This window comes from Lacerta agilis, chromosome 4, assembly GCF_009819535.1.
Source record: "Lacerta agilis isolate rLacAgi1 chromosome 4, rLacAgi1.pri, whole genome shotgun sequence".
Classification (NCBI taxonomy): Eukaryota; Metazoa; Chordata; class Lepidosauria; order Squamata; family Lacertidae; genus Lacerta; species Lacerta agilis.
Genome location: NC_046315.1, coordinates 6455510 through 6514212, shown reverse-complemented (window position 1 = coordinate 6514212; position 58703 = coordinate 6455510). Strand labels below are relative to the sequence as shown.

Here is a 58703-nt window from a genome sequence, read left to right as displayed (position 1 = left end):
AGGGTGCAGGATCTGGAGGGGGGGAACAGCTGGTCAAAAGATGCAAAGAGCCAGACAGCTGGACCTGCTGCAGGCTCCATCTGCTCAGTGTTTGGGGTGTCCCACCCCTGTAGTAGGACTTTGAGGAGAAGCTGAGGAATCCAGAAGAAGACTCTTGGAAGAACTGGGCCAGCAGGTGCTCTGAGATGAAGTCACCTGTCCCCATATTTTCCTCTTCTTGGGTTTTCTTCCATCCAGCAAGTGTGTATTGGAGAAAACAAGAGCAGGGAGAGGATCCCTCAGATCTGTGTCCCCCCCCCAACTGCCCGGGCTCTTTGCCCCCCACTCTGAACTCTCGGATGCGGAGGAGCCCTCCGCTCAAGAGGAACTGACAGCCTGACTTTTGCCATTTCAGCCACTGGAGCCGGAGCAAGATTTCTTGCTCCAGGTGATACAGAGCTGCCAGGCAGCTGCCCTGAGAGGCCTCCACACCCTTCAGGTGTCCAAGCACCGGACAGCAGAGGCCATCCTGGGGAGGGACCCCCATGGGGAGGTGGGGGTGGGAGGGGAGGGGCTTTGGGGAGGGGCATGTGCATCTGCCAGAGAGAAGGACCCTGCTGGCTTAGGACATGTGGTTGTGGATCCCCTAGAAAGCCAAGCCTGGCCTTTGGGGTCGGAACCATCCTCTGACTGCCCCCCCCCCAGAGCTGATGTCTCTCCTCTGCTCTGCATGTTTGAGGGACTTCTTTGTGTGCCTGAGGAGCATCATCACAGGGAGGGAGGTCCTTTGTCTTTAGCTTGTCTTTGGGTGTCTCTTACGTAATTCAACCCCGGACTTAACCACTCTTTTCCCAAAGGATCTGAAGGGTCCGTTCCACCACCTGCAGGAGGGTCTCCTTACAGAGGCCCCCAATGCTGACACCCTCCTCCAGTTAATCAATGTAAGTGTCCTGATGACATCAGGGTGGTTTTAGGGTTGCCCAGAGTGGAGCAGCGGCCTTTTCCAAGTGTGGAGAAAGAGCTTTGGCCCAGAGTTGGCCTGACTCTGAGACGCTCTTCTCTCCCGCAGGATCTCCAAAGCTACACCGTTGAAGAAAGCGGGGAGACCAGAAACTTGGCGGCCAGCAGCATCTTTGCACAGCTGTCCTTTGTGCAAAGCTTCCCCAGTTCACAGTATAGCAACAAACCTCCCTTTTACACTCCTCTCCCCTGTTACTAATTTATTTATTTATTTTTATTGCACATGTGTTCCAGGTCAGACTAATTAACCACCCCACCTGTCCATCGGAGGTCCGTCAATGAAGTTAACTCCCTGGTAGTTACAAAACGGGAGTATCTCAGTAACCGGAGTGTCTTTGTCCAGCTGCCGCGGCCGTTTATAATCCTTGCTCTGGGCTTCAGGGGTTAAACACCTTATTGCCTACAGCCCCAGGGTCTTTCTCTCTAGATCCCTCACTGTAGCAGTCTGCTAAACCCTTTTAGCAACTCAGTGGCATAAACAATGTTTCAGCCCGCTAGCTCCTCCTGAGTGAATCCCCTAAGACACAAACTAACACCCTGCAGGACAGTTTGGACTCTTCCCTGGGTTCACCCCTTCATGAGCAGTTATAACCCGCTGGACCCAAGAATCGACGACAACTGACTTATAGCAACAAAACTAGTCTTTATTTTCTTTATAGAGCATAACGGTTTCAGAGAATCAAAAGTTTAAACGCAGTTTCATAACAGCATAAAAGGTTTTCTATTCAGTATAACATACTAAACTTTCGACCTAGCCTAGCCTACCCACCACTATCCTGGTCTCTAACCCTCTCTCCCTGAGTCACCACTTACTCCCTCATTCTCCCCCTGACCAACTGCCGTTCCCTCCTTTTAAAGGGCGAAAAGACCCGCCTCCTGCGAGCGAACTGCCACTCAAACAGACGGAATCTTAACTCTTCACATGCTGGGGTTTCTCAACATACCCTGCCTAAGGGCAGATCCGTTACAGCCTGACTCTGAGACGCTCTTCTCTCCCGCAGCATCTCCAAAGCTACACCATTGAAGAAAGCCAGGAGACCAGAAACCTGGTGGCCAGCAGCATCTTTGCACAGCTGTCCTTTGCGCAAAGCTTTCCCCAGTTCACAGTAAGTAGGCTGAAATCTGTTCTAAAGGATGTAATAGATCCAGACCAAGACCAAGATTCCTCCCAAATAGGCATATAAAAGCAAACATGAGAATAGTAATCGATCTAATTGAATATTTGGAATTGAGACCTAATAAAAAAGCATCATTTATATTAATAGATGCCGAGAAGGCTTTCGATAACCTATCAAGATCATATCTTCAGGAAGCAGTGGAAGCAGCAAGGCTGGGCAAAAACTACTGCAGAGCAATAAATGAAATATATTAAAACCAGCAGGTCTGTTTAGTAATAAATAGCGAAAAGACGGATCTTTTAAATATAGAGAAAGGTAATGTATGGAAGTGAGAGCTGGACCATAAAGAAGACTGATCGCCAAAGAATTGATGCTTTTGAATTATGGTGCTGGAGAAGACTCTTGAGAGTCCCATGGACAGCAAAAAGATCAAACTTATCCATCCTTAAAGAAATCAGCCCTGAGTGCTCACTGGAAGGACAGGTCCTGAAGTTGAGGCTCCAGTTCTTTGGCCACCTTATGAGAAGAGAAGACTCCCTAGAAAACACCCTGCTGTTGGGAAAGATGGAGGGCACAAGGAGAAGGGGACAACAGAGGATGAGATGGTTGGACAGCGTTCTCAAAGAGACTAGCATGAGTTTGGAAAAACTGCGGGAGGCAGTGAAAGATAGGCGCGCCTGGCCTTCTCTAGTCCATGGGTTCACGAAGAGTCGGACATGATTGAATGACTGAACAACAACGACAACCCGGCTTTCACCGCTACTTTTTATACTAACTTTGGAAATCTTGATTTCAGAAATAAGGAAAGAAAGAGATAAAGGGAATTACATTAGGCAAGGAGGTCTTCAAAATTAGAGCTTTTTGGATGATATTATATTGACAAATGAGGAGCCATAAACCAGTTTAATGAAAGCACTGAGGATAATTAATGATTTCGAGAAAGTAGTGGGCTTCAAGACAAATATGTCAAAAGCAAAACTTATGGTAAAAAATATGCAGGAATTAGAAAAGAGTGAATTACAGGAGAAATTAGGTTTGGAAATTCTTACAAAAGCAAAATATTTAGGTATAGAATTGACAATGAAAAATATTAATCTACCGGTATTTGGAAACAATTATGAAAAGTTCTGGAAGGAAATTAGAAGAGATGTAGAAACCAGGAGTAGATTAAAACTGACATTAATGAGGAGAATATCTATAATTAAGATGAATGTTTTACCAAAAATGTTATATTTGTTCCAAACAATACCTATAATAATTAAAGAAAATTGTTTTGAGGAAAGGAGAAAAGATTTAACAAAATTCATATGGCAAACCAAAAAACCACACATAAAGTATAAACTTTTAACAGATAAAAAGGAGAGAGGAGGACTGTCATTACCAAATTTAAAATTATACTATGAAACAGAATGTCTGGCATTGCTAAAAGAATGGATTATAATGGAAAACACCAGTATTTTAAATTTAGAAAGTTTCGACAATAGATATCGATGGCATGCCTACCTAGCGTACAAGAAGATAAAGGTACATAACGGCTTCAAAAATCATATACAGTGGTACCTCGGGTTAAGTACTTAATTCGTTCCGGAGGTCCGTTCTTAACCTGAAGCGTACTTAACGTGAAGCACCACTTTAGTTAATGGGACCTCCTGCTGTCGCTGCGCTACAAGAGCACGATTTCTGTTCTTAAGCGGAGTTCTTAACCTGAAGCATACTTAACCCGAGGTACCACTGTACTCAGAAATTCATTCTTTAAAGTTTGGAATATATATAAACAGCTATTAGAGCTACAAATCCCTTTATGGATCTCTCCATTAGAAGCCCATGCAGTTAAAAAACTCAATATGAATCCGAACAGGGCAACATATAGAAAAATATTGGAAATGTTGTGAGTGAACCCAGTTGCCTTTGAAAAATAACTCTCAAGGATCACAGGCACAAAAGTTTGGAGAAAAAGAAAATAAGATTTTATTGCTGGCAGCAATAGGCCCAGTGGCAAATGGACTGAGCCCCGAACACTGGGTGTCTTGGACTTTTATACCCCTTTTGACATCACACAAAGTATCACAACATTGACCACTAAACTTGGGCATAGCCCTTCCTATTGACCATATAAAGATTACTTCTTCCTTCCAAAATTTCAGGATACATGTTCCTTATTAGGCATTGCTCATTAGTGATTTCCGTATGTTCAGTATTATCAGCAAAGCAAAGCAAAAATTTCCCTTTTGACAGGCATGGCGTAAATCCCCTTTTATCAGACATCCTGGAACATCTATATGGAAACCAACCAAGTTTCATATCCTGCCTTGCAAGACATCATGTCATCCTGACCTGGGTGTCTATATTGAATGTTCCTCTTCGCAAACTGCAGACGCAACTAAATGAGCTTACCATCCAAAGTTCAGCTTTTTAGAGCACGGTGAGAGATGCATTATTCAGAATTATGATTTCTAAAGCAAAATGTATATATGTAAAGCACATAACCAATACAGGAATAAGGCACTAGGTATAATATGCTTTACCCAGGTGGTTCTTGCCACAGAAGGAAAGTTAAAATGAAAAACATATGAAGAATTAAAACAATATGGGATGGACAATTGGCAATATATACAATTAAAAAGCATGTTTAATGCAGACCAAAGAAAAGGTTTCGCTAAAGAACAATCGCTATTTAAAACATTATACTACAAAACAATAAGAAATTATTATTGAAAATTTACACACTATTATGAGACTATGATTTAATGGATGAAGAAGTAAAAGAAACAATGGTCAAATGGGCACAAGACATCGGCCACACTATATATTTAGAACAATGGGAGAAACTCTAGCGCAAGGATATTCACTTTACCACCTGCTACACGATAAAGGAAAACTTGGTTAAAATGTTTTACAGCTGGTATTTAACACCAGTCAAACTCGCCAAAATTTATAAATTAAAATCCAACCTTTGTTGGAAATGTAACAAGGAACCTTGAACGACAATTCATATGTGATGGGGTTGCAAGGAAATAAAGAATTTTGGGGAAATAATATATGAGGAACTCAAGAAAATGTTAAAAATCCCCTTGATAAAAAAATCCCGAAGCTTATCTGTTAGGGCTGGTGGGCAAAGATATACCACATATGAAAAAAACAATCTTTTTGTATGCAACAACAGCTGCCAGGGTAGTGATTGCCACTCAATGTAAATCTCAGGAAATAACATCAAAAGAAGAGTGGATTTGCAGATTAAGTGAGTATATAGAATAGGCAAAATTAACCTCAATTATAAGATACCAAGCAAATCAAAAGTTAAGAATGGAGAGGAAGTATTTGGAAGATTATATGTCAAAATGTTGTTCTAAAAACGACATGCAAATAGGCTTAGAATAAACAATGTAAGCAATAACAAAACCAAAAAAGAAAGAAGAAAAAACCAGAATTTAACAAATATAATCTACTATAGAATGCAAGGACAAAGAGTATAAAGAAATATAAAGAAGTCAAATTGCTGTGGAGGGAAGTAGAGGGTGGGTGGTGTCTTTTATAAGCATATAATTATGTAGTTGTTGTAATTTAGGTATTATATTTTATGTTAGGGAATTATTGGTAATTTTGGTAATTATGTATATATGTTGTTTCAAAAAAAGCTTGGATTAAAAAGAAAAGAAAAATAGAGAAAAGAAACCATCCGAACTAATTGCCAAAATCCCTGTTTTAAGACTTAAACACAGTTAGGGTCCACCCCTGGGTTTTCTCATTGGTCAGTCAATAAACCCTTTCTCTCTCTCCCCCAGTATGACGTCTCCATAATGAGTGGCAAAAGCCACACCTCCTCAAAAAAATTGGGGGGGGGGCAAAGATCCCTAGGGCTTTAAGAGTTGGCTCCTATTCCCTACACCCATAGAGTTCAGGATATTACAATATAAAAACACAAAACACCACATTTTAAAAGGGCATTAGATGTCAATCAGCCAAAGGTCTGGTTAAAAAGAGGCTAATTTGCCTGGTTCCTAAGGCTGTATAATGGTTTTTCCGACCTTTGTATGTATTCTTTGAAGGGAAGTGAGACAGTCCTTCCTACGGAAGCTCTTTCCACATTCAAAGCACTGATATGGTTTCTCGCCTGTATGAATTATTTGATGGGAAGTGAGACTTTCCTTCTTACTGAAGCTCCTTCCACATTACACACACTGATAGGGTTTCTCCGCTGTATGAATTCTTTGATGGGAAGTGAGATTGGAGCTATGACTGAAGCTCTTTCCACATTCGAAGCACTGATAGGGTTTCTCCCCTGTATGAATACTTTGATGGGAAGTGAGACTCTCCTTCTTACTGAAGCTCTTTCCACATTCCACTCACTGCTATGGTTTCTCCCCTGTATGAATTCTTTGATGGGAAGTGAGACTTTCTTTCTTACTGAAGCTCCTTCCACATTCAAAGCACTGATAGGGTTTCTCCCCTGTATGGATTCTTTGATGGGAAGTGAGATTGTCCTTCCTACTGAAGCTCTTCCCACATTCCACGCACTGATATGGTTTCTCCCCTGTATGAATTCTTTGATGGGAAGTGAGTCGGGAGCTTTGACTGAAGCTACTTCCACATTCCACACACTGATATGGTTTCTCCCCTGTATGAATTCTTTGATGGGAAGTGAGATTGGAACTCTGACAGAAGCTCTTTCCACATTTCACCGACTGATAGGGTTTCTCCCCTATATGAATTCTTTGATGGGAAGTGAGACTCTCCTTCTTACTGAAGCTCTTTCCACATTCCACGCACTGATATGGTTTCTCCCCTGTATGAATTCTTTGATGGGAAGTGAGAGAGGAGCTGTTACTGAATCTCTTTCCACATTCCACACATTGATAGGGTTTCTCCCCTGTATGAATTCTTCGATGGGAAGTGAGTTGGGAGCTCTGACGGAAGCTCTTTCCACATTCGAAGCACTGATAGGGTTTCTCCCCTGTATGAATTCTTTGATGGGAATTGAGAGAGGAGCCATCAGTAAAGCTCTTTCCACATTCCACACATTGATAGTGTTTCTCCACTATATGAATTCTTTGATGGGAAGTGAGATTGTCCTTCCTACTGAAGCTCTTCCCACATTCCATGCACTGATATGGTTTCTCCCCTGTATGAATTATTTGATGGGAAGTGAGAGAGGAGCTATGACTGAAGCTCTTTCCACACTCCACACACTGATATGGTTTCTCCCCTGTATGAATTCTTTGATGGAAAGTGAGATGGGAGCTCTGACAGAAGCTCTTTCCACATTCCACACACTGATAGGGTTTCTCCCCTATATGAATTCTTTGATGGGAAGTGAGGCTGTTCTTTCTACTGAACCTCTTTCCACATTCCACGCACTGATATGGTTTCTCCCCTGTATGAATTCTTTGATGGTAAGTGAGACTGCGGCTGTGACTAAAGCTCTTTCCACATTCGAAGCACTGATAGGGTTTCTCCCCTGTATGAATTCTTTGATGGGAAGTGAGACTATGGTTGTGACTAAAGCTCTTTCCACATTCGAAGCACTGATAGGGTTTCTCCCCTGTATGAATTCTGTGATGGGAAGCGAGTTTGGAGCTGTGACTGAATCTCTTTCCACATTCCAAACACTGATAGGGTGTCTCCCCTGTATGAATTCTTTGATGGGAAGTGAGAGAGGAGCCATCAATGAAACTCTTTCCACATTCCACACACTGATAGGGTTTCTCCTCTATATGAATTATTTGATGGGAAGTGAGACTGCCCTTCCTACTGAAGCTCTTTCCACATTCCACACACTGATATGGTTTCTCCCCTGTATGAATTCTTTGATGGGAAGTGAGACCGTCCTTCCTACTGAAGCTCCTTCCACATTCCACACACTGATAGGGTTTCTCCCCTATATGAATTCTTTGATGGGAAGTGAGAGAGGAGCTCTGACTGAAGCTCTTTCCACATTCCACACACTGATAGGGTTTCTCCCCTGTGTGAATTCTTTGATGGGATGTGAGATGGGCGCTCTGACTGAAGCTCTTTCCACATTCCATGCACTGATAGGGTTTCTCCCCTGTGTGAATTCTTTGATGGGAAGTGAGACTGTCTTTCATCCTGAAGCTCTTTCCACATTCCATGCACTGATAGAGTTTCTTTCCAATTAGATTTTGTTGATTGGAAGTGGAATGGGAGCTGTGACTGCAGCTTTCTCCACACTCCAAATTTTTACATGGCTTCTCCCTGGGGATTTTATTGTGGTCACCTTTGGTCATGATTTCTGATACCTCACAGTCTGAAATGGAAACAAAAAGGGATTAGAGCCTCAGGAACAAATGGAGAAGAACTGAAGGGAGTTGGGTGTGTGTTCATTACCTGTGTTGTTTGTCATTAACCAACATATTTAGTATTAGATTCTTTTTTAAATTTAAAACCTTTTATTTTATTTTTAGTCTTACAGAGTCAAAAAAAATTACACAAAAGTTACATAGACAAAGACAAAAACATACATCTCACATCCTTTTTACAGTCATTCCCCTTTCCCCCCTCCCTGGGAGATTTCTCTCCCCCCCTCGGTTGCTTCTCAACCTCCCCGTTACAACATTTGTATTTGCTCCTTGTTCTATCTGCATGCCCTTATATCTTCTTTTATTTCTTCTTTCCCCCATTTACTTGAGCCTTTACAACTCTGCCAAGAGATCAGCCTTTTCAATATGTAATTTGATATAATCCTTAAATGACTTCCAGTTATTTTCTCTCTCCTTTTCCTTTATCCCTTTTAATTCCTCATATTTTGATGCTAGATTATAATACATCATCATTTTTAGTTGCCAATCCTCTTTATTTGGTACTCTTTCTGATTTCCAGTTTCTCGCTATTAGGAGTCTGGCTGAAACTGTTGCATACATGATTATGGTTCTGTCTTTTGCCTGGATATCCTTGCCCAGCATTCTTAAAAGGAATGTTTCAATATTTTTCTTAAAGGAATATTTAATTATTTTCTTTAATTCTTTGTATATCATGGGGGACTTTAATGGAGTGGTAAATCCCGAATTAGATAAATCAACGACTTTAAAGAAAAAGAAGGGGTATAAATTACCAAAAATATTTCTGGAAATTATGGAGAATCATGGCTTGATAGATGCTTGGAGATATAAATTTCCTGTAAAAAAATAATTTACCCATTTTTCTAGTCGACATCATACCGCGAGTAGGATTGATGGAGTCTGGGTTCCAAAGGAGCTATCATTAAATATAAAAACAGAGATCGGACCCCAAACACTGTCTGACCATAGCCCAGTAACAACAATTTTTGATGAAGAGAAACATGATAAAAGTAAAAAATGGAGTCTAAACGTGTTCCTATTAAATAATAATAAAATTAAAAATGGAGCAAAGGAAGTAATGAAGGAGTTCTTTAAACTAAATAATAATGGAGAAGTAGAGTTAAAAACGGTCTGGGACGCAGGAAAAGCTGTGGTGAGAGGGTACTTTATCCAACAAAATGCAATTAACAAAAGAAATAAAGAAAAAATCCAATTAGATTTATTAAAAGAAATAAAGAATAAAGAAAAAGCTCTATATAAAACTGGAAAAAAAGAATTGGAACATGAAATAAAAATCCTAAGATCGCAATATCAAACAATCATAGATCAAGAAATGAACCAGCAAATTCAATTTTGGAAATATAAGAATTTCGAATGGGCAAATAAACCCAGTAAACTATTGAGTTGGAAAATAAATAAAAGAAAGAATGAAAGGTTAATAAATCAGATAAAATCAGATGGAAATATAATAAATAAAACAAGTGAAATTATGAAAGTCTTTGAAGAGTATTACAAACTATTATATCAAAAGGAAGAGATTCAAGATAAAGATATTGATGAATTTTTATTAAAATATAGATTACCACAACTATCATTAGAAAAAACCAATATGTTGAATAAAGATATTACCCTGACAGAGATAAAAGATACAATTAAAGAAATGAAAAAAGGCAAGGCACCCGGCCCAGACGGGTTACCAATTGAATATTACTGGAGTTTGGAGGAGGTTATATTGCCACCATTGAAGGAGATAATGAATAATAGCCTGAGGGAGGGAATTATCCCGACATCTTGGAAAGAGGCGCTGATAACATTAGTACCAAAGCAGAATGTGGATTTAGAGTCACCAAAAAATTACAGGCCAATATCGCTGCTGAATTGTGATTATAAAATATTTGCCAAAATATTAGCCAATAGATTAATACCCTGAATGAATTAATACATAAGGATCAAGCGGGTTTTATAAAAGGAAGGCATGCAAGGGGAAATATAAGAAATATAATAAACATAATGGAATGCCTTGAAAATAATAGGGGGAAACAGGGGCAGAAACGAATGAGGAGTCTGAGGGAACCTAGGAACGGAATTGTGTTAAAGCACTGATTTTTTTCTTTATTTGTATATTTTTCCAGTGCTCTTTTATTTCATTTCCCCCCCCCTTTGCTTATTGGGGCAATTTTTATCTGAAATACCAACTCCTTAAAATTTGAAACAGATTATTGAACTGAAAATTAATAAAGGTCAAAATGAATCTAAAAATATTAACTTGGAACGTGAATGGGCTTAACGATAAGGCTAAGAGAAACAGAACGGAACATATCTTACTAAGGCAAAAACTAGACTTGATCTGCTTGCAGGAAACACACGTTACACAAAAGCATACAAGGGTCCTTGTCAACAGAAAGTTAGGATCGGAATTTATATCTTCTGATAAAGTTAAAAAAAGAGGCGTAGTAATTTATGCAAGACCCCAATTAGAACCAAAATTAAGGTATAAAGATTCTGATGGAAGAATAGTAATAATAGAAATAAACGTACAGGGGGAAAAGATAATTGTAGCAGGTATCTATGCTCCAAATACGAAAAAGAAAGAATTCTATCAATCTCTACTTACGAGATTGATAGATTATGTGGGAGAGAAAATAATTTTGCTGGGGGACTTGAACGGTGTGACTACACCAGAAATTGATAGAACAAAAAAATCCTCAGGAAATAAACAAGCGAAACTACCAACTCCCTTTTTTGAACTAACTGAGATGTTGAATCTCAATGATGCCTGGAGAGTGCGGCACCCCAATGAGAGAGAATATACTTACTTTTCGGATCCTAATAGTTCTGCGGGAAGAATAGATGCAATATGGCTATCTAAAGAATTAACGCTAAAAATATCAAAAGCGGAGATCCACTCCAAAACTATATCTGACCATAACGCAGTTTATGTTTGGCTTCAAGGGAAGGATAAAAGACAGGTAAGGTGGAGACTAAATGAAACTCTTTTAAATGATGAAAAAATAACTGAGAGAGCTAAAAATACATTGAAAGAATTTTTTGAATTCAATTTAGACAAAGGAACGGATATCAGGACAGTATGGGACGCAAGTAAGGCAGTCCTTAGAGGCTTTTTTATAAAAGAAAATACAATTCAGAAAAGACAAAAGGAAAAGAAGAAACAGGAAATACTAAATGAAATCAGTTTGAAGGAAAGAGAACTTTATAAAAAGCCAGAGGACAGGGACATCAAAAGAAATATCAAATTGCTCCAATCCCAGTATACTATGATTATAAATGAAGAGATTGAATGGAAAATAAAATTAATGAAGCAGAAAAATTTTGAATTTGCTAATAAACCGGGTAGGCTTCTAGCATGGAAATTAAAAAAACAACAGAGTGAAAGGATAATTAATAAGATAAAAATAGACGACAAGATAATAACCAACCCTAAAGAAATTGAAGATAGCTTTGTAGCATTTTTTGCGAAACTTTATAAAGAGGGAGGGGAAACTCTAGAGGAGATTAATAATTATTTGAACTCATGCAACCTCCCCAAAATTACCAGTGAACAAAACAAAGGGTTAAATGACCCGATCTCAGCATTTGAAGTTCAAACGGCAATTAAGAGATCCAAGCTGGGGAAAACGCCCGGTCCAGACGGGCTTCCGGCAATTTATTATAAGAAATTGGAAGATATTCTGTTTGATCCTTTGAAAATATTGATGAATAGTATTTTGGAAGAGGGTAATATGCCGGAATCCTGGAAGGAAAGCTTCATAACTTTGATTCCTAAGCAAGGCGCAGACCAGTTGATGATAACCAACTACAGACCCATCTCGTTGTTAAACAACGACTATAAATTGTATGCATATATTCTAGCGGAGAGAATGAAAAGAGTCCTTCAAACTATAATTCATGAAGATCAAACAGGTTTTCTCCCGGGCCGCCTTATGCAAAGTAATATTAGAAGAGTAATTAATATCTTGGAATATTTAGAAGGGTATATTGATAAGCCATCGATAATAATGGCGGTTGACGCCGAAAAGGCGTTTGACAACGTGTCATGGGGATTTATGAAGGAGTTGCTGCAAGAATGGAATTTGGCGAAGCAATTTGTAAAGGAATCCAAGCAATTTACAGCAAGCAGAGGGCTAAAATTATAATTAATGGGAACATTTCGGAGAGTTGCGAAATTAATAAAGGGACAAGACAGGGGTGTCCGCTTTCCCCACTGATTTTCATTTTAGTTATGGAGGTTCTAAATAAGAAAATTAGAGAAGAAAAAGAGATTAAGGGTATAACTCTGGGAAAGAATATCTATAAAATACGAGCGTTTGCGGACGACCTCATAATAACATCTGAAAACCCTAAAGAAAGTCTGCTCAAAATATTGGAAATAATGGATAAATTTGGAAAGGCTGCGGGCTATAAACTGAATATAAACAAACCAAACTTATGGTTAAAAACACCTCACCTGAAGAAAAAGAAGAAATTGAGAAACAACAAAGCTTAAATATGCCAGAAGTTTAAGTACCTGGGAATATGGATAACCACAAAAAATATAAACCTATACGAGGATAATTATACTAAAACATGGGCGGAAATGAAAAAGAAATTGGCGATATGGAGCAAACTGAAAATATCCTTTTGGGGGCGTATTTCGGTGATTAAGCTTAATATTTTACCCAAACTACTGTTTCTGTTCCAATCTATCCCAATTATAGGGAAAACAGACTGTATTGAAGCATGGCAGAAAGAGATTTCAAAATTTATTTGGTTAGGAAATAGACCAAGAATTAAACATGTATTGCTTATAGATCACAAAGAAAGAGGTGGATTTGGTCTGCCAGACCTGAAACTATATTACGAAGCAGCCTGCCTTTCCTGGGTTAAAGACTGGTGCCAACTTAAAAACACGGACCTGTTGGACTTGGAAGGGCACGACAACCGCTTTGGTTGGCATGCATACCTTCATTACGGGAAAGCGAGAATCCATAAAGGCTTTACGAATCACATTATTAGGAATGCCTTATTCAGAGTCTGGGAAAGGTATAAAGGGCTGCTAGCGCCAAAGACACCTGGGTGGATCTCTCCAGAAGAGGCTAAGGCACTCAAAAAGAGGAACATGAAAGGGAGCTGGTTAACATATAACACCTTACTGTTAGAAGAGGATAATCGATTGACAGTTAGGAAGTACGAAGAGGTTAAAGAGCAATTATCAAGTTGGCTGGACTATCACCAATTGCACGAAACTTTCAAGCAGGATAGGAAAAACGGATTTACAAGGGAACCGTCCAAATTTGAAACAGAGATACTAAATAATAATACCAAGATAATATCAAAATTGTACCAAATCCTCCTTGAATGGAAAGTCAAGGAGGAGGAGGTCAAAGAAGTTATGATCAGATGGGCACAGGATATCGGCCACCCTATTATGCTAGATCAATGGGAAAAACTTTGGAAGGTTACAATGAGGTTCACAGCATGTTATAACATCAAAGAAAATATGCTCAAAATGCAGTACCGATGGTACCTAACTCCATCAAGGCTCTCCAAAATGTACAAAAACCTAGCTAATAATTGTTGGAGATGCGGAGAAAGCAATGGTAATATGTTTCATATGTGGTGGACCTGTAAAAAAATCAAAGTTTTCTGGAATCTAGTATATGAAGAACTAAAAAAAATTTTGGGTTTGACATTTTGTAAAAAACCAGAGGCCTTCCTACTTAGCATCATAGGTAACGAAATCCCAGAGAAACTAAAAGACATTTTTTTATACGCATCGGCGGCCTGCGCGAAGTTTGATAGCGCAGAACTGGAAGGGTGAGAACGCGCCGGACATAAGGAGTGGCAAATTAAACTACAGGAATACGCTGAGATGGCCCATCTGACCAACTCCTTAAGAGGACACAACAGACAAGCCTTTGTGATAAAATGGGAGAAATATAGAAGGTATCTGCAAAACATCAACAACGGTATAAAGTCTATGGCGGCCTTTGAGTGACTCTGGAGTGTAGTGGGAGTGTAATATATGATATGGCTAAAAGTAGAAACTGAAATGTTCTGAAATGGAGGTAAAAGATAACATAGCAGTGTTGAGCACATTCATAATGACGAAAAGACTGTTCATAGGGATAGGATGGGAAGTTTAAATTAAGGGATTAATTTTCGAATGTTACTGTTTTTCTTTTCTTTCTTTTTTTCTTTTTCTTTTTTTCTTATTCTTCTTTTTTTTCTCTCTCCTTTTTAGCTTTTATGTTATGTTACGTTGTTGTTGTGGTTGTTGTTTTTTTTCTTCTTTCTTTTGTCCCCCCCCTTTTTTTTCCTTTTTTTTCTCTTTTTTTTCTTTTTCTTTTCTATCCTTCTTTCTCCTTTTTTTTTTCTTTTCTCATTTAGCATGTTTTTTGTTAAAGGATAAAAAAAGATAATATGTGTAGTTATATATTTCCATGGTATTTACTATTGGTAGTACTTCCTTTCTATTATGGGGTGTAAGACGAAGTAAGGAAAAAGAGACAACCACAAAGGGAATACTTATGATTTCTTTAGTTTATTAAATTATATAGTGGAATTTAACCTGTAAAATATGTATAAATGTATAAATGGAAAGTACAAATGGAAGGTATGTACAGAATGTTGGAAATATTGGTGGATGTAAGAATTGAAATTTAATAAGTATTTAATTTCAAAAAAAAAAAAAAGAAAGAAAATAATAGGGGGAAACAAGCGGCAGTTATTTCATTGGACGCCGAAAAAGCCTTCGATAGAGTTTCCTGGCAGTTCATGAAAAAAACATTGAAAGAAATAAAGGTTGGAGAGAACTTTTTAAGGGCAATACAAGCGATTTATGAAAATCAAACAGCAAGGCTTATAATAAACAACAACTTAACGAAAAGATAAGTATAACAAGAGGGACAGGACAGGGGTGTCCCCTGTCGCCGCTCCTTTTTATAATAATTTTAGAATCTTATTTAAAAATATAAGAGAAGATGAAAAAATAAAAGGGGGGTGGTGATAGGGAAAACGAGACATAAAGTCAAAGCCTTTGCAGATGACCATACTTATAACTACGAGAATCCCTTAGTTAGTATTCCTAATGTATTAAATAGGATAATGAATATGGTAACCTTGCAGGCCTGAAAATAAACTACGATTAAAACAAAGATGCTTGTCAAAAATATGTAAGAAAAGAAAAGACAGAATACAGGAGATTTCGGATTAAAAATTTCAAAAAAAAATAAAATATTTGGGTATTCAAATGACACAAAAATATTGATTTGGCTCAAGAAAATTATGTCGAAAAATGGAGACAAATAAAAACTAAATTGGAGGTTTGGTCAAAATTTAAAATTTCTTTATTAGGCAGAATTTCGATTATAAAAATGTGGGTATTGTCCAAAATGATTTATTTATTCCAAAATTTGCCGATAATAGGAGGGACGAAATTGTTCAAAGAATAGAAGAAGGATATATCAAGATTTATTTGGAATGGTAAGAAACCCCGTATTAAGTATAAAAATTTAATTGACCACAAGATAGAGGCGGCTTTGGGCTACCAGATTTAGAGTTTATACCCATGATTCGGCAACGTTAGTATGGATAAAGGATTGGATAGAAACTAAAGGATAATGACTATTAGATTTGGAAAGCGGGACGGGGCTTCGGATGCACTTTTATTTAATGAAAGAAAAGATAAACAAACAGAATGTATTTAATAATAACATCATCAGGAAATCGTTGTTTAGAATTTGGACAAAATATAGAAGATATTTCGAACCAAAGATACCTTGGTGGCTATCCCCTTTGGAATTATTGTCTGTAAAGAAAAGAAATATGGATTCAATTTGGCCGACATATAAGAATTTATTAGAGGCAAAAAATAATGAATTAAAATTGAAGGAATATGGAGTAATTAAAATTATTTAACTAGTTGGTTGCAATATTTCCAATTAATCAGAGGTTTAATCAAGATAAAAAATTGGATTTGAAAAAGAGAAGTCTAAATTAGAAGAAATATTATTGGATAAGAAAAAGACTATATTAAAAATTTATATTATGTTTTGTTAAAATGGGAGACTGAAGAAGAACAAGTCAAGGAATCTATGATAAAATGGGGGCAAGATCTGGGGAGACCAATTATGTTTGAAAATTGGGAAAATCTCTGGAAAAGGGACAGCCACTTAACACCAAACTACGATATAAAGAAAATATCTTAAAAATGCAATATAGGTGGCATCTGACGCCGGTGAAGCTAGCCAAGATGTATAAGAACTCAAATAACCAATGTTGGCGCTGTAATAAAGAAATTGGTACGTACATTCACATCTGGTGGCAGTGTAACAAAATTAAAACATTTTGGGATATAGTGTATAAAGAACTTAAGAAAATGTTGAAATATTCTTTCAAGAAGAAATAGAATTGTTTCTATTGGGTATGATGGACAGAGAGATCAAGACCAAAGATAGGCATATAATCATGTATGCGGACCGTCTCAGCAAGGCTGTTAATAGCTAGAAATTGGAAATCTCAAAAAGTACCTAGCAAAGAGGATTGGCATTTAAAAATGCTAACATATTATAATTTGGCATCCAATATGAAGAACTAAAAGGAATAAACGAGATAGAGAGAGAGGAGAAGTGGAAATTATTCAAAGAATATATGAATTTGTATGTTGAGAAGGCCAATCTCTTAGTAGAGTATTAAAGACCTAAATAATAGAACTTAATGATAAAGAAGAGATAATAGAGCATGCAGATGGAGGAAAAGAAGATATTAATACAGTAAGGAGTAGACTGAGAAGTAACAAGGGGTAGGGGGGTGGGTAGCTATAGAGGGTGGGGTACGAGGAGGGAAATTAAGGGAAGGAGGGAAATTATGTTTGTGCTTTGTTAATGTTTAGTTAATCTATGTATTTATGCTATGTATCTTTGTTATTTTCATGTATTTTTGTAATCTTTATTATTATTATTATTATTATTATTATTATTATTATTATTATTATTTTCTTTGTAAACTTTGAACTTAAATAAGTCTATTTTAGCAAAAAAAAAATTCTTGTATATCGTCTCCCAAAACATTTTGATTTCATTACAGTGCCACCACATATGCATATACGTGCCTATTTCTTTTTTGCATCGCCAACACTGATAAATTGTTAAATTGCGATTATAAAATTTTTGCCAAAATATTAGCTATCAGATTAAGTAACTCATTGGAGGATTTAATATATAAGGACCAAGTGGGCTTTGTGAAAGGAAGACAAGCTAAAGAAAATATAAGAAATATAATAAACATACTGGAATGCCTAGAAAATAATAGAGGAAAACAAGCAGCCATATTGTCTTTAGACATGGAAAAAGCTTTCGATAGGGTCTCGTGGCAGTTCATGATGAGAGTATTAAAAGAGATAAACCTAGGAGATAAACTTGAAAGAGCAATCAAGACCATATATGAGAGTCAAACAGCAAGATTAATAATTAACAGTAAATTGACAAAAAGCATAAACATAACCAGAGGGACTCGACAAGGCTGTCCCCTGTCACCACTCCTCTTTATAATTGTCTCAGAAATTCTGCTAAAAAACATAAGAGAAGATGAAAAATAAGGGGTGTGGTGATAGGGAAAAAGAAACATAAGATCAAGGCCTTTGCCAATGATATACTCATTACAACAGAAGACCCTCTGAATAGTATACCGAATGCGCTAAATAAAATAAATGAATATGGTAAACTCACAGGATTGAAAATTAATTATGATAAAACAAGTATGCTTGTGAAAAAATTTGGAAGACACAGAAAAAAGGGAGGTACAAGAACTTTATGGGCTAAAAATTTCAAAGAGAATAAAATATTAGGCATCCAATGACGATAAAGGCTTAGATTTGGTATAAGAAAGCTACGTGGAAAATGGAAGCAAATAAGAAACAAATTGGAATCGTGGTCTAAATTAAAAATATCCTTACTGGGCAGAATTTCAATAGTCAAAATGTGGGTATTAGCTAAAATGAATTATTTATTTCAGAATTTACAATTGTTAGGAGGGAGGAGTTATTTCAAAGACTGGAAAAAAAGACATCTCTAAATTCATATGGAATGGCAAGAAGCCTCGAATCAAATATAAAATATTAATTGATCACAGGGAAAGAGGCGGGTTTGGGTTACCGGACCTAGAACTCTACCATGATGCGGCAGCGTTGTCCTGGATTAAGGATTGGATGGAATTAAAAAACGAGTTATTGGACTTGGAGAGTGATGGTTTGGATTTGGATCGCACTGGTACCTTTTGAGGGGAAAAATAAACAAACAAAATGTGTTTATGAATAACATACTAAGGAAAATCACTCTATAAAATTGGATGAAATATAAAAGGTCTTTTGAGCCAAAAACACCCTGGTGGCTATCCCCCCTCGAGATTGTGACCGTAAAAAAGCGGAATATGGATATAAATGGGCCAACATATAAATCTTATTAGAGGAAAAGGAAGGTGAATTAAAATTAAAAGAGTATGATGTAATCAAAAATATTTAACCAGTTGGCTATAATATTTTCAAATTAATCAGAGATTACAAGAAGATAAGAAAATTGGATTTCAAAAAGAAAAATCAAAATTAGAAGAAATATTATTGGATAAGAAAAAAATATATATAAAAACTTATATTATATACTGCTAAAATGGGAGACAGAAGATGAGCAAATTAAAGAATCCATGATAAAATGGGACAGGATTTGGGGAAACCAATTATGCTAGAAAAATGGGGAAATCTATGGAGGAGGGATAGCCAACTAACACCGAATAATGACATCAAAGAAAACATACTAAAGATGCAATATAGGTGGCATCTGATGCCAGTTAAGCTGGCCAAAATGTATAAAGGCATATTTAGTATTAGATTCTGATGAGTTGTTGAATTTTGCTTTGTTTGATATATAGTAGTGGTCAAAATTGTGGAAGCCTTTTGGGAAAAAGTGTATTTCAGAGGTTTGATGGCTCATAACACCACTTCTTTTGGAGTAATATTATCAAATTATATATCAATGGGAAGATAATTTAATCAAGAATGCAATCCAACAAAGTTTGTTCAATTACCCGTATTCTATCAAACGTTATAGCCAAATAACCAGAAAAAGGAAGCACAACTTGCTTAGGTTGACTTTTGTCAATGTGTTATGTGATTGCTATCAAGTTGGTTGGTTTTTTGTGTTCTTTTATTTAGTGAGGTTGTAAAAGATAATAAAATAATAGAAATGGCACAAAGAGTTGACTGGTCACCCAGAAAGCAATGTAAAATAGTACTAATAAGTGAACAAGGATACAGTTATGAAGAAATTAGAAGAGAGATTGGGGAAAACTTAACCAAAGCTGGCATTTCTATATTTTTGAAGAGGTATAAGGAGACTCAGTCACTACAAAATCGGAGTGGTAAAGACAGGAAAAGGTCACAAAGGAAAGTGACGATCAAATAATGTTGAGGCTGTCCCTACATGACAGAAGAAAATCATCTGGGTGCATACAAGATGACATGGCGAAATGTAATGTGAAGTTGAATGCAAGGACTGGTCTAAAGGCTAGAATTCTAAGGAAAAAGCCATTGTTATCTCTCAAGCAACGGTTGAAAAGTTTAAACTGGGCTAAAACCCATGTCAACTGGACAGCGGAACAGTGGGACAGTGTTATTTGGAGCGATGAGACCCAAATCTCCGTGCTTGGTATGGATGGCATGAAATACGTGAAGAGAAAAAACAGTTGTGGGCAACTGGGAATATAAATGCCCCAGAATCCAGGAATAAAATACTTGAGCCCAAACTGAAGCGTTCCACAGGTGATCTTTTCCCAGATACTGAAACATTTATATATATTTATAGAAATATTTATTTATTTTCTATTTCAGCAGGATTCAGCTCCATGTCATGCTGCTGCTGTGTGCAAAAGGTGCTTTCAAGATAATCCTATTCCACTGCTGGAATGGATTGGGAGTGGCCCAAACTTTAACCCAATCGGAAATCTATGGAACCGACTAAAGAAACTTGTTAGTCAGAAGCAACCCAGAAATAAGGCCCAATTAACAGAGGCAATAATTCACTCTTGGTTTCACATTATTACAGCTGCAGAACTAAAAACTTGAATCACTTCATGGGAAGGCGTTGCAAGGCGGTAATGTAAAGCTAAAGGTTACCAAAGATTACCAAAAGGTTTCACATTTTTTCTTTATGATTGCTGTTCTAATAAATACTCCTAAATAAAAGTTATTGCATTACATTCTTCATTAAATTATCTTTCCATTGATATATAATTTCATGGTATTACACAAAAGTGGTGTTATGACCCATCAAACCTCAGAAATACACTTTGCACAAAAGGTTTCCACAATTTTGGCCACTAGTATAAGTTGTTCATTTTAAAGTTAATGCTCTTTTTATATGGGATTAGACAATTGTTATTTATGTTTCATGTTTATATATGTGTTGGAAGCCGTCCAGAGTGGCTGGGGCAACTCAGCCAGATGGGCAGAGAATAAATAAAAATTATAATTATTACTACAAGTGGTACCTTGATTTAAGAACACTCCTGTTCTGGAAAAGATTAAATTTCTAAACCGAGGTTCCACTGTATTACTGTACTATCATCATCATCATCATCATCATCATCACTGCTACTACGACCTGAGATTCAATAAGCCTAGCTCTTCTATGGGATGGATTTTGTTTGGCCCAGTCATGGCATCTCCTCCATCTCCAAGGTCAGTCATCAAAAACAAAAACAGAGAACCTGAAGCTACATATCTTTCCTAACAATTCTGAAGCTAACATTTAAGATGGCCTGGGCGGTTCAGAGCAGCCCAATCATGGTAGAAAAAGGAATAATTTGAGGAAGATTGTTCAAAGAAAAAACTGTGAGTTCTGTGAAAATATATGTGGTTGGTCACATAGTGGTATTTTTTGAATTTGCAGGCAGATAGGACGATCCCACAGAGAGCCATACCAAGAGAGGCCACGATCCCACAATTCTCCTCCATGATGTCCTTATGCAGAGCTCTCTCGTCAGGATCCAGCAACACCCACTTCTCGTCCGTGAAACGAACAGCGACATCTTCAAAGCACACTGGACCCTAAAAGAAAAAGGGAAATGACCTCCTCTGAGACAGCATCAATATGATCTGCTACGCAATGCTCTGTCGTTTCCTTCCTGTAAATTGTGGTGTTGTTTCAATGGGATTGCTTTGCTGCACATTTTAATTCTGGGTGCTTGTTTTATTCTCTGTTTTAATTATGGGTGTTCCTCTTTGTACAAATAGGTGGTATTCTGCCTACGCAAGCATTCCAGTTTGCCTGATGGAAGGATCCCCTTTTTCCTCTCCTCGTGAACTGGTTCTGGGGAGTTCCCTCCCAATGCCCTAGAGCCAATCTCAAGGGTTCATGGGGGAATGGAGAGGGGGAGGAATGGGGGGGAGCCCCATTTTGCAGCGGGTGGAACTTGTTAGGGGAATCCAGGCCACTATTTTTTTCTCATTTGTCCACTGCTTAGAACCCAATTTTAGCATTCAGTGATCAATCAAGAAATAAAATAAGCCTATTGTAAGGTTTCTGTGGTGGTTTCTCGTGAGTAACGAGGCAAGACTCTGTTCCTTCTATTTACAGTTTTAATCGTGCCTCCTTCCTTGCCGGCTTGGCTGTGTGGGCGCTGGGGCTCCCTGGCATCCCCAAGCCCTCTCCTCGCCTGTCCCGCTTCTTGCTTCTCCTTCCTGCTGGAGGACGTCCTGCTTTCCCCACTGGAGGTGTTGCTGCTGTTCCCACGCTGCTGGGGCTGTCTGTATTTCCACAGCCCCTGCACGGCCTCTCTGGGTACGGATGATTCCCTGACACCTATTTTGGATGACCAGCTGTCTTGGATCACCTAGCTAGCAGAGATTCCTGCAATGCAGGGGGTCTCCTGGCTCTGAGAGACAAGCAAGGAGGGTGGCTTCTGGCAAAAGGAGAGGGAGCCACCGGTGGCTCCTCTTTATCCTGACTCACCTCAGCCTCTTGACCTCCTTCCTCTTCTGCCTCTGATTCTGCACTGCATTCTGCCACAGAGTCTCCCAGCTCACTAAGCCCTGTTACCCCTTCAGCTGCTGACACCTCTTCTTCCCAGGCTTCTCCCTCTTCCCCCTCTAACCGCCCATCCTTCTTCTACCTCCACTTCTTGGACTCTGAGCCATCTTCCCTTCCTGGTTCCCCGGCTGCTTCCTCCCACCATTCCTCCATGCCCAACCAGACCATGACATTGCTCCAGCCCTCAGCCTCTGTCCCTACAAGGCAGCTTCCCCTGACCTGATCTGGTTCCACAGCCGCTGCTTCCCTTCTGCCCCCATGAAAAGACGGATCAGGAGCTCTTGCCAGCATCATTCTGTCACCTGGAAGAGAAAAAAGTTAAAGAGGACACCAGGAGTGCCTGCTTCTCTCACAGGTGAAACAGGACAGCTTTGGAAAAACATTTGCACATGTTTCCTCTGTTGTGCAATGACCCTGAGCGACGTCACACAGAGTTAAAGTCCTAGGGACTCCTTTGTTTGAAGAAGGGAGATTTCGTGGGAGTCATTTTTTTCTGAAAGGCCAAATGAGTTTGGGATCCTGTGATCTCCAGGAAGGAGAGCGTTGCAGGCCTCGCCCCTCCCTGGCAGGACCCTCTCCTCCCCCTGCATGAGCAGATCAGGCCCCCCAGGCTGGCATCCTCCCCTGCTGCAGCCCTGGGACCCCCACCGCCTCCCCACTGCACCCACTGGGGGGAGAGAGAGAGAGAGGAGACTCACCAGATCCCAGGAGGGGACAGCCATGCAGCCCTTGCAGGAGAGGACTGGGGAGGGAGGGGGCTTGGCTCTGGAGGACCTGGCCCCCTCTTGCTTCCTGGCCTCTCTAGGAAGGCAGCTCAGTTCCCTTTAACCCTTGCAAAGCCGAGTCCACCCAGCTCAACCCTCTCTCGATTGGCAGAAGCTCGCCTTTTTTCGCCTCAGCGTGGAGGCAAGGCGCGGGCCAGCGAGGAGGGGTGCCACCCCGTCGCCTCTATGCCGCGCTCCGCACGGGCCAGCCGAAGGCCGAAAAAAGCCTCTGAAAGAAAGGGAGGAAAGGAATACAAAGCAGACGCTGTCAAGCACCAGCTTTGCTTTCCTTCGCCCCACTTTCAGCGGTTTTTCTCTCCGCAGGCTGGTTTGAGGAGCCGGGGCAGGGAGAGGGGCGGGCCCCGTAGCCGAGGGGCTAGAAACGCCCCTGCTGAAAGCATCTCTCCGCCCGCTCAGTCATTCCCTGCGCTGCTCTGAGGTAAATGCCACAGGCATGGAGGCGGCTCTACCAATGAAAGGCCAGGGGGTTTCAGTGTTGTCTTTTGCCTTGAAGAGTGGAAGTTGAGGTTTGCGGAGAAAGGCAGACTTGGGTCAATTCCGTTTCGTTACGTAGACATTTACTTTAAAGGTGGGAGAAGGAAGTATAGTCCTAATTCTGCAAGTGGCGCAGTGGTCTTTCCACTCATGTGATTTACATGCTCTGAAATATGGGATCTGGATATTGCCCATCTCATTACCCTGGGGAGCCACATTCTGCTAGAAGGAGGCCAGGATTATCCCCCAAGTCTTGGGATGTCCCTCCCCTGTAGTTGTACTTGGAATCCAGGAGAAAACTCTTGGAATAGCCTTGCCAGGTGCTCAGGGACGGACTCACCTGTCCCCATGTCCTTCTCTTTGCAGATGTGCTGCAGTTGCACATCCCTCCCCCAGGGGTGAGTATTGGAGAGAACCAGAGCAGGGACTCAGACCTGCCCTCCTTGCCCCCCACTCTGCACTCTCGGATGTGGAGAAGCCCTCCCTTCTTGAGGAACTGACAGCCTGACTTTTGCCTTTCAGCTGCTGGAGGAAGATCAGCTGTACCTGCATGGGTTTCTGAAAAATAAGTCCTGACAGACTAATCTTGTAAAGAAGTTGGTAAAATGTGGGCTAGACAATGCTACCATTCAGTGGATTTGTAACTGGCTGACTGACCGAACCCAAAGGGTACTCATCAATGGCTCCTCTTCATCCTGGAGAGAAGTGACTAGTGGGGTGCCACAGGGTTCTGTCTTGGGCCCAGTCTTATTCAACATCTTTATCAATGACTTGGATGATGGGCTTGAAGGCATCCTGATCAAGTCTGCATATGACACCAAATTGGGAGGGGTGGCTAATACCCCAGAGGACACGATCACACTTCAAAATGACCTTAACAGATTAGAGAACTGGGCCAAAGCAAACAAGATGAATTTTAACAAGGAGAAATGTAAAGTACTACACTTGGGCAAAAAAAATGAAAGGCACAAATACAGGATGGGTGACACCTGGCTTGAGAGCAGTACATGTGAATAGGATCTAGGAGTCTGGGTAGACCACAAACTTTACATGAGTCAACAGTGTGATGCAGCAGCTAAAAAAGCCAATGCAATTCTGGGCTGCATCAATAGGAATATAGCATCTAGATAAAGGGAAGTAATAGTACCACTGTATTCCGCTCTGGTCAGACCTCACCTGAAATACTGTGTCCAGTTCTGGGCACCACAGTTCAAGAAGGATACTGACAAGCTGGAACGTGTCCAGAGGAGGGCAACCAAAATGGTCCAAGGCCTGGAAACGATGCCTTATGAGGAACGGCTTAGGGAGCTGGGTATGTTTAGCCTGGAGAAGAGAAGGTTAAGGATGTCATATAGAGGAGGGAGAAAGGTTGTTTTCTCCTGCTCCAGAAAAGTGGACACGGAGCAATGGATTCAAACTACAAGAAGGAATATTCCACCTAAACATTAGGAAGAACTTCCTGACAGTAAGAGCTGTTGGACAGTGGAATTTGCTGCCAAGGTGTGTGGTGGAGTCTCCTTCTTTGGAGATCTTTAAGCAGAGGCTTGACAGCCATCTGTCAGGAATGCTTTGATGGTGTTTCCTGCTTGGCTGGTGGTTAGACTGGATGGCCCTTGTGGTCTCTTCCAACTCTATGATTCTATGATTCAGAACTGCCAGGCAGCTCAGCTCAGGGGGCTCCGAACCCTGAAGTGCTCCAAGCAGGAGACGGCCAAAGCCATCCTGGTGAGTGATAGGTGATGTGGGGGACCCCCATGGGGGAGGGTGGGGCTTTGGGGAAGTGGTTGTCCATCTGCCGGAGAGTAGGACTGAAATATACTTGGAGTCGAGTGTGAATTTCATGCTCTTTATTCAGCTCATAGTAGTAAGGAATGAAAGTTTCCCCAAAACGTCTGCTTTATATACACTATTTACACAATGGGCCCCACGTGAATGGCTAATTCCGGAATACTCCTGTGGGCCAATCAGGTTGCGGATTCACTTCCACCTGGAGCCGGATTGGGGCAGACTGCTGCATTCTGAATCATACTGTTCTAGGACCAATCAGACTGCTGCATTTTGGATCCTATTCAACTCAGTACATAACAAGGACCCTGCTGGCTTAGGGCATGGGAAGCCATTCCTGCAGAAAGCCAATGGGGAGAGAACCAGAACAGGGATTGGACCCCTCAGACCTGCTCTCCGCTGGCTGGGCTCTTTGCCTCTCACTCTGCAGTTGGTGGTGGTTGACGAAGGATGAGGCGAGGTGTTCAGTAGATTCTTATATTCTCAATTTCTTATCTTGATTCTGATTTAATAATTTAATTTTTTATTGAATTTTTTTATTAAAAAAAAGCTTACAGATAAATACATGCAAACATACAATCTCCCACCTATTTTGATTCTGATTTAATTTATTACTTTTATTTATTTATTTATTTATATTTTATTTTAACACTTTTATTTATTTTGCACAAAGCAGCCCATAGCCCTCCTTCCTCCTCACAGCTGTTGTTTTTGTTTTGGTTGATATTATTGATTTCAGCCCGCTGAGATTCTTGACACGGGCGAGCTTTCGTGGTTAATTATTTGTTTGTTTGTTTTTATTTGATTTGTTTTTTTATTTTAATATTTTTGTTCTTTTTTAATATTTTTATTTTATTATTCTTTAGTTTAATATTTTTATTTTACCTTTTTATTTTATTTGGGGAGGAGCTTGTGCATCTGCCAGAGAGAAGGACCCTGCTGGCTTAGGACATGTGGTTGTGGATCCCCTAAATTTACACTCTATTATGGGACTATAATATAATGAATGAAGAAGTAAAACAAAAAATGGTCAAATGGGCACAAGACATCGGCCACACTATATATTTAGAACAATGGGAGAAACTCTGGCGCGAGGATATTCGCTTTACCACCTGCTACACAATAAAGGAAAACTTTGGTAAAATGTTTTACAGGTGGTATTTAACACCAGCCAAACTTGCCAAAATTTATAAATTAAAATCCAACATTTGTTGGAAATGTACCATGGAACCTGGAACAACATTTCATATGTGATGGGGTTGCAAGGAAATAAAGAATTTTTGGGGAATAATAATATATGAAGAACTTAAGAAAATGTTAAAAGTCCCCTTGATAAAAAAATCCCGAAGCTTATCTGTTAGGGCTGGTGGGCAAAAATATACCACTTATGGAAAAAAAAAACTTTTTGTATGCAACAACAGCTGCCAGGGTAGTGATTGCCACTCAATGGAAATCTCAGGAAGTAACAGCAAAAGAAGAGTGGATTTGCAAATTAAGTGAGTATATAGAATAGGCAAAATTAAGCTCAATTATAAGATACCAATCAAATCAAAAGTTAAGAATGGAGTGGAAGTATTTCGAAGATTATACGTCAAAATATTGTTCTAAAAACAACATGCTAGTAGGCTTAGAATAAACAATGTAAGCAATAATAAAACCAAAAAAGAAAAATCAGAATTTAACAAATACAATCTCCTATAGAATGCAAGGACAAAGTGTATAAAGAAATATAAAGGCAAATTGCTGTGGAGGGAAGTAGAGGGTGGGTGGTGGGTTTTATAAGCGTATAATTATGTAGTTGTTGTAATTTAGGTATTATATTTTATGTTAGGGAATTATTGGTAATTTTGGTAATTATGTATATATGTTGTTTCAAGAAAAGCTTAGATTAAAAAGAAAAGAAAAAGAGGGGAAAGAAACCATCCGAACTAATTGCCAAAATCCCTGTGTTGAGCCTTAAACAATTAGGCTCCACCCCTGGGCTTTCTCATTGGTCAGTCAATAAACCCGTTACTTCTCTCCCCCAGTATGACATCTCCAAAAAGAGTGATAAAAGCCAAACCTCCTGAAAAAAATTGGGGGGGGGGAAAGATCCCTAGGCCTTTAAGAGTTGGCTTCTTTTCCCTACACCCATAGATCTCAGGAGATTACAACATAAAAACACAAAACACCACATTTTAAAAGAGCATTAGATGTCAATCAGCAAAAGATCTGGTTAAAGAGAGGCTGATTTGCGTGATTCCTAAAACTGTATAATGGTTTTTTCGACCTTTATATGAATTCGTTGATGGGAAATGAGCTTGTCCTTCCTACGGAAGCTCTTTCCACATTCAAAGCACTGATATGGTTTCTCCCCTGTATGAATTCTTTGATGGGAAGTGAGTTGGGAGCTCTGACTGAAGCTCCTTCCACATTCCACGCACTGATATGGTTTCTCCCCTGTATGAATTCTTTGATGGGAAGTGAGACTGTGCCTGTGACTAAAGCTCCTTCCACATTCCAAACACTGATAGGGTTTCTCCCCTGTATGAATTATTTGATGGGAAGTGAGACTGTCCTTCCTACTGAAGCTCTTTCCGCATTCAAAGCACTGATATGGTTTCTCCCCTGTATGAATTCTTTGATGGGAAGTGAGTTTGGAGCTCTGACTGAAGCTCCTTCCACATTCCAAACACTGATAGGGTTTCTCTCCTGTATGAATTCTCTGATGGTAACTTAGACTGTGGCTGTGACTGAAGCTCTTTCCACATTCTACACACTGATAGGGTTTCTCTCCTGTATGAATTCTTTTATGGGAAGTGAGAGAGGAGCTCTGAATGAAGCTCTTTCCACATTCCATGCACTGATAGGGTTTCACCCCTGTATGAATTATTTGATGGGAAGTGAGAGAGGAACTACCAGTGAAGCTCTTTCCACATATCACACACTGATAGGGTTTCTCCCCTGTATGACTTCTTTGATGGGAAGTGAGATTAGAGCTCTGACTGAAGCTCCTTCCACATTCCAAACACTGATAGGGTTTCTCCCCTGTATGAATTCTTTGATGGGAAGTGAGACTGTCCTTCCTACTGAAGCTCTTTCCACATTCAAAGCACTGATATGGTTTGTCCCCTGTATGAATTCTTTGATGGGAAGTGAGTTTGGAGCTCTGACTGAAGCTCCTTCCACATTCCAAACACTGATATGGTTTCTCCCCTGTATGAATTCTTTGATGGGAAGTGTGACTGTCCTTCGTACTGAAGCTCTTTCCACATTCAAAGCACTGATATGGTTTCTCCCCTGTATGAATTCTTTGATGGGAAGTGAGTTTGGATCCCTGACTGAAGCTCTTTCCACATTCAAAGCACTGATAGGGTGTCTCCCCTATATGAATTCTTTGATGGGAAGTGAGACTGTCCTTCCTACTGAAGCTCTTTCCACATTCAAAGCACTGATATGGTTTCTCCCCTGTATGAATTCTTTGATGGAAAGTGAGTTTGGAGCTCTGACTAAAGCTCCTTCCGCATTCCAAACACTGATAGGGTTTCTCCCCTGTATGAATTCTGTGATGGAAAGCGAGTTTGGAGCTGTGACTGAAGCTCTTTCCACATTCCACGCACTGATAGGGTGTTTCCCCTGTATGAATTCTTTGATGGGAAGTGAGAGAGGAGCTATCAGTGAAGCTCTTTCCACATTTCACACACTGATAGGGATTCTTTCTTGTATGAATTCTTTGATGGGAAGTGAGACTGTCCTTCCTACTGAAGCTCTTTCCACATTCAAAGCACTGATATGGTTTCTCCCCTGTATGAATTCTTTGATGGAAAGTGAGTTTGGAGCTCTGACTGAAGCTCCTTCCACATTCCAAACACTGATACGGTTTCTCCCCTGTATGAATTCTGTGATGGGAAATGAGACTGGAGCTCTGACTGAAGCTCTTTCCACATTCGAAGCACTGATAGGGTTTCGCCCCCGTATGAATTCTTTGATGGGAAGTGAGAGAGGAGCCATCAGTGAAACTCTTTCCACATTCCACACACTGATAGGGTTTCTCCCCTATATGAATTCTTTGATGGGAAGTGAGATGGGAGTTATGACTGAAGCTCCTTCCACATTCGAAGCACTGATAGGGTTTCTCCCCTGTATGAATTCTTTGATGGGAATTGAGAGAGGAGGTCTGACTGTAGCTAATTCCACATTCCACACATTGATAGGGTTTCTCCCCTGTATGAATTCTTTGATGGGAAGTGAGATTGGAGCTCTGACTGAAGCTCCTTCCACATTCCACACACTGATAGGGTTTCTCCCCTGTATGAATTCTTTGATGGGAAGTGAGACTCACTTTCTTAATGAAGCTCTTTCCACATTCCATGCACTGGTATGGTTTCTCCCCTGTATGAATTCTTTGATGGGAAGTGAGACAATAGCTGTGACTAAAGCTCTTTCCACATTCCATACACTGATAGGGTTTCTCCCCTGTATGAATTCTTTGATGGGAAGTGAGACTGTGGCTGTGACTAAAGCTCTTTCCACATTCGAAACACTGATAGGGTTTCTCCCCTGTATGAATTCTTTGATGGGAAGTCAGATGGGAGCTCTGACTGAAGCTCTTTCCACATTCCACACACTGATATGGTTTCTCCACTGTATGAATTATTTGATGAGAAGTGAGAGAGGTGCTCTTCCTGAAGTCCTTTCCACATTCCTTGCACTGATAACATTTCTTTCCAATGAGATTTTGTTGATTGGAAGTGGAATGGGAGCTCTGACTGCAGCTTTCTGCATACTCCAAATTTTTACATGGCTTCACCTCTCTGGGAATTTTATTGTGGTCATCCTTGTTCTCGATTTCCAATTCATCACAATCTGCAATGGAAACAAAAAGGTATTAGAACCTCAGGAACAAATGGAGAAGAACTGAAGGGAGTTGGGTATGTGTTCATTACCTGTGTTTTTTGTCATTAACCAACATATTTATTATTAGACTCTGATGGGTTGTTGAATGTTGCTTTGTTTGATATACTGTAGTGGTCAAAATTATGGTGCTGGAGGAGACTCTTGAGAGTCCCATGGACTGCAAAAAGATCAAACTTATCCATCCTTAAAGAAATCAGCCCTGAGTGCTCACTGGAAGGGCAGATCCTGAAGTTCAGGCTCCAGTACATTGGCCACCTCATGAGAAGAGTTGACTCCCTGGAAAAGACCCTCATGTTGGGAAAGATGGAGGGCACAAGGAGAAGGGGACGACAGAGGATGAGATGGTTGGACAGTGTTCTCGAAGCAACTGGCATGAGTTTGGCCAAACTGCGTTAGGCAGTGGAGGATAGGGGTGCCTGGCGTGCTCTGGTCTATGGGGTCACGAAGAGTCAGACACAACTGAACAACTTAACGACAACAACAGTGGTCAAAATTGTGGCAGCGTTTTGGGGAAAATGTGTATTTCAGAGGTTTGATGGCTGATAACACTTCTTTTGGAGTAATGTTATAAAATTTTATATGAATGGGAGGATAATTTAATCAAGAATGCAATCCAACAAAGTTTGTTCAATTACCCGTATTCTATAAAACGTTATAGCCAAATAACCAGAAAAAGGAAGCACAACTTGCTTAGGTTGACTTTTGTCAGTGTCTTATGTGATTGCTATCAAGTTGGTTGGTTTTTTTTGTTCTTTTATTTAGTGAGGTTGTAAAAGATAATAAAATTATAGAAATGACAAAAAGAGTTGACTGGACACCCAGAAAGCGATGTAAAATAGTACTATTAAGTGAACAAGGATACAGTTATGAAGAAATTAGAAGAGAGATTGGGGAATACTTAAGCAAAGCTGGCCTTTCTATATTTTTGAAGAGGCATAAGGAGACTCAGTCACTACAAAATCAGACTGGTAAAGGCAGGAAAAGGTGCACAAAGGAAAGTGATGATTGAAGAATGGAGAACATGACAGAAGAAAATCATCTAGGTGTATACAAGATGATATGCTGATATGTATGTGAAGTTGAGTGCAAGGACTGGTCTAAATGTTAGAATTCTAAGGAAAAAGCCATTGTTATCTCTCAAGCAACGGTTGAAAAGATTAAACTGGGCTAAAACCCATGTCAACTGGACAGCGGAACAGTGGGACAGTGTTATTTGGAGCGATGAGACCCAAATCTCCGTGCTTGGTAGTGATGGCATGAAATACGCGAGAAGAATCAGTTGTGGGCAAAATTTGCGTCATTAATGGGAATGTAAATGCCCCAAAATCCAGGAATGAAATACTTGAGCCCAAACTGAAGAGTTCCGCAGGTGATCTTTTCCCAGATACTGAAGCATTTATATATATTTATAGAAATATTAATTTATTTTCTATTTCAGCAGGATTCAGCTCCATGTAATGTTGCTGTTGTGTGCAAAAGGCGTTTTCAATATAATCCTATTCCACTGCTGGAATTGACTGGAAATAGCCCAAACTTTAACCCAATCGAAATCTATGGAGCTGACTAAAGAAACCTGTTAGTCAGAAGCAACCCAGCAATAAAGCCCAATTAACAGAGCCAATAATTCAGTCTTGGTTTCACATTATTGCAACTGCAGAACTAAAAACTCGGTTCACTTCATGGGAAGGCGTTGTAAGGCCGTAATTAAAGCTAAAGGTTACCAATGGTTACCAAAGGTTTCAAGTTTTTTCTTTATGACTGCTGTTCTAATAAACACTCCTTCACAAAAGTTCTTGCATTACATTCTTCATTAAATTATCTTTCAATTTATATATAATTTTATGGTATTACTCCACACAAAAGTGGTGTTATGACCAATCAAACCTCAGAAATACACTTTTCACAAAAGGTTTCCACAATTTTGGCCACTAGTATAAGTTGTTCATTTTAAAGTTAATGTTCTTTTTATATGGGATCAGATTATTATTATTTATGTTTCATGTTTATATATATGTTGGAAGCCGCCCAGAGTGGCTGGGGCAACCCAGCCAGATGGGCAGGGTATAAATTAAAATTATTATTATTACTACAATGGTACCTCCTGTTCTGGAAAAGATTAAGTTTGTAAACCGAGGTTCCACTTTATTACTATCATCATCATCCTCCTCATCACCACCACCACCACTGCTACTACTACCTGAGATTCAAAAAGCCTGGCTCTTTTCTGGGATAATTTTTGTTTGGCCCAGGCATGGCATCCCCTCCATCTCCAATGTCAGTTGTCTCTTTGGTCAACCCAAGACTGACAGGAGCAAAAACAAAAATACCTGAGGTATTTTTTCAATTTCCAGGCAGATATGACGATCCCACAGGGAGCCTTACCAAGAGTGGCCACTATCCCACAATTCTCCATGATGTCCTTATGTAGAGCTCTCTGGTCAGGATCCAGCAACGCCCACTCCTCATCCATGAAACGAACAGTGAGATCTTCCAAGCACACTGGACTGTGGAGGCAACTGAAGGGATTTTTGTGATATTAATCAACCTGGTTTCTGTTGCCTTCCAGTCAATGCATGAAGTCAGAACTAACTGACAAGGGAAATGGCTGAGAGAAGTAATTAAAGAGGTAATACACCCTAATCAGACAGGATTCATACCAGGAAGACAATTCTCAAATAACACAAGAAATATAATAGATATACTAGAATATTTAGAGTTCAAAATAGACAAGAAGGCAGCATTATTACTGTTGGATGCCGAAAAGGCATTCGATAACATCTCCTGGGAGCTTATGAAAAGACAAATCGAGAAAATTGGATTAAAAGAAAATATGAGAAGAGCCATAGAGCAATTTATAAGCAGCAAAGAGCAAGGCTAATAATAAATGGAAATGTAATGGACAGCTTCCCAATAACTAAAGGAACAAGAGAAGGGTGTCCTCTTTCGCCCTTGCTCTTTGTACTGGTATTAGAAGTTCTTCTAAATAACATCAGAAAGGAAATCGCTGACGATTTAATAATAACAACACAAGATCCTAAGGAAAAATATACCAGTAGCCTTAGAAATAATTAAAGAGTATGGCAAAGTGGCAGGACTGAAAATAAATTACCGTATATTGCGGCGTATAAGACGACTGGGCGTATAAGACGACCCCCGTCTTTTCCAGTTAAAATATAGAGTTTGAGATATACTCAAGTACAGATTTTCCACCCGGTGTATAAGACGACCCCCGACTTTTGAGAAGATTTTCCTGGATTAAAAAGTAGTCTTATACGCCAGAATATACTGTACCGGAAAACCACCTTAATAACTAAAAACCTAGATAAAAAAGAAAAAGAAGAACTACACCAATTGACAGGATTAGAAATTAAAAACAAAGCGAAATATTTAGGAATCCATATAACACCAAAAAGTTTTAACCTATTTGAGGATAACTATAAAAAGGCATGGAAAGAAATCAAAACAAACATGGAAACATGGAACAAACTACACCTTTCGTTATTGGGAAGAACATCGGTCGTTAAGATGAATGTCATACCAAAGATGATATTCTTATTTCAAGCAATACCAATTCTGGGGGGCATGAAATGTTTTAAGGAATGGAAAAGAGATCTGGCAAAATTTATATGGAACGGCAAAAGACCGAGGATTAAGTATGAATTGTTAACTGATAGGAAAGAAAGGGGAGGGTTTGCCATGCCAAATTTAGAACTTTACCACGCGGCAACTGGTTAAGAGAATGGATAACTTTGAAAGATCCTGAAATTCTTGATTTGGAAGGTGTGGATAATAGGTATGGCTGGCATTCCTACTTGCTATATGAAAAGGTGAAGGTCCACAAGGGTTTCCTTAACCATCTAGTACGGAAATCATCTAGTACGGAAATTTAATCTGGGTGAAATTTAAAGGAATATTAGAACCAAAAATTCCACTGTGGACCTCACCCATAGATGTAATTACAATCAAAAAATTAAATATGGAAGGAGGAAGAGCCACATACCAAATGTTATTGGAAGAAAAAGCATGAAGAAATTAAAGAATACCTTACGGATTGGCTGCAATATTTTCAAATATATCAAAGATTTACAATTGACAAAAAAATTGCCTTAGCAAAAGAAAAAGAAAAATTTGAAAAAGAAGTGCTCCAAAGCAAAGGGAAGTACATTTCACGCATTTACAATTTATTATTGGAATGGGAGCTTAAAGAGGAAGAAGTAAAATCGGTGATGGTGAGATGGGCCCAGGACTTAGGTTATAACATCTTAATGGAGCAGTGGGAAAGATTGTGGCAGGCAGACATAAAATTTATAGCCTGCTACAATTTAAGAGAAAATGTACTAAAGATGGTGTACAGGTGACACCAGACACCAGAAACATTGGCAAAAATGTATAGAAATGGATCCCCTTTGTGCTGGAGGTGCAATAGTAAAATTGGGTCATATAAGCATATGTGGTGGACATGTCCCGTTATAAGCACTTATTGGAATGATAAATATGAAGAGCTCAAAAAATTGATAAAATGTACATTTAAAAAAAGACCAGAAATGTTCCTATTAAGTATTTTGCCAAAAGAAATTGAAAAAACAAAAGGAGTATTATGTATGTACGGCACAACAGCAGCAAGAATGCTAGTGGCTAGAAACTGGAAAAATAAGGCTGTGCCAACAATAGCAGACTGGCAAAACTTAATGTTAGAATATTTGCAATTAGCAATTTGCAATTAGCCAAAACAACGGGTAAAATAAGAAGACAGATGATGCAGGAAGTATGGAAAGATTGGAGGATATTTAAGGAATACTTATTAGGTAGTGGTATAAATGGAATCCTAACAGCAGACTTAGATTGAACCTTTGAACAAGCAAATAGAAAGTGAAAGAAGAAAGAAGAAAAATATGAATAATAAAAGGAAATTATAGCTGTAAGTTAAGTCATAATATCACGAAATGCAGAGAGGATAATTGGAGGTTTGAGAAGGTGTTAGTACAAGTGTGGATAGTTGTTATGTATGTAAGCATTTATGTTTGATGTAAAAGTTTGTAAGTAGTTATGTGTGAAGATGTGAATATATGTGATGTGTGTGTTTATTTGTATGATTTGTATGATTTTAAACAATAAAGAGACAGATATGGACCATTTGTATCTTGTGAAAAATGGATGCGTGGCTCTAGTAGGGGTCCTCACCCGGGGGGTCCTCAGGAGTTTCTCCCCACCCCCACCCCACACTTCTGTCTCCTTTTTTCTTGCACTTGGACTCTCTGCAGCTCTCAAGACAGACTGCTGGGATGGGGTCCCTTTTACTTTACTCTCAGGGCCAGGTATGTATCTGGCCAACCCCCTGAGGGCCAAGTGGGCAGGGCTAAAGACATCTCCCTTGAAATTTAGGTGGGTAATTTTTTATTATTATTATTATTATTATTATTATTATTATTATTATTATTATTATTATTATTATTATTCTATTAGATAGCTTAACACACACACAGCCTTTGATTCCAAGCTCCCTGGGGCCAGGTGAGTAGCAGCGCCCATTTCTGGCTGCTTTGCCAGCAACAATCCTTTTGGGACAGAGAGGATGTGGTCCTGGGATGCCCTGCTCTGGGTGCAAGGGGATTGCTGCAGTGGCCTCCATGTGGAGCTGCCCTTGGAGATGATTGGGAAACTGGTCTGCAATGCAGCAGCCAGACTATGAGTTGGGACCCCTCTCTTTATTCCTGGCCTTTCTCTCCCACTTTAACTTCCTTCCTCCACGTGGTTTTTTTTGGGGGGGGGGTAGTCCACCTCCTCGTCCAGCTTTGGAAAACCATTTGCACATGTTTCCTCTGTTGTGCAATGAAGCTGAGCGATGTCACACAGAGTTAAAGTCCTAGGGACTCCTTTGTTCAAAGAAGGAAGATTTCGTGGGAGCCATTTTATTCGGAAAGGGGGGCCAAATGAGTTTGGGATCCTCTGATCTCTAGGAAGGAGAACGTTGCAGACCTCACCCCTCCCTGGCAGGACCTTCTCCTCCCCCTGCATGAGCAGATCAGCCCCCCCCCCCCCAGGCATCCTCCCCTGCTGCAGCCCTGGGACCCCACTGCACCCTCTGGGGGAGAGAGAGGAGACTCACCAGATCCCAGGAGGGGACAGCCATGCAGCCCTTGCAGGAAAGGACTGAGGAGGGAGGGGGCTTGGCTCTGGAGGACCTGGCCCCCACATGTTTGCTTCCTCTCCTCTCTAGGAAGGCAGATCAGTTCCCATTAACCCTTGCAAAGCCGAGGCTCTTGGATGGAATCTGAGCATCTCCCTCTGTTGGCCGGAAACCAGAGGAACAGCTTGCAGGGAAAGGTCTTTGCAGGAGGCAAGGAACTTCCTCCTCGAATTCAGGAGTGGAGAGATAGGAGGGGGTCCGAGGGTCATCTAGTCCAACCCCCAGCAATGCAGGAATCTCAGCTAAAGCATCCCTGTCAGATGGCCGTCCGATCTCTGCTTAGAAACCTCCAAGGAAGGAGTGTCCACCCCCTCCCAAGGGAGACCTTTCCCATGACAAACTGCTCTTAGATGTCCCTTAGGCAGCGGGTCCTGAGTTCTAGCACTGCTGAAACAATTGCACTGGCTACCAAGGAGGAACCAAGCAAAGTTTAAAATAAATAAATCCTACACTCATCATAAATAAGTAATATTTTCTTATGCATGCATTTTATTGTACTATACAAAAGTATGCCATTTCCCTTTCCATAAATGCATAATTGCTAATTCAATGGACTGAAAATGGATGGTTGTTGTTATTATGGTTAGGGAAGCTTTTAATATTTTATGGACTATTGTATTTTAATATTTTGTTGGATGCTGCCCAGAGTGGCTGGGGAAACCCAGCCAGATGCGTGGCGTATAAATAAATAAATAAATAAATAAAATTATTTAATTGATCAGCTGAGTGTTCTCCTTTCTAAAGAGGCAGGTGCAATCTCCACGGTTGCTAACAGCATAACGTTGAAATATTAGTGGAATATGGGGAGCCCTAGATTATCTGCTTGGCATGCAGAATGTCCCTGGGTCAAACCCTGACATCTCCTGCAAGGGCTGGACGAAATCCCTGCCTGAAACTCTGGGTAGCTGCTGCCAGTCAGTGTAGACCAGGGATCCTCAAACTATGTCCTGTGGGCCGAATCCAGCCCATCAGGGTCGCGAATCTGGCCTGCATGGTCATCTCAGAACCCGCCAAGTGTCCGAGGCCGAAAGCATCTTGCTGCCCGCTCAGTCATTCCCCGCACCTCGCTGAGGTAAATGCCACCGGCATGGAGGCGGCTCTACCAATGAAAGGCCAGGGGGTTTCGCCCGGGGATGGGGTAGTGTTGTCTTTTGGCCTGAAGAGTGGAAGTTGAGGTTTGCGGAGGAAGGCAGACTTGGGTCGATTCCATTTCGTTACGTAGACATTTAATTTAAAGGTGGGAGAAGGAAGTATATTCCTATTTCTGTGACTGGCACAGCGGTCTTTTCCCTCATGTGATTCACACGCTCTGAAAGTTGGGATGTGTTTTGATATTTAAATTTTAAAAGGGTGGAGTGGAACCGGATATTGCCCATCTCCTTGGCCTGGGGAGCCACATTCTGGTTGAAGGAGGCCAGGATTAGCCCCCAAGGCCTGGGATGTCCCTCCCCTATAGTAGGACTTGGAATCCAGGAGAAAGTTCTTGGAATAGCCTTGCCAGGTGCTCAGGGAGGGACTCACCTGTCCCCATGTCCTTCTCTTTGCAGATGTGCTGCGGTCGCACATCCCTCCCCCAGGGGTGAGTATTGGAGAGAACCAGAGCAGGGACTCAGACCTGCCCCCCTTGCCCCCCACTATGCACTCTCGGATGTAGAGAAGCCCTCCCTTCCAGGAAACTGATAGCCTGACATTTGCCTTTCAGCTGCTGGAGGAAGATCGGCTGTACCTGCTGGAGGTGATTCAGAAGTGTCAGGCAGCTCAGCTCTGGGGGCTCCAAACCCTGAAGTGCTCCAAGCAGGAGACAGTGATGGGTGGTGTGGGGGACCCCCATGGGGAAGTGGGGGAGGGAGGGGCTTTGGGGAAGGGGTTGTGCATCATCTGTGGGAGAGGAGGACCCTGCTGGCTTAGGGCATGGGAAGCCATTCCTGCAGAAAGCCAAGCGTGGAGAGAACCAGAACAGGGATTGGGCCCCTCAGACCTGCTCCCTGCTGACTGGGCTCTTTGTCCCCCACTCTGCCGTTGGTGGTGGTTGACGAAGGATGAGGCTATGTGTTCAGTGGATTCTTATATTCTCAATTTCTTATTTTGATTCTGATTTAATAATTTAATATTTTTTGAAAAATATTGATATCAAAGTTTACAGATAAACACATACAAATATACATACATACAATCTCCCACCTATTTTGTTTCTGATTTAATTTATTACTTTTATTTATTTATTCATATTTTATTTTAACACTTTATTTGCACAAAGCAACTCAGAGCCCTCACAGCTGTTGCTTTTGTTTTGGTTGATTTTCTTGATTTCAGCCCGCTGAGATTCTTGACACGGGTGAGCTTTCGTGGTTAATTATTTGTTTGTTTTTATTTGATTTGTTTTTATTTCAATATTTTTGTTCATTTTTAATATTTTTATTTTATTGTTCTTTAGTTTAATATTTTTATTTTACCTTTTTATTTTGTGCACATTTGTGCCTATTTCGTATATATTTATTTTGTACATAGAGGGGTACCAGTAGTTAGGGCTAGGGTTAGGCTTAGGGCTGGGGTTGGGGTCAGAGTTAGGCTTGGATGGGCATTTTAGATAGTTAGCAAGTTTAGAGAGGACGGTGGGAATTTTTCCTGGAAGAAATGGGCAGGCTGTAAGTAGGATTCCTTCCCTTTCTCTTGGCCCCCGGGCAGGGAGAGTGCATCCTGGGGTCCCCAGCACAGCCTTGGCTCTCTAGAAATTGACCCCGCCAATCTTTTCCAGAGAGCTCAACTCCTCCACACTCTTTCCCTGCCTTCCCCTTTTCTCTCCCCTCATTATTTACATGTATTTTGCATTTCTCCAACTGCCCATTTCTCCCTGCCAACAATTGTTATCCTCACAACAACCCTGTGAAGTAGATAGGCTGGGCTAAGGTCCACCAGGGCACTTCATGACTGAGTGGGGATTCAAACCCTGCTCTCCCAGCTCCTCCTAGCCCAGCCCTCCAACCACTACACCTCTGCCTGGCTCCATTTTGCATCTCTCCAGCTGCCCAACACCATCAGCCTTCTCCCCCTTCCTGGGGGCCTCTCTGGCTCTCAGGAAGTCTCCACCACCTTCCTCTCTCGCCCCCCTCCCAGACACAAACACACCCCACCCACTGGGGCTCCTGAGTCGCTCTCTCCACCCTGTTCCTCCCTTCTAGGTTCTGGCGCTTGAGGGCCCTGTTCAGCTGCCGGCGGAGGAACAGGGTGGTCCCGATGCAAGTCCGGGAGGAGCCCATGCTGTTAGGTGAGCAAGTGTGGACACTGAAGGGCTAGGGGGCACCTCAGGGTGCAGGATCTCGAGTGGGGGACAGTTGGTCAAAAGATGCAGAGCCAGACGGCTGGAACTGACGCAGGTGCCATCTGCTCCAGTGATTGGGGTGTCCCACCCCTGTAGTAGGACTTTCAGTAGAAGCTGAGGAATCCCGGAGAAGACTCTTGGAAGAACCTGGCCAGGTGCTCTGAGATGAACTCACCTGTCCCCATGTTTTCCTCTTCTTGGGTTTTCTTCCATCCAAAAATAGTGAGTTTTGGAGAAAACAAGAGCAGGGAGAGGATCCCTCAGACCTGCCCCCCGCTGCCCGGGCTCTTTGCCCCCCACTCTGCACTCTCAGATGCAGAGGAGCCCTCCCCTCACGAGTAACTGACAGCCTGACTTTTACCATTTCAGCTGCTGGAGCCGGAGCAAGATTTCTCAGCTGCCCTGAGTGGCTTCCACATCCTTCAGGTGTCCAAGCACTGGATAGCACATGCCAGAGGCCGCTCTGGGAAGGGACCCCCATGGGGAGGTGGGGGTGGGAGGGGAGGGGCTTTGGGGAGAGGCTTGTGCGTCTGCCAGAGAGGAGGACCCTGCTGGCTTAGGGATGGGGTTGCGGATTCTGTACAAAGCCAAGCCTGGCCTCTAGGGTCAAAGCCAACCTCCAGCTGCCCCCCCCCCAGGAGCTGACTTCTCTACTCTGCTCTGCATGTTTGAGGGAGTTCTTCGTGTGCCTGAGGAGCATCAGCACAGGGAGTTAGGTCCTATGTCTTTAGCTTGTCTTTGGGTTGCTCTTACGTAATTCAACCCCGGACTTAACATCTCTTTTCCCAAAGGATCTGAAGGGTCAGTTCCACCGCCTGCTGCAGGGTCTCCTTACGGAGGCCCCCAATGCTGCCACCCTCCTCCAGCTACTCAATGTAAGTGTCCTGATGACATCAGGGTGGTTTAAGGGTTGCCCAAAGTGGAGCAGCAGCCTTTTCCAAGTGTGGAGAAAGAGCTTTGGCCCAGAGTTGGCCTGACTCTGAGACGCTCTTCTCTCCCGCAGGATCTCCAAAGCTATACCGTTGAAGAAAGCGGGGAGACCAGAAACCTGGCGGCCAGCAGCATCTTTGCACAGCTGTCCTTTGCCCAAAGCTTTCCCCAGTTCACAGTAAGTGGGCTGAAATCTGTTCTAAAGGATGTAATAGATCCAGACCAAGACCAAGATTCCTCCCAAATAGGCATATAAAAGCAAACATGAGAATAGTAATCAATCTAATTGAATATTTGGAATTGAGACCTAATAAAAAAGCGGCATTTATGGTAATAGATGCCGAGAAGGCTTTCGATAACTTATCAAGATTGTTCCTTCAGGAAGAAGCACAAGCAGCAAGGCTGGGCGAAAACTACTGCAGAGCAATAAACGCAATATATGAAAACCAGCAGGGTTGTTTAGTAATAAACAGCGAAAAGATGGATCCTTTAAACATAGAGAAAGGTACCCGGCAAGGACGCCCACTTTCACCGCTACTTTTTATACTAACTTTGGAAATATTGATTTCAGAAATAAGGAAAGAAAAAGAGATAAAGGGAATTACATTAGGCAAGGAGGTCTTCAAAATTAGAGCTTTTGCGGATGATATCATATTATTAACGGAGGAGCCAGAAACCAGTTTAATGAAAGCACTGAGGACAATGAATGATTTTGTGAAAGTAGCGGGCTTCAAGATAAATATGTCAAAAACAAAACTTATGGTAAAAAACATGCAAGACTTAGAAAAGAGTGAATTACAGGAGAAATTAGGTTTGAAAATTGTTACAAAAGCAAAATATTCAGTTATAGAATTGACGATGAAAAATATTAATCTATCTGGAAACAATTATGAAAAAGTCTGGAAGAAGAAGAAGAAGAAGAAGAAGAGGAGGAGGAGGAGGAGGAGGAGTTTGGATTTGATATCCCGCTTTATCACTACCCCAGGGAGTCTCAAAGCTGCTAACATTCTCCTTTCCCTTCCTCCCCCACAACAGGTGAGGTTAGTGAGACTGAGAGACTTCAGAGAAGCGTGACTAGCCCAAGGTCACCCAGCAGCTGAATGTGGAGGAGCGGAGACACGAACCCGGTTCCCCAGATTACGAGTCTACCAGTGTGGTGTAGTGGTTAAGGGCGGTAGACTCGTAATCTGGGGAACCGGGTTCGTGTCTCCACTCCTCCACATGCAGCTGCTGGGTGACCTTGAGCTAGTCACACTTCTCTGAAGTCTCTCAGCCCCACTCACCTCACAGAGTGTTTGTTGTGGGGGAGGAAGGGAAAGGAGAATGTTAGCCGCTTTGAGACTCCTTCGGGTAGTGAAAAGCGGGATATCAAATCCAAACTCTTCTTCTTCTCTTCTTCTCTTTACCACACCACCACACTGGAAGGAAATTAGAAGACATTTAGAAACCTGGAGTAGATTAAAGGTGACATTAATGAGGAGAACATCTATAATTAAGATGAATGTTTTACCCAAAATGTTATATTTGTTCCAAACAGTACCAACAATAATTAAAGAAAATTGTTTTGATGAATGGAGAAAAGATTTAACAAAATGGATAATGGCGTCAAGGCGAGCTACCTCTTTGCTTTGTCTACGTGAGTAAGAGCGTTTATAACAATAATACGCTGATAAAGAGACTGAGAAGAGTCTCAATTCAGAAATAATAATTACAAACCAGCAGTCTTATCAGCAAAAGATTCCGGGAGTTGCTAGAAGGACTCTATCAGAAGGAACTTTAAATCTCTCCCCCTTCTTGCAGCCCGTCAGATTAACCGTGAACTCGTTAAAGTCGCTCTGACCACCTTGAAATTAGTCATGGTTCTGACAAGGCAATGCTATAAAGAACTGGGCATATTACCCATATGTGACAAGGAAATCCCTCCAAATAAAAAGCAGACCAAGATCCCCTCTTTTTTCCAGTTGGAAAATAAAGGATGTGGAAATTTAGAAAATCCCCTCCCCCACCCACACGAATGGTCTGTAGACCACTTCTGGGATAGGAGAGAGGATAAAATAAATGATAGAGGGGCTGTAATAGACCTGGCAACTGAGTTGCAACAAGCGGTGCTGGATAACGAGGGACACGGGGATCAAGCTGCCTGCTCAGATCAAGATCCAGTCCAGGAGCAGGGATTGCCACTTGGGAGCTCCGAAAATGAGTCAAACACTGCCATTATACCCCCCCCTTTCTGGAGAGGACTTAAGGGGTTTTCATTCGTCTGATTCAGAAGAACGACAAGGCAGCACCGGGCTACAATTTATGGACAATCCTCTTTATATCATAGTTGGGATGTTTGAAGATTTGCTTAGCAACTACTCTGCACAGATAAGCAAAGACCTTAAGTCAGTCAAAGACTTTCTGTCAGAGAGCCTGGGCCTCCTCTCCACCTTAGATGAACTAATTAAGAGTCAAGAAATGTTTCTACCTCATGAAACAAGTAGCAATGCCCCTAACAGCGATAAGTTACAACCAGACACTGAATTTAGGGAATTAAATCTCCCCATAACAGGTCAGATGAAAAGTACCCACATAGCCAGGAAATCATTCTTAAGGAGGAAACATCAAACACAAAAAAAGAAAAAGACCAAAAACATTAAAATGGGCCGCCGCTCTGGCAATCTGTACTCTCAGTGCAGGAAAATGAACTTCTCAAAACTCTTCAAATTGCTGGAGGACTCCATGACAAAGAATTCTTCCACAATAATAAAGGAAAAAATTCAAAAACCAAGTACCCCAATAATTCAATCTGCGGCTGTGTCCCAAAATACAGCAGAACTCATACTGCCTCCAAATGAAGCCGCGGGAAAGTTAAAGACTCCCTCGGTGCACCAAAATATGGCAGAAGGTACGTCAACGCCAAGCAAAGCCCCGGAAAAGCGAAAGGATCTCTTGGTGCCCAAGCGGTCAACCTTACACAAGAGGGCTGTGGGATTTAGTGAATATTCTTGTCACGGAGACAAGCCTGGATCGGGAAGGGAGTGTGGGGGGAGGAACAGTGAGGGAAACAGCCTATCGAGAACCGGCCCCATTAATCTCCACAGATACGTCCGATGACGACAACCCTTTCTTAGAACTATCGCCAGAAGAAAGGGGGGGTGCGGATGTCAGTAATAAACAGGGGGGGGAAAGCAAAAGAGAGCGGAAGAAGTTTTCTCGTCACTTCCGGAACACCCGGAGATTATTGTGTTGGAAAAAGCGGGAACCGGAAGGAAAGTAGTTGAGATGTTTGTAACCAAAGTACGCAGACACGCTTTGTAGCTCTGTAAATAATTAGTGCAATAAAATGCTTTGAAAACCTAGAAGCGTTCCGGCTGCTGCCTCATAGCAGCTCCAAAGGCAAGGTTGCCGTGACAACACATCTCAACTCTTCTGCGTTGCTGTGAGGCGTTTGGAAAGGAGTGAGATGGAAGCAGTCCAGCAGCAGCTGCAAGCGGCGAGAGCCAGCTGGGAGATTGAAGCCAAGAAAGCGATTGAGAAGGTTCGGGAGGAACAGGGAGCCATAATTGCTGATTTGCGGGAGATAAATCAGCGTTCTGAGCTTAGAGTTGCCAAACTGGAACAAGATTTACGAGACCTGGATATTCGGCTGGACGAAGCGCGCAAAACAGGTGGAGGAGGGGCCACAGCAGTCGTGACTCAGAGGCAACAGCTTGCATCCGTGAGTAAGTTTGATGGGGACCCCAGGGGATATTTGGGGTTCAGGACTGAGGTGGACTATGCCCTGAGGATGCGAGGGAAGGACTTTGAGACTGATGCTGAGAAGGTGGCCTTTATTATTTCGCATTTGACGGGGTCTGCGAGGGAATGGGTACGCCCACTTTTGGCAAGTAACAACCCAGCGCTGGGGAACCTTCAGGATTTCTTGGATGCCATGGCGGCTCATTACACAAGTGACATTGATCAAGAGATAACTAAGCAGGAACTCATGAGCCTCAGGCAGGGAAAAGGGACTGTGAGAGATTATGTGGCGAAATTCACCCTTCTCTGTCATAAACTGGGATGGGAGATTTTAGCCCCTCAAACTGAAGCGCTTTTCCAGCAGGGGCTGAACCCGGAGATTCTGGATGAAATAAGCAGGGGCCCGAAGGCTAAAGACACGGATGCCTATATTAAACTGGCTCTGCAAGTGGGGGTTCGGCAGGAACTAAGGGCATGGGAAGGGCGGAGTGTGCCCGGCAGTAAGACATTCAATGCTTACAGGCAGACTACCCATGGTGTTCAGCCGCATCAGGGCCACAAGCAACACCTGCCCCCCGAAGAGCAAATGGAAATCGGACGTTTGGACACGAGGGGAGGCCCCAAAGAAAAGCCTCGCAGGGAGCTGTTGAGCAGAGGGGAGAAAGAGACGCGCAAATGCTTTGTGTGTGACAAACCGGGTCATCTAGCCCGGAATTGTCCCCAGAAACGAGTGTGGCAAGGAATGGCAGCGGGTGCGGTGCAGGAGGAGGGAGAGGAAGCACCAGTGCAGGGAAACGCCAAAGCCTGGTTGGAAACAAGAGAGGGGAAGACCAACCAGGCGGAACGCAAGTAGAACCCCCACAGAGGCAGAGGGCAGTGGTTCCACGGGCGCCCAGACCGGGAATTGTGCTGATGGTACGGCTGGAATTGCCAAATGGGTACCCCCTTGAGGTAGAAGCTCTACTAGATTCGGGCAGCTCGGCCTCTTTCATGTCCGAAAGTTTCGCCAAAGCCCACCAGATCCATTTGTTGCCGCTGGACTTCCCGCTGGTGGTGACCACTATTGATGGGAGAGAGCTGCTGGGGGGTCAAGTGAGGTTTCAGACACCGCCCATGAGGATGAGCGTCTCGAGGCATCAGGAAGTGATTGCTTTCAACGTCACACACCTGTCGGGGGCGCCGATCATATTGGGCATGAGTTGGTTAGATCTTCACGATCCGGTCGTGGCCTGGCACCAGAGGTCGCTCACCTTTGGATCTTCGCATTGCACGGAAAATTGTCTGATGGAGGCGGGATCGTCGGAGATGGGGGGCAGGATCGCCACAGTAAGGTTGGAAGAGTCCAGGGGAATTCCGCCACAGAACGAAGAATTCAGAGATGTGTTCAGTGAAAAGGAAGCGAACAAACTACCCCCCCATAGGCCGTATGATTGTCGAATTGAGTTGCTGCCGGGGGCAAAGTTGCCTGCAGGGAAGTTGTATTCCATGTCGGAGCAGGAGTTGCAGGAGCTGAAGGAATTCCTCACACTGAACTTGGAAAGGGGATTTATACTAGAATCCCAAGCGGTGGGCGGGAGCCCCGTCTTTTTCGTGGACAAGAAAGACATGGCGCAAAAGCGTCTTATATGTGACTACAGGATTTTGAATTCGCGAACGAAACCGACCGCCTTTCCGATGCCCAAGATCGATGACTTGTTGGCGGCAGTGCGAAAAGGGAAGATTTTTACGAAGTTGGACTTACGAGGAGCTTACAACCTCATAAGAATCAGAGAAGGAGATGAGTGGAAAACAGCCATGTTTACTCCGTTTGGCACCTACGAATACACAGTTATGCCATTTGGATTACAGGCCGGCTCCCATACCTTTCAAGCCTTTATGCACCATGTGCTGGGGCCTCTGTTGTACCGGAGTTGTGTATGCTTTTTGGACGATATCTTGATTTATTCGGACAATGAGAAGCAGCATGAGCAGCATGTCCGACAGGTGTTGCAGAAATTGAAGCAGCATCATTTGTATGCGAAGCTGGAGAAATGCCGATTTCATGTCCAGCAAGTGGACTTTCTGGGGTACAGGGTGTCGGACAAAGGCCTGGCGATGGACGGGGAGTAGGTAAAGGCAGTGTTGGACTGGAAAACACCCAAAACCAGGAAAGATGTACAACGCTTCATTGGGTTCAGCAATTTCTACCGCAAGTTCATCAGGAATTTTGCGCAGCTCACTAGCCCGATAACCGACACGTTGAGTACTAAGAAGAAGTTTCAGTGGACTCCAGAGGCGCAGGAGGCTTTTGAGCAGTTGCGCAAGGTATTCGCCTCAGAGGAACAGTTGTTGCACCTCAACACGGAGCGGCCCATACGCATGGAGACTGACGCGTCGGACAGAGCGGTAGGAGCGGTACTGCTGCAACAGGATGCAGCAGGCGACTGGCGACCCTGTGCGTTCTTCTCGAGAAAGCTCAGCAAATCGGAACGCAACTACACCATCTGGGACAAGGAGCTGTTGGCCATTGTAGCGGCGCTCAAAAAATGGAGGCATTTCCTTATCGGAGCCCGCCACCAGATCCAGATCTACACGGATCACAAGAATCTGGAGTACTGGAGAACAGCCAGAGTGCTCAACCAGAGACAACTCAGATGGGCGGAATTTTTTGCAGACTTTGATTTCAGGATCCATTATGTTCCGGGGGACAAGAATGCGAGGGCGGATGCCTTGTCTCGCAAGCCGCAGTACCTAGAGGACGAGGGAGTGCCGGAGGAGAGACATGTGATGCCACCCGGCCGATGGCAGTGCGCTGGAGCCAGGGATCAAGAGTCTCTCATACGACGTCTAACTAGGGAAGATGCGTTTGCGCAGCAGAAATTCAAAGACCTTCAACAAGGTACAGGGGTGGAAGACGGCTTCTTAGCCAAGGATGAACTGTTGTTCTACAAGGGAGCATTATATGTCCCGGGGGATCAGTTGCGGGCGAAGGTTCTCAAGCAACTACACGATAGTCCTTCGGCAGGGCACCCGGGACAGAGAAAGACCTTGCAGTTGGTCACCAGGGATTTCTGGTGGCCAGGGGTGCAGGAGGACGTCAAAGACTACGTGCAAGCTTGTGATTTGTGTCAACGGGTCAAAAGTGACAATAGACCTCCTGCAGGACTGCTGCATCCCATGCCCACCCCGGGGAGGCCATGGGAGATGGTGTCTATTGACTTCCTCACCGATCTGCCGGCGTCTAAAGGCAAGACGGCAGTGCTGATCGTAGTGGACATGCTCACCAAGATGTGCCATTTTGTGGCTTGTCCCAGGGCGGTGTCGGCAGAGGAGACTGCCAGGTTGTTTGTAGACCACGTCTTCAAGCTGCATGGAGTACCCTCGAGGGTCGTGAGCGACAGAGGCCGCCAATTTACGTCGCGGTTCTGGCGCAAGCTCATGGAGCTCCTGGGCGTGGAACTCAACTTGTCGACGGCCAGGCACCCGCAAACGAATGGACAGGCAGAGAGGGCCAACGCTATTCTGCAGCAGTACCTACGTTGCTACGTTAGCCAACGACAGACGGACTGGCCAAAGTTCCTAGCCTTAGCGGAATTTGCCTATAATAACTCAGTTAATGTTTCCACAGGGATGACACCCTTTCTTGCGAACTATGGAGGACATCCGAAGTCGTTCCCGAGGGGAGAGGATCGGGGCCCGAGCGTGCCAGCGGCAGAAAATTTTGCGGAGGAGATGCTCCACCTGCACGAGCAACTCAAGAACACGCTCGACAGGGCCAAAGAAGCCTATAAGAGGGCTTCGGATCAGCATCGGAGGGAGGGGGAGGTCATCAGGGTGGGGGACAGGGTATGGTTGTCATCCAGGGGGCTGCCCACCAGAAGCAGGTGCAAGAAGTTAGAGCACAAACGTTTGGGACCCTTCGAGGTAGTGGGCCAGGTCAATCCAGTAGCCTTCAAGCTGAGGTTGCCCGAAGACATGAGAATTCACCCCGTGTTTCACAGAGCGCTGTTAACTCCGTACAGAGAAGCGCACCCGTATCAGGGGGAAGGGGGGGTGACAATAGGGCATTCAGGGGAGGAGGTGGGGACAGGCAATGAGGCCACGGAGATCCTCGATTCCAGGTGGAGGGAAGGGCAGGTGGAGTACTTGGTGGCTTGGGAAGGGGAGGACCCCGAGAGCAACACATGGATGCGCCATGATAATATTCAGGAGGAGTACCTCAAGGCTGAATTCCATGCGTTATTCCCACAAAAGCCGGCCCCACCGGGGTATGAATGTTGGCAGGGTCATCAGGAGGAAGGGATGGGGGACCAAGGGTACAGCAGAGGGGAGGAGACAGAGGAACCCCATTCGGAATGGTCAGAGGAGGAGGTTGACGAGGTAGTGTCATTCGCACCTTTTACGACGGAACAGTGGAAGACGGTTTTTGAGTCGGATGACAATGAGGATACAGACTTCCTGGGGTTTGTCACTCCACCGCGCACGCAACAGTGGCAGCATGGGAGCGGGGAGGTGGAGAATGTCAGCACGACTGTACACCATCCGTTGGAGTCCAGGGAATCCGGGGAGGAAGGGGGCCTGGAGGAGGGAGTGGATGTCACGGAGACAAGCCTGGATCGGGAAGGGAGTGTGGGGGGAGGAACAGTGAGGGAAACAGCCTATCGAGAACCGGCCCCATTAATCTCCACAGATACGTCCGATGACGACAACCCTTTCTTAGAACTATCGCCAGAAGAAAGGGGGGGTGCGGATGTCAGTAATAAACAGGGGGGGAAAGCAAAAGAGAGCGGAAGAAGTTTTCTCGTCACTTCCGGAACACCCGGAGATTATTGTGTTGGAAAAAGCGGGAACCGGAAGGAAAGTAGTTGAGATGTTTGTAACCAAAGTACGCAGACACGCTTTGTAGCTCTGTAAATAATTAGTGCAATAAAATGCTTTGAAAACCTAGAAGCGTTCCGGCTGCTGCCTCATAGCAGCTCCAAAGGCAAGGTTGCCGTGACAATTCTATACAATCCAAAAAGACAGCCGCTAAATCTCTGCAGAATGGATGGAATCTAACTTTAAATAAATACAAACTGGTTTTTATAACCTTCGATAATTACGGATACCATTCAAGGCAGAGACAACGGGAAGGCAATATTCGGATGAAAATTGACCACGCTATTAGAGACCTCGTACGAGCAGAAAACATCAGCAATATAACATTCCTTCCATATGACAAGATATACAACAGGGTGGTGGTGACCTTTAAGGACTGGATGGCAGTAAAGCAAGTACTGGCAAATAAAGACAAACTGTGGAGAACTGGGCTACGGACATTTCGCCTCTTTGAAAACATTGGAACCCCCCCTCCACTTCTAGAGAAATGCAAGATGGACAGATGCAAATTTAGATTCACAAAGCACAGTGAGGCAGAAATCCCCAAGCCAACCCAGCTGAACACTGCCAAAACCTGTACTCAGGGAAACCAATACCTGAAAATTCAAATATCACCAAAAAAGGCAGAAAATGACACTGCCAAAACCGGTACTCAGGGAAACCAATACCCGAAAATTCAAATATCTCCAAAAAAGGCAGAAAATGACATCACATCTAAAAATGGGCAGTGCCTGATGGCCAACTTAGAGTTAATTCAGAAATCTCAAGACGCATTAATTGACAAACTCTCAGCTATAAGGAAATGCATATCACTTGCAGTTCCACCTGCCCCTATGGAATACAATTATGCCAACTGTAAAATAAAACCTCTAACCAACGAAGAATGGATTGCATGCCAATATTTGACACCAGAAGAAATGGGCCCGCCAGCACCCCCGTTAACACCTAAACTGATAACGCATAAAGCTGAAATTGCACTTCCAATGTCTGGAAATGGCGCAATTTTTGTAGACAAATTCGGCACTCTAGAGGCTATCCAAGAGGAAGTCTGATGGACGGACTCAATGGGTGGATGTTGTGATGGACAAAGTAGGCACCTCAATCCAGCCCTTCCTTCAGGTGATGTTTTTTGTCCTTACCATACTTCACCCACTCCACCTGAACTCATCACGTTGGAGAAGCTCTCCTTTGTAACATGGAACATTGCAGGCTGGCCCAAAAAGACATGTGATCCATCTTTTGTAAAATTTATACAAGGCTACGATATCGTTTTCCTACAGGAAACGGAGTTCTAGTGAAATAGCTGCCAATGGTTTCTCCTCTTTTTCCCTTCCAGGAACACCAAGCAGCAAAGGTGGGAGAATTAAAGGTGGCCTCGGTATCCTAGTTTCAACCAGGTTGAGGGTCACCTTAACAAAGCTGGAGCCATTGAACCACCTGGCTCTGGCTTTGCTGATGAGATGTAGATCATCCAGTCTATTATTGATAAATGTATATCTCCCCCCTCAAAAAGGAAAACAGATGATCAAAAACACCTGGTCGTGCTTGGAACTATATATCGACAAACTGATGACCCAATTTCCTGCGGCCTCGGTAATAGTGGCCGGTGATTTAAATGCCAGAATCAGCCACTCTGATGATGCCCTATATGCCCACTTCCATGAATTGCCGCCTGTCCTAGATGAATCCCACTTCATTCCAACTAGGTATTCAAAGGACAAAGGCTGCAATTTCCCTGGGCTGTGCCTGATGCATCTATCAAACAAGTTGGATCTGATCATATTAAATGGCCGCTCTAAAGGGGAGAGTGTAGGGGAATTTACGTTTATATCCAGTGTTGGAGCCTCTACAATCGATTACATCATGGTGTCCTACAATCTAATGAATAGAGCCATTGAATGTAAGGTAGAGGAGCGTATGGACAGTGATCATTTACCGCTCTACCTTCTTCTTGATGTGAGAGATGCCCCACTCTGCCTTGATAAACTTGAGTCTTCCAGGCCCACTGATGTGGAGCTGAGATTCTCTCGTATAAGATAGACAGCCGGTCGGGATAAGGAAGTTTCAGGGAGGTTATGCTCAGATACATTTCTTAAAAAGAGGGATAGCCTTTTAAATTCCCCATGCCCCAGTACCAGAATAAATCTGTTTCAAGACCTGATTCTACTTTTACAAACTACCCTGACCCCTCAAAAAGAAAAGTGTCGGCCATGGTATTCAAATAAATCTAAGACCTGGTTTGACCAGGAGTGCCTTGCTATGAAGCGCTCTCTGCTTGGGAAATACATTAAGTAAAAATTGGACAATTTACCCTCACTCCCCCCAGATTGGTACTTTATGTGTGTTTTTTAGGTTTGCCATATGAATTCTGCAAAAAGATCAAACTTATCCATCCTTAAAGAAATTAGCCCTGAGTGCTCACTGGAAGGACAGATCCTGAAGTTGAGGCTTTAGTACTTTGGCCACTAATGAGAAGAGAAGACTCCCTAGAAAAGACCGTGATGTTGGGAAAGATGGAGGGCACAAGGAGAAGGGGACGACAGAGGATGAGATGGTTGGACAGCGTTCTCGAAGCGACTAGCATGAGTTTGGCCAAACTGCGGGAGGCAGTGAAGGATAGGTGTGCCTGGCGTGCTCTGGTCCATGGGGTCACAAAGAGTCGGACACGACTGAATGACTGAACAACAACAACAACCCGGCTTTCACCACTACTTTTTATACTAACTTTGGAAATCTTGATTTCAGAAATAACGGGGGGGGGGGAGAGATAAAAGGAATTACATTAGGCAAGGAGGTCTTCAAAATTAGAGCTTTTGCGGATGATATTATATTAACAACTGAGGAGCCAGAAACCAGTTTAATGAAAGCACTGAGGATAATGAATGATTTTGGGAAAGTAGTGGGCTTCAAGATAAATATGTCAAAAAACTTATGGTAGAAAACATGCAGGAAGTGGAAAAGAGCGAATTACAGGAGAAATTAGGTTTGGAAATTGTTACAAAAGCAAAATATTTAGGTATAGAATTGACGATGAAAAATATTAATCTATTTGGAAACAATTATGAAAAGGTCTGGAAGGAAATTAGAAGAGATTTAGAAACCTGGAGTAGATTAAAGCTGACATTAATGAGGAAAATATCTATAAGATGAATGTTTTACCGAAAATGTTATATTTCTTCCAAACAATACCAATAATAAAGAAAATTGTTTTGATGAATGGTGAAAAGATTTAACAAAATTCATATGGCAAACCAAAAAACCACACATAAAGTATGAACTTTTAACAGATAAAAGGAAGAGAGGAGGACTGGCATTATCAAATTTAAAATTATACTATGAAGCAGAATGTCTGGCATTGCTAAAAGAATGGATTATAGTGGAAAACACAAGTATTTTAAATCTAGAAAGTTTCAACAATAGTTATGGATGGGAAGCCTACCTAGTGTACGAGAAGGTAAAGGTACATAACAGCTACCTAGCGTACAAGTAGGTAAAGGTACATAACAGCTTAAAAAATCATATACTCAGAAATTCATTGTTTAAAGTTTGGAATAAAAATAAACAGCTATTAGACCTACAAATCCCTTTATGGATCTCTCCATTAGAAGCCCTTGCAGTTAAAAAACTGAATATGAATCCGAACTGGGCAACATATAGACAAATACTGGAAGAAGACCAAGGAAAGTTAAAATTAAAAACATACGAAGAATTAAAACAATGTGGGATGGATAATTGGCAATATATACAATTAAAAAGTGTGTTTAATGCAGACCAAAGAACAATCGCTATCTAGCACCATTATACTACAAAACAATGAGAAATTATTATCGAAAAATTACACTCTATTATTGGACTATAATTTAATGGATGAAGAAGTAAAAGAAACAATGGTCAAATGGGCACAAGACATCGGCCACACTATATACCGTATATTGCGGCGTATAAGACGACTGGGCGTATAAGACGACCCCCAACTTTTCCAGTTAAAATATAGAGTTTGAGATATACTCAACCACAGATTTTCCACCCGGCGTATAAGACGACCCCGGACTTTTGAGAAGTTTTCCTGGTTTAAAAAGTAGTCTTATACGCCAGAATATACTGTATTTAGAACAATGGGAGAAACTCTGGCGCGAGGATATTCACTTTACCGTTTACTGCCTGCTACACAATAAAGGAAAACTTAGTTAAAATGTTTTACAGCTGGTATTTAACACCAGTCAAACTCACCAAAATTTATGAATTAAAATCCAACCTTTGTTGGAAATGCAACAAGGAACCTGGAACGACAATTCTTATGTGATGGGGTTGCAAGGAAATAATAATAATACATGAGGAACTTAAGAAAATGTTTAAAATCCACTTGATAAAAAATCCTGAATATGTTATATATATGTTAGGGCTGGTGGGCAAAGATATACCACATATGTAAAAACAATCTTTTTGTATGCAACAACTGCTAGGGTAGTGATTGCCACTCAATGGAAATCCCAGGAAATAACAACAAAAGAAGAGTGGATTTGCAAATTAAGTGAGTATATAGAATAGGCAAAATTAACCTCAATTGTAAGATAGCAATCCAATCAAAAGTTAAGAATGGAGTTGAAGTATTTCGAAGATTATATATCAAAATGTTGTTCTAAAAACGACATGCTAATAGAATAAACAATGTAAGCAATAACAAAACCAAAAAAGAAAGAAGGAAAAATCAGAATTTAACAAATATAATCTACTATAGAATGCAAGGGAAAAGGTTATAAAGAAATCAAATTGCTGTGGAGGGAAGTAGAGGTTGGGTGGTGGCTTCTATAAGCGTATAATTATGTAGTTGTTGTAATTTAGGTATTATATTTTATGTTAGGGAATTATTGGTAATTTTGGTTACTATGTATATATGTTAAGTTTCAATAAAAGCTTGGATTAAAAAGAAAAGAAAAGGGGGGGAAGAAACCAATCAAACTAATTGCCAAAACCCCTATGTTGAGCCTTAAACAGTTAGGCTCCACCCCTGGGCTTTCTTATTGGTCAGTCAATAAACCCTTTCTCTCTCTCCCGCAGTTCAACCGTCGCTCCCGCAGCTCAACCATCAAAGATCCCTAGGCCTTTAAGAGTTGGCTCCAATTCCCTACACCCATAGATATCAGGAGGTTACAACATAAAAACAGAAAACACCACATTTTAAAGGGGCATTAGATGTCAATCAGCCAAATGTCTGGTTAAAAAGAGGCTGATTTGCCTGGTTCCTAAAGCTGTATAATGGTTTTTCCAACCTTTGTATGGATTCTTTGATGGGAAGTGAGTCCGCTCCTCGCCCTAAAGCTCTTTCCACATTCCACACACTGATAGGGTTTCTCCCCTGTGTGAATTCTTTGATGGGAAGTGAGTTCGCTCCTCGCCCTAAAGCTCTTTCCACATTCCACACACTGATAGGGTTTCTCCCCTGTGTGAATTCTTTGATGGTAAGTGAGATAGGACCTCTCTGTGAAGCTCTTTCCACATTCCACGCACTGATAGGGTTTCTCCCCTGTATGAATTCTTTGATGGGAAGTAAGACTGTCCTTCTTCCTGAAGCTCTTTCCACATTCCACACACTGATATGGTTTCTCCCCTGTATGAATTCTTTGATGGGAAGTGAGAGAGGAGGCAACAGTGAAGCTCTTTCCACATTCCACACACTGATATGGTTTCTCCCCTGTATGAATTCTTTGATGGAAAGTGAGACTGTGGCTGTGACTAAAGCTCTTTCCACATTCCACGCACTGATAGGGTTTCTCCCCTGTGTGAATTCTTTGATGGGAAGTAAGATTGTCCTTCTTCCTGAAGCTCTTTCCACATTCCACACACTGATAGGGTTTCTCCCCTGTATGAATTCTTTGATGGGAAGTGAGATCGCAGCCCCTCCTAAAGCTCTTTCCACATCCGAAGCACTGATAGGGTTTCTCCCCTGTATGAATTGTTTGATGGGAAGTGAGACTTTGGCTGTGACTAAAGCTCTTTCCACATTCCACACACTGATAGGGTTTCTCCCCTGTGTGAATTCTTTGATGGGAAGTAAGATTGTCCTTCTTCCTGAAGCTCTTTCCACATTCCACACACTGATAGGGTTTCTCCCCTGTATGAATTCTTTGATGGGAAGTGAGATCGCAGCCCCTCCTAAAGCTCTTTCCACATTCGAAGCACTGATAGGGTTTCTCCCCTGTATGAATTCTTTGATGGGAAGTGAGAGAGGAGCTATCAATGAAGCTCTTTCCACATTCCACACACAGATAGGGTTTCTCCCCTGTGTGAATTCTTTGATGGGAAGTAAGTTTGTCCTTCTTCCTGAAGCTCTTTCCACATTCCATACACTGACAAGGTTTCTCCCCTGTATGAATTCTTTGATGGGAAGTGAGATTGGCGCTTTGACTGAAGCTCTTTCCAGATTCCACGCACTGATAGGGTTTCTCCTCTGTGTGAATTCTTTGATGGGAAGTGAGAGAGGAGCTATCAGTGAAGCTCTTTAAACATTCCACACACTGATAGGGATTCTCCCCTCTATGAATTCTCTGATGGGAAGTGAGATTGAACTTCTTCCTGAAGCTCTTTCCACATTCCATGAACTCATAGAGTTTCTTTCCAAGCAAATTTTGTTCATGGGAAGTGGAATGGGGGCTCTGACTGCAGCTTTCTCCATACTCCAAATTTTTACATGGCTTCTCTCTGGGGATTTTATTGTGGTCACATTTCATCATGATTTCCGATTCATCACAGTCTGAAATGGAAACAAAAAGGGATTACAGCCTCAGGAAAAATGGAGAACTGAAGGGAGTTGGGTGTGTGTTCATTACCTGTGCTGTTTGTCATTAACCAACATATTTAGTATTAGATTCTGATGAGTTGTTGAATGTTGCTTAAATAAAGTTGGAGTTCTTATTACAAAATACACTGAAATAAATATAATTAAGAACTCTGGCCGGAAGTTTCAACCAAAAAGATGTGTTTACTTGTAAGTAAATACAAATATAGTATCAATCCTGTTAAGAATTAGTCTTAAATGAAAACTTTCTCTAAGGTGAGGAAACACATAACCTTGCACTTTACATGTACACAATTTAACGGGAGATATGTAACAATCGTTCTTATCCATTATTTACAGATGCTACATCTTCTCAAGAATCAAAGAAATAGAAACCATATATATTTTATACACTTCTCAAAAAAACGAGGTAAGGAACCAAATACTATGAAAAGCTACTTTGGTCTATTTATTAGAATGATACTTTAAAACCTTTTGTAATTCTTTTGATGTTGCTGAATGATGACCTTTATTAAATCTTATTTAGTGACTGATACTTTAAAACCTTGATTTAAAACCTTGATATAATTCACTTGATGCTGTCTAATAATGATCTTTGTAAAATCTTAATTACTGAAACTTGATGTACTCCGTAGTATCTAATATTATTTGATATTGCCAGCTGAGGAAAGCGTCAACGCTGAAACGGGGCCCTGTCCTGGTCTCCAGTTGTCTCATTATACATCTGACACGCATCGTAGAAGCCCTTACATCAACTTCTAAAAGACGAAATTTCAAGGGATTTTTCAATGTGAAACTATTTCTTCATTTAAGACTGTAATTCTTAACAGGATTGATACTATATTTATATTTAATTATGAGTAAACACATCTTTTTGGTTGAAACTTCCGGCCAGAGTTCTTAATTATATTTATTTCAGTGTATTTTGTAATAAGAACTCCAACTTTATTTATGATTGTTATCTCTCAAGCAAAGGTTGAAAAGATTAAACCCATGTTAACTGGACAGCAGAACAAGGGGACAGTGTTATTTGGAGCGATGATACCCAAATCTCCTGGCTTGGTAGTGATGGCATGAAATACGCGAGGAGAAGAATTGGAGAAGATTTACATCCTACTTGCATTACACCGACCGTGAAAGACCCAGATAGTGTGAAGATCTGGGGTTGTATGGCATCAAAAGGTGTGGGCAGAATTTGCGTCATTAATGGGAATATAAATGCCCCAAAATCCAGGAATGAAATACTTGAGCCCAAACTGAAGCGTTCCACAGGTGATCTTTTCCCAGATACTGAAACATTTATATATATTTATAGAAATATTTATCTATTTTCTATTTCAGCAGGATTCAGCTCCATGTAATGTTGCTGCTGTGTGCAAAAGGTGCTTTCAAGATAATCCTATTCCACTGCTGGAATGGACTGGGAGTGGCCCAAACTTTAACCCAATCGGAAATCTATGGAGATGACTAAAGAAACTTGTTAGTCAGAAGCAACCCAGCAATAAGGCCCAATTAACAGAGGCAATAATTCAGTCTTGGTTTCACATTATTACAGCTGAGGAACTAAAAACTTGGTTCACTTCACAGGAAGGCGTTGTAAGGCCATAATTAAAGCTAAAGGTTACCAATGGTTACCAAAGGTTTCAAGTTTTTTCTTTATGACTGCTGCTCTAATAAACATTCCTTCATAAAAGTTCTTGCATTACATTCTTCATTAAATTATCTTTCCATTGATATATAATTTTATGGTGTTACTCCCAACAAAAGTGGTGTTTATGAGCCATCAAACCTCAGAAATACACTTTTCACAAAAGGTTTCCACAATTTTGGCCAGTACTATAAGTTGTTCATTTTAAAGTTAATGTTCTTTTTATATGGGTTCAGATTATTATTATTTACGTTTCATGTTTATATATGTGTTGGAAGCCGCCCAGAGTGGCTGGGGCAACCCAGCCAGATGGGCAGAGAATAAATAAAAATTATTATTATTACTACAGTGGTACCTCCTGTTCTGGAAAAGATTAAGTTTGTAAACCGAGGTACCATTTTATTGCTATTAGTATCATCATCACTGCTACTACTTCCTGAGACTCAATAAGCCTGGCTCTTCTCTGGGATGGATTTTGTTTGGCCCAGTCATGGCATCCCCTCCATCTCCATGGCATCCCCTCCATCTCCATCAGTCGTCTCTTTGATCAACGCAAGACTGACAGGAGCAAAAACAAAAACAGAAAACCTGAAGCTACTTATCTTTCCTAACAATTCTGAAGCTGACATTTAAGATGGCCAGGGCAGTTCAGAGCAGCCCAATTGTGTTAGAAAAAGGAATAATCTGAGGGTGATTCTTCAAAGAAAAAACTGTGAGTTCTGTGAAAATATAGGAGGTTGGTCACATAGAGGTATTTTTTGAATTTCCAGGCAGATATGTCAGTCCCACAGGGAGCCTTACCAAGAGAGGCCACGATC

The 58703-nt window shown here is 41.8% G+C and overlaps 3 protein-coding genes across 3 annotated transcripts; all 3 read right to left on the bottom strand.

Annotated features, from left to right (window-relative positions):
* Nucleotides 1–6466: 6466 nt before the first annotated feature.
* LOC117045166 (zinc finger protein 420-like) lies at nt 6467–8161 on the bottom strand (the record flags this gene model as incomplete). Its single annotated transcript, XM_033145959.1, has 1 exon — nt 6467–8161. A coding segment is annotated over one exon (1695 nt), but the record flags the coding sequence as incomplete, so codon positions are not given.
* Nucleotides 8162–27626: 19465 nt separating this feature from the next.
* LOC117045044 (zinc finger protein 91-like) lies at nt 27627–38146 on the bottom strand. Its single transcript, XM_033145831.1, has 4 exons — nt 38137–38146; nt 36535–36564; nt 29934–30377; nt 27627–29852 (listed from the first exon to the last, which is right to left on the bottom strand). Exons 1-4 carry the CDS (start codon nt 38144–38146, stop codon nt 27775–27777), a joined length of 2562 nt encoding a protein of 853 aa, XP_033001722.1. The 3' UTR covers nt 27627–27774.
* A 16468-nt stretch (nt 38147–54614) lies between these two features.
* LOC117045043 (zinc finger protein 420-like) lies at nt 54615–57441 on the bottom strand. The gene is made up of 2 exons (XM_033145829.1): nt 57348–57441; nt 54615–56192 (listed from the first exon to the last, which is right to left on the bottom strand). The coding sequence occupies exons 1-2, from the start codon at nt 57439–57441 to the stop codon at nt 54685–54687; spliced, it is 1602 nt and encodes a 533-aa protein (XP_033001720.1). The 3' UTR covers nt 54615–54684.
* Nucleotides 57442–58703: the final 1262 nt, after the last annotated feature.

What these genes read in the sequence shown, in the direction of transcription:
- LOC117045043 (XM_033145829.1), bottom strand. Translation starts at nt 57,441, where the DNA reads ATGACGCAAATTCTGCCCACACCTTTTGATGCCATACAACCCCAGATC. An exon ending in CGGTGTAATGCAAGTAGGAT is followed by an intron (nt 56,193 to 57,347) that starts GTAAATCTTCTC and finishes TTTCCATTTCAG; the next exon opens with ACTGTGATGAATCGGAAATC.
- LOC117045044 (XM_033145831.1), bottom strand. An exon ending in CTGTCCCCTCCTGGGATCTG is followed by an intron (nt 30,378 to 36,534) that starts GTGAGTCTCCTC and finishes TTTCCATTGCAG; the next exon opens with ATTGTGATGAATTGGAAATC. An exon ending in GAGCTTTAGTCACAGCTATT is followed by an intron (nt 29,853 to 29,933) that starts GTCTCACTTCCC and finishes TCATTAAGAAAG; the next exon opens with TGAGTCTCACTTCCCATCAA.